Below are 72,089 nucleotides of genomic sequence, written 5' to 3'. Positions count from 1 at the left end.
CCCACCATCCCACGTTAAGGAATACATCTCTGTACCTTTTAAGATACCCTTTATACCCTCCCTAACATGTTCCCACTCCTGCATTTTTATTTCTAATTTTACCACAGAAGTGCATACCACTAAGCAGCTATTGGTGTGCACGTGTCCCTGAATTTTATATAAATGGAACTGTATTCTCTGTCCTTTTTTGAGACTTTTTTTTAATGCACAAAACATATCGGGATTCATCCATTTTGATGTGTAAACATTTCTTTTTCCTGGCAGTGAAATAGATCTTCAACTTACAGCTAAACTTCAGTTCATGGTGAGAGAGACAAAACAGCACATATTTTGAAAATCTATAGACAACTCTCGAGTTCCTTTTTATTCACTCGTATCTCTGACATTCCTTGCCCATCTTTTTATTCTAAGTCGCAATGAAGCCCATAGTGAACAATAAATTTGCCAAATAATACCTGATATTTGCCAAAGGCTTTACACTTGATGGCATGCAAACATACCATCGAATGGAATCCACCCTTGATCGTAGCCAAAAGGCCGAGAAGCGATCCCATCGAATGGAATCCACACTGCAGCAGTAGGAGGTAGGCATGCCCCAAATTTCCAGTTTGACAAGTGAGGGATTGGAGGTCTAGGGACATTAGGTGACTGCGAGGGGCCCCTTTTGTGTGGCAGAGAGGCACAAAATGCAGTGGTTTTCTCTTTCCTCTGCATTAAGTGTTGGGCGATGGGAAGTGGGACAAGAAGGGACAAAAGCCTTCAATATTGTGAAAAGTTTGTGAACAGCTTTCCTGATATTTCATCATCTTATTTTACCCTCTGGGTGTGAGTATAAAGACAAACACATTCTGATTTAATCCCCAGGTCTGCAAGCCACCCTTGCTTCTGGCCTTCTAGAACTTGAGAGGGAAGCAGCACCCCAAGCTGCTGCATCGTCCTGTGAAAAGCTCCTTCAGAACCTACTTTCTATGACTTTGGAGCACTGGGATGTTAGCGATGCCATGAATCTGCCACACATGCCTTGCATTCCAAAGCCTTCAGAATGCTTTCACACTCTTTATTTTCATTTCTTTCTCACAACCCAGCAGCCTTCCCAGGTAGTATTGGCTCCGAGGTGAACCTGGACTTGGCAGGAGTTAAACACCTGTTCAGGGAGGCGAGGTTGTCAGGAGCAAAGTCCTTGTTGGAACAAAGATCTTCTTACTCCAATCCCGCTTTCTCCTTTGTAGCATGCTCCGTCTACACCAGAGAGTATTTTCACGTATGGCATTGCCTGAGATTATGTTCAGATTGTCTCTGAGGTCCGGAATCTAAGCGGCCCACCAAGCTCCTCCATGAACAGAAATGATTTGCAGAGCCTTCCTCTGCACAGACAGCAAATTTCCCAGGCTGGGTCTGCAGCCCCAGAGCTGGGTCATAACTGGACAAAGTCTTTTTTTTTTTTTTTTAAGATTCTATTTACTTATTTGAGAGAGACAGAGGTAGCGAGAGAGAGCACGAACAGGAAGGAGAAGGAGAAGCAGGCTTCCCACCGAGCAGGGAACCTGATGCGGGGCTCGATCCCAGGACCCTGGGATCATGACCTGAGCCGAACGCAGAGGTTTAACCGACTGAGCCACCCAGGCGATCCATAACTGGACAAAGTCTTAGGAGCCTTGGAGATGATGCAAAACATCAAGTACTGGCGTCCTGCTTGCATGCTAACCTGTAAATCTCACCCTTCTACCTGTTACCCATGGTTTGAAATATTTTTATCTATAAAACAAACCCCTTTAAAAATGTATAGGTCTTATGGCCTTATCTTACATAAACGAATGCCCTATCAGGCTTTACGCTGCAAGAGCTCATGGACCTCCATCATTCTTCCCAGGACTGTTACATGTCGGCAGCACAGGCCCTGGGATCCACAGCGGTCCCTTGGCGTTTGAAGAGTTTCGACTGACTGCTTGAATTACTCCAGAGAGACCCCGGGGACCCTTGACTTATACTGATTTGTAGTGTAGCTGAGACAAATTGGATTAAAGTGAGCTGCAAGGTTGGAAACTGGACACCCAGATACTTGAGCTGCTGAATGAACCTCACCAATAGCTCATGGCTGAACCCTGGAGCAGTTTCACCCCTTCTCTCTATTCTCAAGCAAAATTATGGGAGATGTTATATACTAAAGTGGTAGTTACTGATTTGGGGATTTACAAAGGCCTTGGGGATCCTTCTCGGATGCCAGAAGTCTGCTCTAGCCATCCACGACATTCTTTGAATGAAAAACACAGGATACAATATATGTATACATGTAGATAGAACACACACAAAAGATTGCCATGGACTACTCAGATATGAATGAAATTGTATTCACTTGGTATGATTAGAACAGTGGTTCCCACCTCGGGTTAATTTTTGCCCCCAGGGGACTTTGGACAAGACCTAGATATATTTTTGGTTGTTGCAACTAACTGGAAGGGATGTATGGGGTGGTCCTCTACTGGACCTCTAGTAATCATCCTACAGTGCCTAGGGCCACTCTCGACAACAAATTGTCCTGTACAAAATGTCAACGGAGCCAAGGTTGAGAAACCCAGAATTAAAGCGATATTTTCTCTATTGTTCCCAAATTTTATGGCATTTTTATAATTATAGACATTATTACATAATGTCATTGTGTTTAGGTTTTCTTTTTTTTTTCTTCTAGTAAGCTTTGTCATCCTAATAGCAAGCCGTATCATCCTTATTTTCTGGAGAATTTCTTTTATGACTTAAGTCATGTCCTCAGCCTTCACCAACAGCTAATCAACCAAAAGCCAAATGCAGAACCCTCTGCATTTTTGGTAAATCTACTGTTGAGGGCAGAGTTCACAATGTTACTCAATTCACCTTATATAAAAATGCTTTCAAATAAATTTTTCTTAGGTGTCAGGGCCGGAAACCATTCATCTTCCTTGGTGAACTGTTATCTTTTCTTTTACTTTTTGGCAATAAGTACAGTGCATTTCTCTCCTTGACTTAGCTGCTAATTTAAATTAGTGCTGAATTTTCTCTTCCCATCTTCCTCATCCCCTCACCCTCTTTACTTCTTGATTTTCCTGTCTTCTTATGCCTTGTTCATTTTTCTATCTGAACCTAAGATGGTACTTTAAAAAAAATATATTTACTTATTTGAGAGAGAGAGCGCGCATGCATGAGTGGAGGGAGGGGCAGAAAGAAAGGAAAAGAGAATCTCAAGCAGAATAGGCACTGAGTCCAGAGCCCTACATGGGGCTCGATCCCATGACCCTGATCATGATCTGAGCCGAAACCAAGAGTCAGACACTCAGCTGACTGAGCCATCCAGGTGCCCCTAAGATGGTAGTTTTTGAATTAACTAACAAAAATGTCCCTTTCTCCTCTCTTCATTTCCTTCTTTCCTATTAATTCTTTGTCCCCCCCAAGTCCTTTTCTTTCTTTATGATTTCTATTCCATATCTTATCTCTTTCATAATTTTAAATGTTGCTAATTTATGCCTCCTTCAGATTGTTGCATGATCTCATGTCCCTATTTGATGCTTCTGCTGACTCTTTTTTTCACAGTGGATCGTTGCTTTGTGTGATTTGTCATTTTTGCAGGTGAGTTTATTCAGTGGAGATTGTTGTTCGCTTTTGTTGTTGGAACCCCATGCATCTTCGTTAGTTGAGGGATGAGTATTTATATATTATTTCTGAAAGTAGTTAGCATTTTAAAATACACATATATGCTCGATTTCGTGGTAAAAATTAGTAAAGGTATGAAAAATTGCTTGAAATTATTACATCATCATGTAACTAGTAATGGAATGAACTTGCTGTCATATAGCTGCGCATTATTAAGTAAGAGCATGTAGAATGTTAAAATATGAAAGATGAGCCTCTGACTTGTTAAAAAATCCTGTCCTGGAAGTAACATACATCACTGGTCTTCATATTCCTGTGGTAACCATCACAGTGGCTACACACAGATACAGGGAGGACTGTAGTTTCTGGCTAGGTAGTTGCTTCTCTGCTTTGAGGGAAGGGCGAATTTCAGTGGCTAGCTAGCCTTCTCTGCCATGGTGGGCCTGTGTAAAGGCCATTCTCCTTTGTTCTCTTGCCTTCTCTCCACACGATGGAGTCCCTAATGTGCCGTGGTATCTCCCCATCCCAGCCCTCACTCCACATTCAGGGCTCCTCTAAAGATGGTATTGGGGCTTGGGAGACAGACCTGTATGCCCGCCCGCTGGAGTGTTAGTGAGGTCAGCCCTCTGCTGACCACGGAGAGGGAGTGGTGACGAGCTGTGCTCTGCCCAGATAGGTCCACAAGAGAGTCAACTCTGCGAAGGCAAAGACTCTGCCTGCCGTGTTCAGCACTGTATCCTCAGTACCTAAAGGGTACCTGGCTAGGGTGGGTGCTCATGGACCCTTGCGAATAAAGATGAATGATTAAATATATACATATGTCTCTCTTTCCTTTTTCCCATCTAGAAAAAATAGAGTATCTTTCTGCCCCTTTCATCTGTTTCTAGCCTTTGTATCTCATTGGACACCATTGATACCACCTGAAATGATCTCGCATTCATCATTCCACTCTACTGAACTCTGCTTTCCATTGCATTCCACTCCTCCTGTCTCCTGTCCTCTGGAGGAAACCTCAGGCAGTTTGTTATGCTCATTAGGGTCCAGACCCTCTTCCTTTCATTAGAGCCTCCTTTATTTCACCGTAGTGATGCTTAATACATGATGAATAACTATATCACAGAATCACCTGCAAATGTCAATTTACATCCTCTGATTTAGGTGGTGTCCCAAGAAGTCTTCAGTGGAAAAAACAGCACGTGACTCCTCCCGTGACTGGATAATCCCTCTGCCTGACAGGACAGGGCACGTTAAGCCGGGCAACTTGGAGTGCTAACAATGCTTTCAGCTCCCCAAAGGAGGCTGATGTGCATTGAAAGGCTCCTGCCCGCTCCTCTTTTAGGCAGAGGCCTCTGTCCTCTGTATCCAGCCCGACTGCTAGAGTGCAGGGGTTAGCCATTTCTAAAAGTCTCTTCTTGTTTCTTCTAGTTCTATAAACCCCCCTCAGCACAGCATCCCTGTATTAAAAGAACTAAGGCCAGGTGGCTGCTAGCTACCCTGTGTTCTAACATCTCCAGAGTACAGTATGTAGGACCCACAAATCCAATCCCAACTTCTTTAAGAAAAAAAAGGGAAATTTGGGGGAAGAATACTTGAAATCTCTTGATAGTTAAGGCAGAAATCCCAGGAGAAACATGTTTCTATAGGGTTTCTATCTCTCCTCATTTCTGTTGGTATATCTGTGGCATTTCCACCGTGCTGCAAATCGGTTTCTACTGCTCCCTGGTCCACTGCTCCTGCTTCATCCTCATGAGCTCATCTAAACCTAATTAATACCTTCCAAAGGTCCCACTTCCAAATACCATCATACTGCAGATCAAGTCTTCAGCATATGAATTGGGTAGGGACACAAACATTCACAAACATCCATAGCATTCAGATGCCTAGGTGGCTCAGTCAGTTAAGCCTCAGGTCATGAGCTCATCAGGTCATGAGCTCAGGGTCGACTCTTGATTTCAGCTCAGGTCATGATCTCAGGGTTTTAAGATCAAGCCCCATGTCGGGTTCCACACTGGGTGTGAAGCCTGCTTGGGATTCTCTCCCGCTTCCTCTGCCATTCCCTGCCCTCTCTCTCTCAAATAAATACATAAAATCGCATTTTTAAAAAAGATTTTATGTATTTATTTGAGAGAGCGAGAAAGATGAGCAGGAGGGAGGGGTGGAGGGAGAGGCAGACTCCCCACTGAGCAGGAAGCCCAATGCAGAACTTGACCCCAGGACCCTGGGACCATGACCTGAGCTGAAGACAGACCCTCAACAGACCGAACCACCCAGGCGCCTCAAAAAATCCATCGCATTTGACAACCATGAGAACACACCTCTCAGTTAACTAACTGCAGGGAGCGTAAGTGACCAATGGTCCCAGCTGCTTCCCTTCTGGACCCACCATTATTAGACTTGCACCAAGACCAAACCTGTGGGCTCCCAACCCATAACTGAGCATGGCAGGGGACTAATGAAGACCCACTCCTTCTAGATGCACAATTCCTCCGATATATTACTTTGGTTCAACAACTCCCTATGGGCCTGGCTAAGACTTTCCCTGAACTGTGTTGTAGTTTGAGGCTCTTCCTCCCCAACTCCCCTTCCCTCCTTTGTTCTCCCCCTCACAGATGTCAGACCTGGCTCCCCTCACTTCCTCTTGCTCCCTCTCCCTTTATCCTCCACAGGCCATTCCCCCAAGAAATCTCTTGCATGTTGAATCCCATCTAGGCTTCTACGTAGGATGTTGGATGCTGGAATGGAGAGTCATGTGGTGGTGACGATGGGAGTGGTGGTGCCTACTTTACATACGGCAGTTGGAAAAAAGCATTAGTGAGATTGATCCTAGGCCCTAAGAAGTGACTGCAAGGTTGGGGTGTAAAGTTAGGGGAAGGTGAGACCCATGCAGGGAGCCAGGGGGACCGCATTTTGACATAGGAAAGCCAGAGAGGCTAGAGTGCAGGGTTGAGGGAAAATGGCAAGAATAAGAGGGAGAGATCAACAAAGATCAGCTCCTGTGGGGTTTTGTTGATCACCTGGATAGGATGGTCAGCTAGACACAAGGACAACACAATCTCTCGGGTACAAACAGCACAGTGATGCAGAGTTTACAATTCTAGCGGCAACTCCTTCCAGTGCTAATTTAGTCATTAATCCATCCACTGGTCCATTCATGTTGAAGTTTTAGTTTTCCAAAACAGAAAACTGCTTTCCCTCCATTCATACTAGGCTCTTAGAGCAAAAGTTTGTTTATAGAGAATTGTAAAATTCTAGGGTCTGGACCTCAGCTTTTAGATCCAAAGACTCAATGTTTTCTGTCTGCCCAGATGAGATCAGACTGTCAAGGGTTATTACACCAACCAAACTCAAAAGAGGCTGATATCTACACCGAAATAATACATATAAAGGCCAAAGTATTGGTTAATCAGAGTATTCTTGCTCTATAGCAAAGTCTACCCAGGGAGTTAAAATTTAATCCCAAGGTTGTTTTTTTCAACATTCATTTCCTAGCAGATGAAAGTCTCTCTCATTTCCCCTAATAGCTTCTCTCCCAGGTTCCACACAGATCATACCCACACTTCCGTGAACACATTCTTCCTTCAGATAGAGCATGATGCAACTGATTACATTGAAGCTTTCCTGGTTATAATCTCATAACCACCATGCTTCCCTGAGCTTACCCTTCAGGTTATTGTGAATGAATGTGGGGTGTTCTTTTAACTTTTCAATTGCCCATTTATTGGAAAATTCCTTGGAATATAAATAATAGTAGTTGCAAATAATAATTGTTGCAGATTTTTATAATGCTTGTTTATTATTGGCTAAGCCCTTTACATAAATTATTTCATTAAATGCTTAAAACTACTCTTGGAAGGAGACATTATGATCCTCATTTTACAGAAAAGAAACTGAGGCTGAGAAAAGATAAGTTGTCATTATGACTTCACGCCCATCCTTGATCTCTCCCATTCTCTATTATTTCTGTGACCTTTTCTTTTCCTTATTTAAAAAAAGTTTAATTCCAGTCTAATTAACATACAGTGTTATATTAGTTTCAGGTATACAATACAGTGATTCAACAGCTCTATACATTACTCAGTGCTCATCATCATAAGTGTACTCTTAATCCCCTTCACCTGTTTCACCCATCCCCCACCCACCTCCCTTCTGGTAACCACCAGTTTGTTCTCTATAGTTAAGAGTCTGTTTTTTTGTTTGTCTCTTTTTCTCTTTGTTCATTTTTTTTCTTAAATTCCAAATATGAATCAAATCATATGGTACTTGTCTTCTCTGACTGACTGACTTGGTTTAGCATGATACTCTCTAGCTCCATCCATGTTGTTGCAAATGGCAAGATGTCATTCTTTTTATGGCTGAATAAGATTCCATTGCATAAATATACTACCTCTTCTTTATCCATTCATCTATCGGTGGACACTCGGGTTGCTTTCACAATTTGACTATTGTAAATAACCCTGCAAGAAACATAGAGGTGCATATATCTTTTTGAATTAATGTTTTCATTTTCTTTGGATAAATACCTGGTAGTGGAATTACTGGATCCTATGGTAATTCAATTTTTAATTCTGTGCCCTTTTCTTTCTCCTTTTCTCCCCTGCTCTCTTTTTCTCTGTAATTTATTAAAAATTATACATGTAACATATAGAAATATTTTTAAAAATATAGAAGGGAATAAAGTGAAAAGTAACAATGCCCATCTCATCCATTCTCACTTCCTAACCGCAGTTCTGGCCCACCCAGGTTCTTATTGAAATAAACCACTCACTGACAGTTTTTTTTTTTTTAAATAAATCCCATCATATTCTACACACACTTTGTAATTTGTGTATTTTTCCTCAAAAAAACCCAACAACTATACTATGCATAACTGAGTATCTTGAACATTACATCAGTAACTACTTACTGATGTATTTCATTCCTTTAAGTTGATTCATCTAGACACCACTATGTTCCGTTGATCTGCCTATTTGGGTCCCAGAATCAAAGTATTTTAGTTCATATAGATGCATTTTAATATGATAGAATTACTCTTCCTCTTCATTTTTAGAATTCTCTTGACAATTAACACATCTTTTCTTTCAAATTGATTTCACACACATTTTTTTTTTTTGCAAGTTCAAAACAGTAACAAGATGGAAGAGAAAAACCTACTGACATTTTGAATGGGATCGTATTAAGATGATAGATGAATTTAGAGAAATTCAGCTTTTTTTTTTTTTTTAGAGAGAGTGAGCGTGTGCATGAGCTGGGGGTGGCATGGGGAGGGGCAGAGGAAGAGGGAGAGAGAGAATGTTAAGCAGGCTCCATGCCCAGCATGGAGCCCAACGAAAGGCTTGATCTCACAACTTTGAGATCATGACCTGAACTGCAAACTGCAGCTGGACATTTAACTAACTGAGTCACCCAGGCACTCTAGGGATAATTCACATCTTTATACTATTTAGTCTTGTTATCCTAAAACAAAAAGTACACAGTTTAGCCAGGAAAATATTTTTAAGAACTAGGAACACAGTGTACTAAGTGTTAAAATAACATATGTGCAGGGTATTATGGGTGTGTGGAGAAGTAGAGAGGCTGGGCACCTAATCCAGCTTTGTGGCTGACTTCTGGATTAAAATCCATCTTCCATCATTAACTTGGTCCCAGTTCTGTCTTCCGGAACTACCCTAAATGTGCGTAATTTACTTTCCTCCTGTCTGTTGAAGAAGATGTTCAGCTCTTGGGGCACCTGGGTAGCTCAGTCGGTTAAGCATCTGCCTCCAGCTCGGGTTATGATCCCAGGGTGCTGGGACTGAGCCCTACGTCGGGCTCCTTGCTCCGTAGGGAGCCTGCTTCTCTCCCTCCCTCTGTCTGCTTCTTCCCCTGCTTGTACTCTCTCTCTCTCTCTGTCAAATAAAGAAATAAAATCTTTAAAAAAAGAAAAAAGAAAATGTTCAGGTCCCTTAAGACTTCTCCCAAATAAACATCACCAGTTTCTTAAATAACATAATTTTCCAGACTCTTCATCCCTCCCTTCCTGTAGATGTCAACCTCCTAAACTGTGGTGCCCAGAAGTTAACGCAGTAGACCCTTGCCATGTGAGGAGTTATATCCGCATTCTAGAATTTGTTTGAAGTTTCGTGACATGCTTTTCTTGAGGCACAAATTGGAATTCTACAGGCTTCAGTGGAGGAGTACATTCATTTATCATCCATGCGCTCATTCAACAAATACTGAGTTGACATTTGTGCAGGAATAATCCCTGAGTGAGTGTAGCAGATTTTCAGTCACCTGCGTATGAGCCTAGCCCTGCTGTTCTCTACTCCGAAGCGCACCTACCTCTTGTGAGGGATTGGACAAGGATTCCCTGTGAGGGGCACCACGATGCCAGTATCCTGCTTTGCATGCCATACTGCTTTATTCTTTTTCACAGTTATAGTGATGTATAATTGATGTACAGTACACTGCACATTTTTAACTGTATAATTTGATTAGCTTTTACATATGTATAAATCTATGAAATCTTCACAATCAAAATAATGAACGTATCCATCATTCCCAAAAGCTTCCTCATGACTCTTAGTTCCTCCTTCCCTACCCTCTCATCCTCCAGCCCATCCCCAGGCAACCTCTGATCTGCTTTCTGTCACTTAGTTTCTGTCATTAAGCCCTTTCTGCTTAGTTTGCATCTTCCAGAATTTTACACACGTGAAATCACATGTACTCGTTCTCTTTTGCCTGGCCTTTTTCATCTGGCATAATTATTTTGAGATTCATTCATGGTATTGTGTGTTTATAGCATTTTGTTCTTTTGACTGCTGAATAGTATTCCATTGTATGGATAGAGTACATTTTGTTTATTCATTCATCTGTTGACGGACATGTGGCTTGATTCCAGCTCCTGATTCTTCCGAGTAAAGCTCCTGTAAACTTTCGAGCACAAATCTTTGTGTGGGCATATCTTTCGCCTCTATCGAGTAAGTGTCTAGGAGTGAAATGGGAGAATCCTGTGAGAGATATATGTTTAGTCTTTTAAGAAACTGCCAAATTGGTTTCCAAAGTGATTGTATCATTTTACATTGCCAGCAGCCATGAATGAGAATTATAGTGGTTCTTTTTTTTTTAAATAACTGTTAACAGTTTAGCAAATATCTTTTCAGACTCTCTAATGCACACGTGTATAAGCATATTTTTATTGAGCTATAATTGACATGTACCATTATATTCATTTTAAGTATACAACATAATGATTCAATATTTCTATAAATTTCAGAATGATCACCACAGTAAGTACAGTTAACATTTATTACCACACATATAACAAATTTTTGTTCTTGCTATGAGGACTTTTAAGATCGATTCTCTTAGCAACTTTCAAATATACAATACAGGATTGTTGACTACAGTCAGCATGCTATATGTTCCATCCCCAGGACTTACTTATTTCATAAATATTTTATGGAAGCTTGTACCTTTTGACACTTTTCACCCATTTGCCTCACCTCCACCCCCTGCTTCTAGCAACCACCAATCTGTTGTCTGTATCTGCATATTTAGTTTTTGGTTTTTATTTATTTATTTTTAGATTCCGCATATAAGAGAAATGAGATAGTATTTGTCTTTCTCTGTCTGACTTATTTCATTTAGCATAATGTCCTCGAGGTCCATGTTGCAAATGGCAAGATATTCTTCTTTTACAGTTGTTCTTTATTCACAGTCATTCTTTATCACCTCAAACACTTCATATCATCCATCTTTTTAATTTTAGCCATCCTAGTGTGTGTGTGTATTGAGTATCATATTATGGTTTTAATATGCATTTCCCTAATGTAATGATATTGAGCGTATTTGCCGTCTGAAAATCTCTTTTGAGAAATATCCATTCAAATCTTTGCCCTCTTTTTATTGGGTTGCTTTTCTTCTTATTATTGCATTATAAGGGTCTTTTATATATTCCAAATACAAGTCCTTTCTTGGATATATGCCTTGCAAACGTTTTCTCCAAGTCTGTGGCTTGCTCTTTAATTTTCGTAATAGTGACTTTGAAGAACAAGTTTTGAATTTCAATAAAGCCTAACTTGTTTGTTTTATCTTTTATACTTTGTACATTTTGTGTCCTATTTAATAAATATTTCACAAATCCAAGGTTACTAAGATTTTCTCCTATTTGGTCTGGAGGTTCTACAGGTTTAGGTCTTATGGCTATGTCCATCATCCATTTCAAGTTAATTTTTAGATATGGTGTGAGGAAATGTTCCAATTCCTTCCTCCCCCCCCCATTTTTCTTTCTTTAGTCCTTCCTTCCTTCCTTTTTTTTCTTTTTCCTTTCCTTTTCTTTCTTCTTTCTTTCTCTTTCCTTCCTTCCTTTCTCATTTCATTTTTTTCCTTCGTGTATGGTTATCCAATTGTTCTGTCACCATTTATTGAAAAGGTTGCCTTTCTCTACTGAATTGCCTTGCACATTTGTCAAAAATTAAATGCCCATTGTGGGTTTATTTCTGGACTACGTTCTGTTCTATTGATCTATATGTTTTTTAATACTTTAACCACACTATTTTATATGCTATCTTTACAATGAGACTTAAAATGATATAGCCTAAATCCTTATTTTTCAAAGTTGTTTTGGTTATTGTAGGTCCTTTGCATTTTTGTATAAGTTTCAGAACCAGGTTGCCAATTTCTAGTTTTATGAAAGCTTGCTGGGATTTAACTTAGATTGCATTAAGTTTAGACTACTTGGGGATAACTTATGTCTTAATAATGTTGACTCTTTCAATCCATGCACATAATATATCTCTCCTTTCATTAAGTCTTTAATTTCTTTCAGCAATATTGTATATTTTTAAGAGTACAGGTCTTGCACATCTATTGCCAAATTTATTCCAAAGTGTGTTTATTTTTACACTCTTGTAAATGGTACCATTTTTTAAACTTCCAATTGTTTGTTGCTAGTACCTATGAAAATGCAACTGATTTTTTATCAATGTTGTATCTTAAAACTTGCCAAACTCACTCATTAGTTCTAGTAATTTTTAAAATTACTTATTTTTTTTAAAAATTTATTTAAATTCAACTTAGTTAACATAATAGTGTATTATTAGTTTCAGGGGTAGAATTTAGTGATTTATCACTTGCATATAACACTCCGTGCTCATCACAAGTACCCTCCTTAATGCCCATCACCCAATTACCCCACACCCCACCTACCTCCCCACCAGCAACCCTCAGTTTTGTTCTTCATAGAAGAGTTTCTTATGGTTTGCCTCCCTCTCTGTTTTTATCCTGTTTTATTCTTCTTTCCCTTCCCCTATGTTCATCTGTTTTGTTTCTTAAATTCTACATATGAGTAAAAGCATATGGTTTTTAATTATTTCTAAGGATTTTCTACATAGGTGATTATGTTGTAGGCAAACAAAGACAGTTTTACTTCTTCCTGCCCAATCTGCCTATTTCACTAATACCTCCAACACAATCCTGAGTAGAAGGGGTGAGAGCAGACGTTGTTGTCTTATTCCTGATCCTAGGGGGAAAGCATTCCATTTTTTACCATAAAGTATGATTTTACCTGTAGGTTCTTTGTAAATGCCTTTTATCAGGTTGAGAATTTTGCTGAGAATTTTTTTTAGAAATGAATTTCGTCAAATGCTTTTTATGCATCTATTGAGGTGATTATATTGTTCTTTCTCTTTCTTTCTCTCTTTCTTTCTCTCTCTCTCTCTCTTCTTTCTTTTCTTTCTCTTTCTTTCTTCCTAAGTCTGTCAATACAGTGAATTACATTAATTTCTGTATGTTAAAGCAACTTTGTATTCCTAGGATAAACTCCACTTGACTATGATGTATTATCCTTTCTATGTATTATTGGATTCAATTTGCTAAAATTTTATTGAGAATTTTAAAGTCTGTTTCCATGTGGGGTATTTGTCTGTGGTTTTCCTTTATTGTAATGTATTTGTTTTGATATTAAGGTGATACTGGAGTCAAAAACTGAGTTGAGAACCCCATTTTCTGGAGAAAATTGTGTTTAATATTAATTATTCCTTATATATTGGGTAGATTCGCCGATGAAATTACCTAGGCTTGGAGGGGTCTTTTTTTTTTTTTTTGTGAGAAGGCTTTAAACTGCCAATTCAATTTCTCTCGTCTCAAGTTAGTTTTGCCCCCAATACCCTGTGAGTATTCTATCTCATGCCTCGTGTACTGAGGTTTTCCCACTCTAGCTGTTGGGAACATGAACTATTCCCAGCCTGTATGATCTCCACAAATTCCTACCTCTGCTCTCTTTGAGAGGTCCTTCTAGTCTCAGGTTATTTTCTCACACACATGAGCCAATCAGCATTTAGTTGACGACTCAAGGGGTACACTCTGTTGACTTCTGGGACTCTCTCTCTGTGAACTCTCTTCTCTCTGATCCACTGACCAATGAGTTTAAGTTACCTTGACCTCCTTGAACTCCCAACTCTATCTTCTCAATTTAGGGAGATTGCCAGCCTTTGTCTGGGTTCCCCCTCCCTGTATTGTGGCCTGAAAACTTTCTCCAGGCAGTACACCCGGCAACTGGAGAGGTCGCCTCTTTCTCAGTGATCACTTTCCTGTGCTGCTTGTTGTCCAATGTCTGAAAAAAAAAAGTTGTTTCATGTATTCTGTTCAGTGCTTTTGGTTATTTGAGGTGGGAAGATAAATCTGGTTTTTGTTAATTCATCTTGGCCGGAAACATCAATCCCTCCTGTGTTTCTATTAGTGTAGACTAAGAATGCTTTGATCCACTTTAGAAGTCAAGTTTTACTGAGCTTGCCATCTATCACAACCCATAGGGTTTTCATTTTTAACGTTCAAATTTGTAAAAAGTAAGCTCTCCCAGATCTTGTACTTATACAATTGATTGATCAACTTAAAGTCAGCTCTCACATTTACTCTGTTAAATTTTTTCATTTTGATTTTGGTCCTTGGCTCTTTTTGAATCTTGCGTCTACCATCCGTTCTACTGTCTATCTCACTATGAAATGAGTATTTGTCAGTACCAATTCTTCACGTTGATATAGGGGTTACAAACACAGTTCTTGTTTTCATGGAGTTGACATTTTGAGAGTGGGGGGAATACACAAGTAACAGATAAAAACAGATACACAATTTAATTATTTCAGATAGCAGTACATGCTATAAAGAACTGAATACTCTAGGCAGAGAATAACCAGGGTAGGGGAGTGGCTGCCTTAGCTTAGGTTTTCAGGGAAATTCTTTGTTATGGGTACTTGGTTGCAAAAAATAAAAGACAACTCTGCTTAACTGAAGCAGAAAATACATTTGGGGGAAGAATTTCAGGTAGCCAATAGCACTGATACATGGGCTGCCCAACTCAGCTTCAGCCGGACCAACAGGAGGTAAAACACAACGAAGATAGAATCACGTAGTAGTCTGCACACTAGCCCAATGTCAGCCAGCCCTGCCACTGGTAAGAACACCACCACTGGCCAACCATCACTGACGAACGCCCCAACCTTAGATACTACCAGCATTCTCCTCTCCTCTCCATGGTGCCAGAGCGGCCATGAAAGCTCCAACTGTCCCTGCCCCTAGGCATCACCACTCTCCTGAGATTTGAAACCCGGGGTGAAGACCAGATGAGCTGCATTCGAGTCATGTGCCCATGTCTTAGTTTCCATAGGTAGGGAAAGAGAATATCTGACCCTGGGGAGTTTCCAGGGTGGGAGCCGGGAATGTTCAGTTGTTGGGTAGATAACAGACAATGTCTCTACAGCTTCCTTCAAAAGGTTACATTTGAAGCAATATCTAAATAATCAGCAGAGGCAGCCACATGAAGATCTGAAGAAAAAGGGGCACCTGGGTGTCTCGGTGGGTTAAGCATCCAACTCTTGATTTTGGCTCAGGTCATGATCTCAGGGTCGTGAGATCAGGCTCTGTGCTGGAGATTCTGATCCCCCTCCTCCAAGCTCTCTCTCTCTCAAATAATGAATAAATTAATCTTTAAAAAATCTGAAGAAAATACATTATAGACCAAAAAAACAGCAGGAGTAACGACTAAAAAGGGGTTAACTTGGAGTTTGCAAGGGATATAAAGTCTCTGGATGACTGGAACATAGTAGACAGGGGAAAAGAGACAACAGACAAGATCCAAGAGGTATCAGAGGCCTGGCATGTATGACCCTAAAGATTATGGAAAGAACTTTGTATGGTATTTTTATTGCACTAAGAAACCATTGCAGGATTATAGGAAAGAAAGTGATATGACCCTTCCTGGTGGTGTGCACTTAAAATTAGAAGTATATATATATATATCTTAGATTTTAAAAATGTTATAGCAACATTAAAGCATTTTAGGAAAAAAATTTTTTAAACTTTTATTTTTTTTAATTTTTTTAAAATTTTATTTTATTGTTATGTTAGTTACCGTACTTTACATCATTAGTTTTTGATGTAGTGTTCCATGATTCATTGTTTGCGTATAACACCCAGTGCTCCATTCAATATGTGCCCTCTTTAATACCCATCACCAGGCTAACCCATCCCCCACCCTGCTCCCCTATAAAACCCTAAGTTTGTTTCTCAGGGTCCATAGTCTTTCATGGTTCGTCTCCCCCTCTGATTCCCCCCTTCATTTTAGGAAAAATAATTTTTAATTCTCTTCTGTTTTTTTAAAAGATTTTATTTATTTATTTGACAGAGAGAGAGATAGCAGATAGTGAGAGCAGGAACACAAGCAGGGGGAGTGGGAGAGAGAGAAGCAGTCTCCCCGCCCCCCGAGGAGGGAGCCCGATGTGGGGCTCGATCCCAGGGCCCTGGGATCATGACCTGAGCCGAAGGCAGACGCTTAACAACTGAGCCACCCAGGTGCCCTTAATTCTCTTCTATTGATACTCTTTTCATTTCTGCCTCTTCCCTCTGAATTTTGCCTATATGCACATTTAGTTTTATATCTCTGCCTATTGTATATAGACTTTTTTACATTGTATTCTGTTTACTGAATAGTATATACTCTACATTGTTCAACCTAGGGATAATGCAGTACTGCAAATTTGTCTTCACAAACATTCTTGAGGATGAACATTTAGGAATGAGATTACAGAGTCACAAGTTACAAAGTTTTACTTAAAATGCAATACGTATTGCCACAGAGCTTTCTGAAAGAGTTGCATTGATTTATAATGTTCCTGAAGTCCACAGGTATATTAGTTTCACTGGTTATATAACTGCTGATTTTGTAGCTGTAATTTTATCCAGGCTGTTCTCATTTTCATTTGTTTGATAACTACTGCCACACAAGTTCATTGAGGCCACAAGGAAGCAGTGGGTGGGACAGTAGGAAGAAGGGAAAGGGAAGGCCTTATTTCTCTGGCCCAGCCTCCACCTTTAGGGTTGTGAAACCACATCACTCTCCTTTCCTTGAGATTCCTGATGTGTCCTACCAGTGGCATCTCCTCTCTTGTGGCTCCCATAGATGGTGGCTTCATGGCTGGCTCCACGCCTCAGCACATGGGTCTTCATGCCCTCCTCCCCCTCTATGACTGTCCATATGTCCTCTGCCTTATTTGGTAGGTAGCTGCTCCTCCCTTCTGTGCTTCCAGTGTTAAGTTACTGAAATGGGAAAAATTCCCACCACCCTCGCAGCCATCATGTTTGCTGCAAAGAGTGCTTCCTGGTGATCTCCGTTTTCTTACAGAGATTCAGTCATTCATTCATCTAACAAATAATCATTCAGTAGTGTATCCGTCACAACCTTGGCAGGAAACAGATGGCTCCTTCAAACTGGGTATCTGAGAAGAGCTTAATAAAGGGATTATTTGCAAATGTGGGCAGGAGTTAAGGAAACCAACAAGGGATGACATAGTGCCCAGGAAAGGGCAAGAAATAGGTTCTGTTACCATCTAAAGGGTCAAGAGGAGAGGGTGGTTATACAAAGCCCGCGGGAGTAGCTTGATGGAGAGGAGCTGTGCTTTGAGAAGAGGGGTGAGGGCAATCCATAGCAAACCAACAGGGAGGACATCAGGGGAATACAGACCCCAGTTTCAGTCTCCTCCTTCCACCTGGCCACAGCCTCCATTGGTTGAATCTGATCAGAGGCCATAAAGCACAAGAACCTCTTTAATGGACTCAGGAGTTGGGAGGACACAGTGGCAGCACCAGTGCTCATGCAGATAAAACTCCTGGGATGAATGGCCTGAGCTTCCCATGACGACTGACATGAACAGGAATAAAGGCCATGCTGGGTTTGGTCTGGACGGTCTTAAGGCAAATAATGGCACTGAGGCTGCCAGTGTTTGGAGGGGATGGAGGGAAGAGTGACGGCCTTGTCCGGAGGGGGCAAAGTTCTTGTGCCATCTCTTAACTCGTCACGGTGAGGGGATATCTGGGGAGAGGCAGTGTTTTCCTGAACATAAGAGATCCAGGGGCTACTGTTAGACCCACAGCCCGGTCATACTGTTACTCTTCATTTTGCTGTGTTCAATCACCCCATGGCCTCCCACCACCCACTCACTGTCCCTCCATCAAGAATGTGCATGCCACTTATTTCGTAACTAGCAAGTACTGGTTCAAGGTGCTAGAATCCAAGGATGCGTGCTATGAACCTTCCACTCAAGAGACTTCCAATCTAGGATAGGGAGATCTGGCTATACATAAGCATAAAATTAGAATTCAAAGTAATCATCACAGTGAGAGAAATACACAGAGGATACTATGGGGGCGCAAAGGACGTCAGGGAACGCACCCTGGGGAGGTGAACATCTCCTCTGTGGGCAGGGATTCTCTGCTGAGAGCCTACTGTTGAATGGTGATACTCAGAGATTCTCCAAGACCCCCACTGCTCTGCAAAGTATGAACTTCCTTCCTGTGAATGTGTCTTTTAAATATATTGTGTATTTCTTCTTTGAGGAGTTATTGTTTCTATTCGTGTTTTTTTTTTAGAAATTTAAATCCAGCTTTTTAGTTATTATAGATAGCATTCTGTCATATTTGGTGCAAATCTTTTTCACAGCCTGATTTTTTTCCCTTTTAATGTTAGTGATGTTATTTTGCATTGTGTGGGTATTTTTAACGTTTGATTATTCAAACCTGTCATTTGTCAGTCTTTCTGTTTAGATTGTTTATGTTTCCTGGGGGGCACCTGGGTGGCTCAGTCAGTTCAGTGTCTGCCTTAGGCTTGGGTCATGATCCCAGGGTCCTAGGATTGAGCCCCACATCCAGGTCCTTACTCAGCAGGGAGTCTGCTTCTCCCTCTCCCTCTGCCCCTCCCCCGCTTGTACTCTCTCTTGCTATCTCCCTCTCAAATAAATAAAGTCTTTTAAAAAAATAGATCGTTTATGTTTCCTTATAGCTGAGAACATTATCACTCCTCTGTAGATCTACAAAGATTTTATTTTATTTTCTACAAGACTTTCATATAATTTTGAATTATTGAGCACTTTTAATCTACTTGAGAATAATTTTGCATGTCCTTTAACATGGGGGCACAAATTAATATTCCTCCCAAATATTTTAACATTTTCTATACATCATCCAACTTACTACTAAAACTTTAGGCAAATCCAGAGCCAAGTCTGCCACCCAAACCATTAGAAGCTTCCTTTGGGACTTACACTAATCCATTAATCAATATCCTTGGTGATTCTCCCATAGATCATCCATTCAGTGTGTGTCTTTTGCATGGTAATTGCCTTATTCCTGCCATAGATGGTAAGTTCCATGAAGGCAAGGATCACCCACAGATCCCCACCACCTAACAAAATACCTTACACATTATTTATTTGGCACCATAAACATTTGTGGAATGAATAAATTTTAAAAAATAGAAATAATTAAATCCACCCACTGGTTTAATACTCATCTTCCTATAAGTCCACAAGGAAAACACGAAAGGCTCTCAAAATCTGACTTACATAATTTCCCGGACACATTAATCTTATCAAAAGAGAAAATTAGGTTAGGCTCAATGTATCCCTAGTGGGTGCATTCTGACTGCTCTCTTGTCTGAGCACTCACAAAACATCTGCTTCATAATCCTTTCTAGAACCTTGTCTAAAATCATCAGCAAGCCTCTAGATTTCCAGAACCCATTTTCACCTTGCCCTCACCCCTTTTTGAAGATGAGAACAGGGACCGTGTCTTATTTGGTTTGGTTTCCTCTGTGCTAAGCAGCATTCTGAAAAATAAAAAGTAATTGCTTAGTAAGTGTTTAATAAATGAATGAATGAAAAATAACTGGTTATTATCCACTAAAATCTTCTAGGCAGCTTAAATGAAATTATTCAAATACACATGTAATGTTGGGTAATGCACGCCAACAAACCAGCCCTGTTCTGTGCTTCTTTTAGGTGTGATGTAGAGGCAGCTTTGAAAGTGCTCATTGTCCCAGAAAGGATTCACGAGGAGGCAAAAACAGCGAGCTAGTCCCCGAAGGGAGTTCTGACATCCGGGAAAAGTGCTTCCTGGTCAGTGTGGCAATCCTCAAGTCTAGATTCTTTGAGCAAGATGTGGCCCAGGTTGGGTAATGTTTGCAGAGATATGGCTTCAATTCCAATTTGCTGTTGTTTTGAGGACTTTTATTTTATGCCTTTGCCAATAAAAAAAGAAAGAAAGCAAATTTATGTGTGTCACAATTTCTTCTCAGGTCTGACCACAGGTGCAAGAGTCCAAGTTGAATCACTAGGTCTTTGGATGTGCAGCAAGAGTATTCTTAAAACAAAATGAAATGTTAGCAAGTCATCTGCCTTTAATATTTTAACTTAATTCTTAAAGTTATTGCACATGGATGGCGTTCAGTACCATTTGTCATAAAGCAGAATCAAGCTAATGTTACTGAAGGTCAGGAGGAAAGTCCTCCAGTTTAATGAAGCAGCAATATTAAATTGGAATGAGTAAATTTGTATTGGAGAATCTGATAAGCAATGCCCAATCTAAGGAGAGGCATGAATGCAAGGCTAAGGCTACGTTCTGTAATGATGTGTTCTAACCAAGATGATCAGTGCCCTCCATTGGCCTGGAGACTTACTGGCACGGGTCAAAAGAAGTGGGTACTCAGAGCAAGCTTTCCACTCCGCAGGTGATCCGCAGCAGGGGGCAAGAGAGGGACTTGCTTGCTCACCTGCTCCCTCCACGCCTCCCTGGAGGGCTGCTACCAAAACAGGGGGCCCATGGGTTATAGTTTGCTGACACCTGCCCTATACTTTCCACCTTTTTGAATAATGTTCCTTGATCCTCCTCTGGCTGACACCTGGCTCTCCCTGAGGCCATGTCTTCCCCTGTAGCCCTCTCAGGTGGTCGGGTAGTTATTTACTCCTCACGCTATGGAGCCAGAGGTGAAACAGGTGTTCTCCATGCTCCACTTTGTTGCTTTGAGCCTGTGCCCTCTCAAGGAAAAAAAAAGCCTCAGCTTTGAACCTCACTTGTCACCACCACCTAGTTTCAGCTCTCTACCACCCCTCACTCCTTGAAGATTTTAGCAGCCAATTCACTATTAGTGTCTTTTAAAATAAGTCCAGTTATTATTCATGTGAGGCCAACAACCAATATTCTTTCCAGGATCCTGGCTTTTTGGTTCCTTCATCTCCTTTCTCCAATGGCTTTGTCCTCCCTTCGAGCTCGGCTATTCACTTCTACAGTCATACCTTCAACATTCTCATTACAAATAATTGCAACACACCCAAAGTTAATTTCAGACATCCCACCTTTCTTACCCACCCCCTTATTATCTTTTGAGCTTTTTCCCTCTGGTACCCCAACACAATCTTTCTATATCACCAGGACCTTAATCCAATGCTTTTATCACCTTCTACTTTTCCACCCCCTTGATGTGCTCTCTCCCATCCCCATTCAGTTAAAATTCAGTAGCCTGTCGTTATAACCACCCCTTTGCATATAGACTTGACTCCCTTGCCCCTCTCTCCCTTGTACTGGCTTGGCTAAACCAAAACCCTAGTGAAATTTCAAGTCTATTGGTTGCTTATACTCTCACAGCATGGCCAGACTAACACCCAAACATGCTGACCGATTTCACTTTAAATTCATTGTCATTAACCTCAAGTGGTCCTTGATATTGCCTGGTACTCATCCTGATTCCATCACTTTATGTTCCTAGGCAGCCAGTTCATGTCTTCTATCTCTGGAAACCTCCAACATCTCCTCCCCCATCTTTGCCCTCAGCTGATGGTGCTATTTCCTATGTCACTGAGAAAACAGAAGTGATTTTCCCAATACCACATCCAACCACTACCTGCCTGTGCCCATATAGTCTACCGTTAGGTCCTATCCTGTCTGACCTACCCAAGGACATTAACCCAGCAAGTGTCCTGTTCTTCCTTGAGCAACATCAACTGTCCCCTCTCTACTGAATAATTCTCATTAGTGTACAAGCATGTTGTTATTTTCCCATTTGAAGAAAAAAAAAAAACCTCTCACGACTCTACTGTATCCCATTTATCTCTTTCCTTGACAGCAAAACTTAAGACTTGGCTATTTTCACTGTGTGCAGTTTCTCCCTTAAACCCACCTTCTCCCACCACCACTTCACCAAAACTGCTCTTATCAAGTCACCAGTGACTCCACACTACTCAGGTCCGACGGGCGGTGCCTGGTCCTCATCTAATTGATCTCCCATCACCTTTTCTATCTGTGTATGCCTGGGGAGTCCACAGTAGACTGTGTGTCTGAAGAACAGAATGGGGTTCTGGTTTTATGAAATTAAATTTGTAGAATATGAACAAACCCATCTATAAGAATGTGTCGTGTAGCTACTCACCCATCTGCCTTCTCTGAGTTAACGATGATTTATGACAGAGCAGTAGTAAGGAATGTTAATTGGCTTCATTTTAGTATACTTAGATTTCTTGCCAGGGACTGTGGATTGATAGGGGGAAAGCTTTAAGGAACACTGACACTTTTGTTTTCCAACCAAAACAGCTCTTCCACTCTTCCATCTCTTTCAGTATTTAGAGTCACAGAATAGTGTTAGACTTGGAGTGTTCTTACAGAACAACTATCCAACTTTTCATTTGATAGAGAAAGTCCAGAAAGGCTAAATGACCTTCCCAGAGCCTCACAGGCCATTAGTGACCTATTTGAAATAAAACTTCCCTCCAAGTTCAATAACATTTCTATCACACTTGCTGCTGATCTGCTTCCTCACAGTTCCCTCAATAGCCACATTCTGTAGAGATACTGTCCATTCAGTTTCCAAGGAATCCTGTTATTCTCTTGGACTGTGCAGGGTCTTTAAGTCTGGCATCCTTTCCAACATACTTGCAGCTGATAGGTTTTCTAACAGTTCTTTCAATGCGTCCGTTCTGTACTGATATATGAACCCAATATACTTGCAGCTGATTGGTTTTCTAACAGTTCTTTCAATGCGTCCGTTCTGTACTGATACATTTCATTCACTTTGTAGGGAGCCCTATAGTGCTCCTGGATGGTTTGGGATCTTTGGTTCCATCAGCGAACATACTTCATTTATCAGGGCTAAATCTGACAGTGGCTTTGATTTGTTGCTTTGCTCTCAAGCTGTAAGAGAGATATGTTTGGCAGAATCCCAGAGTGCATTCCAGGGCCAAACAGAACTTAAAGATGTTCTTGATTGTGCAACCGTTCCTAACATAAAATCCTAGAGTGGTGGCTTGTAGAGTCAAATGCAGTTGCAGTGCTCCTGTTTCCATACCGGAGGGAGCCCTCTGGCCTCTGAACTCCTTGACTTTGTGACAGGCTCCTGAGCTGGCTGAGTTGTTTTGCAACTAAATTGTTTTTGTATTTATATGTATAGTCCAGAAAATGGAAGGAGAAATGAGACAGTTCCCCTCCCCAAACACACAAATGACAGACCTTTTAGGACAACAAGAAGCAAGGACACTTCAGTGAGATAAACTAGTTCCAAGAACAAAAGAAAACTTGCTGAGAGGTATTACCATACCTAAAGAAGGACTGTATCAATGTTTAGGGGGCTCTTAATAGCAGCCATAATGAAAATGAACACTTACCTTTGTGCCAAATACTATTCTGGACTCTTTATACGTATTGCATTATATGAATTACATTTTATCATCATAATTCTATAAAATAGACACTACTGTGGATGGGAAACCTGAGACACACAGAGATTAAGTAGCTGCCAAGTTCACACAGCTAATACAATGATAGGACAAGATTTGAACCAGGTCCTTACTCCAGAGTCTTCACCCTTAACCACTGTATATGCTGGCTTTCTGGAAACCACAAATAGGAGAATTAGTGTCCACTCTTGGCAGAGCCAGATGAGGACCTTGGGCCAAACTATATTTCCCTCTGACCCTACTGGCCAGGCCATCCCTTCAGTGAAGAAGACGTCCTCATGCTATCTCAATGAGGGAGCAATTCTTAATAGCATCCATTCTTCTGAATCTCCATTTTTAAATTAACTTTAAGACTATAATTTGGCCTCTCACACAGCTCATCCTACAAAGGGAGAATGCAAAGGAACCATGGGCATTCTAGTTTTTTGCTCAGACTCTGTGGGGTTTGGTTCACATGAATCTGACAGTTCCTCTGAATTCACCCTGTGGATGCTGACAGATCAGATGCAAGGCTAAGAGCCAGAGGCCCCAATGTAGTGAGTACCACCCTGGGCAGATCCGGGTGCTGATTTCTCCTGGAAACTGCAGACATCTTGGCATCACAAACCCTTTCCTTTGAAGCTTCAACTGTTCTATCTACCTTATTAGATTGGTGGCTTCTTGATGGAAACTACCATGTTTTAGATGTCTTGGTATTCCTAACACACTGGAAAGTCATTGCCCTGCCCACTCCCTTAGGAAATTTCAGTGTTCTTCAGGTGACTTCCAGCCATCAGAACTGCATCTCTGTGCTGAGGGCTTCCCCTGCACCCAGAACAGCAGAAGGCACACAGCAGGCTGGAATCACCTGGTAATTAATCTACACCCCTCCTGGTAGTCTTCCACCAATGAGTCTTGGGAATAGGTGTATAAATACCCCAAGCGCTCGCCTCCCTTGGGGGGGATAATGCTGAGGTCCTATACCCGCCCCCCCATTTTCCGGCAGGATTAAGTTTCAATCACACGGGCGCCTGGGTGGCTCAGTCATTAAGCATCTGCCTTCAGCTCAGGTCATGATCCCAGGGTCCAGGGATTGAGCCCCGCATCGGGCTCCTGGCTCAGCGGGAAGCCTGCTTCTCCCTCTCCCTCTGCCTCTCCCCCTGTTCATGCTCTCTCTCTCTCTGTATCTCTGTGTCTCAAATGAATAAATAAAATCTTAAAAAAAAAAAAGTTTCAGTCACACACTTGTGTCTAGCTTAATGACACAACCTTATTGGCTGCTTCCCAATCCCCATCTCCTCTAGAGCCTCCAGGTCCTGGAATCTGTGTTTCAGAGTCTGCTGTGGTGGAAACCCAAAATATAAGACAAAGGGCAAAGGCAATAATGGTTACAGAACACTCATCGTGGCCAGCATCGTGCTAGGATTGTGATAGGTATGACCTTATTTACTCCTCTCCACAGCAATGGGAAATAGGGAGCTCTTTCATAGATGAGAAATCTGCAGTGTTCACAGTCACGTAGCTGCACAGCAGGGCAAGCTGGACACTGAATACTCACCATTCTTTTTGGCCTGATGGCCATCCTGTTTCCATCCAACCCTGTGGCTCAGTCCAGGGCTTCACATTCTGGAAAAAAGACTCAAAAACGTGTGAAATCAATTTGTTGATATTTCTGGAATAGCCGCTGATGATTTGTCATCTATTACCTATTCTGGGGATAGATCAGTAACAATAAAACATGTATCAACTTAAGCAAGTGTTTTCAAAACACCTTTTTCTTCTCTGTTCTGTCTCTTTTCATGGAGATTGAGACTGGGCCAAAGTTAAGCCAGGGAGCAGGCATGACTCATTAACAGCCTGCTCAGCAGGCTGGGCTGTAAAACTCTGCATACCAACTGAAGACAGACACAGAGGCAAGAAAAGAAGGAGAGCAGCAGGGGGGTCAAGACCAGGGCCCACACCTACAGACCTTGTTTCTTTCCCACAAAAAATATTTCGGAGCTACCGTGTGGACATAACCTTAAGAACTCCCCAGAGAAAGGCAGCTAGCTCAGTGAAGGTTTGGTGTCCTCTCATGTTTGGCGAGGAAGTGGCCAGATTTCTGTTTTTGTAGCCTCCCAGGAAAACTGTAATTTTTTCCCCCCCAAATATCTCTTCAGGGTCAGTCTACCGGTCTTTACTGGTATGTACGTACATAGAATATAAACTTCAGAGCATGTTCTTGTCCTCAAAAAGTTTAGGGTCTAACAGCAGAATTCACCAAGCTGATTCTTCAGTTGAACGAAATGTCCCCCCTGTCTCCATTGTCATGCCTCTCCTGGATCTCAGAACAGAGTGACTCCCTTAATCACTCAAGGACAGAACATTGCCGGTTCTGCAAACTTCTCAGGGATAATTTAGTTAGCGTCTAGCTTCTAGACAGGCCTCAACTCTGAAGGTAAGACAAGTGTTGTTGAATAGGGGCTCTCCATACAGATCACCTATGAAGACCCTCCCTCTTGATATGATGAGAGAGATTGCTGTTAGGGAGTAATTGTCCTATAGCCACTATTGATTAAACACTGAGAAACATGCTTAGGTTGCATTTGCTGTCAACCAAACTAGTGATGGCTCTGTGTCTTCCTATAAATTCTTCTTTTCCAGCTGGGCTTTTTTGTGGTTTAGTATTAAAATAGACACTTCCTAATTAGACAGATCTCTGTCATGAGGATCAATTTGAGAACTTCTGTGGTATTTTCATATTAGATATCTCTTCACAAATCAGCCCTGTGCTCTCCCAGCTTTTCTAAATCATAACTCACTGAATAGCTCCTTAAGCAGGCAACAGCCTCATAACTAGTAATTAGTGTCCTGTCAGCTGATATCAGCAGCATTAGTTTTTAGCTGCTGACATCAGCAAGTCCATCATATACTTAACGCTATAGCTACTCATAATTGTGATGAATACATTTGAAATACCCAATTAATAAGAAGATTTTTTTTAAAAGAAAACCATGTTTGGATGAAAGTATATAAAACAAATTAAAATAAGAATTATAAGCCAAATTTCAGCACAAAAACAAGTCTGTAAGAGTCCACAGTCCTAGACAGGCTTCCAAGCTCTGGCACAGACATCTATCATAAATCCACAAACAAGTCTGCTCTCTTCTGATTAGAGGATGGAGTTGTTTGGTCAAGGTTATAGAGAACATCTGTTTTAATGACAGAAGTCAGTAGAAGAGCAGTACTGTGAGCCTCTCCATAATTTTTTTATTCGCTGATGGTTCCGGAAAGAGTGATCTTTTGTTTTTTTCCAAATATTTTTTGATTAAAAATAAAGCAAAATAAATAGTTGGCTCTTATTCTGAAGGAAGAGCACTACCATGTGAAGCTTGCATTTATTTGAAAAATTCAAAATTGAAATTTCATAATGTTAACATTATCTGAACAATAGCTGTATGTATAGCTTTCAAAGGAGTTACAAATTAATGTGACCAAAATACAGAATAAGAAAAATAGAATCATTCTGAAGAAATTAAATATGAAGAAAAATACCTATTTTGTTAGAAAAGCTATTTTATGCCTAGGAAATAATCTGGGAATAATGACTTTCTTTAAGAAACATACTTCATCTGTTATTTAACTTCTTCTATTCCCCCCAAATACTATCAAAGTGACATCTATTTTTAGACTTTGTTCTGAGGTTTCGCACCAAATTGATGATTGCTACACCTGCAAAGCCTTACCTATCAAATTGAGTTAGCATGAGCCAGATCGCAATTGCAACTAAACTTATCAACCTCCAGGAAACTCAGCCTGCTGCCACCAAAATACAAGAGCTAAGATTTAATAAAAGAATCCTAAACAGGTAACATTTTTCTTTCTCCACAATTTAAGGCAGTGTTTGTTCATCATACAGAAATGGCAAATATGCATGTTGGAAATTCAGAAAACAAATACGTCAGGAAGCATTTTATGCATCATTTAAAATTATATTTAAACAGTTCCCCGGCTGTAAATTAAAGAAAGGAGAAATTATGTGCCTAAGCTTTCATAAATGTCATATACCAAATTCATAGAAATTAATAAATACAAATCAAATACAATTTATCTTTTTTTTATTAAATAAAACAGTAATTCACTAAGTCCAAATGAGAGTTATAGATACCAACACATTATTACAGGGACAAAAACACTGTATTACTAGAAATGTTAGTAACACATTAGATGTGTTGCTCAAATGAACAGGAATAAATTAGAAATAGCATGTATATTTTATGACATGTTGATAGTTTTTTCTCCTTGTTTAATCCACCCCTCTTTTCTTGTAGTTTAACCCTTCCCCTGGGGCGACGAATGCTATCTGTTCACGTCACAAACCAGTTCAGGATGATGCGATGGCTAATAAACCTGGGGCAATGGATAATAAGGAATATTTACATACTTGGGCAAGATTGAGGAATAAAATATTGATCCTTCACTAGCCTTTTTGTTTATTGACCTGTACAGACTTCTAAGCCTGCTGACATTTATGAAAAGAGAGTCTGGCCAAGGGGACAGTTTGTAATGGTGGTTTGTAATTATCTGCCATGGGTTGTACCCAGGGATCTCTATGTGCTCCACGGGCTAGTGCCAACTAGACTGGACAGTGAGATGAAGTGCTGAGATGAGAAAGGCCCAGAGATGTAGGTTATTTTCTTTGTTAAAAAGCAGAGTTTTGGGGTGCCTGGGTGGCTCAGTTGGTTAAACGTCTGCCTTGGCTCAGGTGCTGGGATGGAGCCCCTCATCCACAATCCCTGCTCAGCACGGAGTCCGCTTCTCCCCTCGCCCTCTGCCCCGCCCCTCCACTTGTGCTCTCTCGCGCGCGCACGCTCTCTCTCAAATAAATAAATAAAATCTTAAAAAAATAAAATTAAATTAAAAGCGGGGTTTTTTCAGGTCATTAAATTTATGTTTGTTAAAATTTAGAAAATACAGAAATAGATTTAAAAGTAAAAATCACTGATTAACGACTCAGTTAACAACCACTGTTAAATTTTGATGTGTTTCTTCCTAGTCTTTAAAATATATATAAGACAAAATTTGAAGTATATCTTATATCCTTCTTTTATGTGTGGGCATATTTCATCTTATTAGGTGTTCCTCAAACACATGTTTTTTATTGGCTACTTAGTATTTATGTACTGTTACATAAAATATGTGTGTGACTTGGTATTCTATGTACTGTTACCTATTGAGTCATCCCCTGTCTTTGACCATCTAGGTTGTTTCCAGTTCTTTAACGCTCTATGTAATGCTATAACAAAAACATCCTTGCTTGTACATTCTTGTGTGTGTCTTTGATTATTTCCTCAGGATAACTCCCTGTTATGGGAGTGCTATTGTTACATATTGCCAAATTACTTTTCAAAAAATGTGATACTGATTCACATGGCTGGCATCAGTGATTTAGGGTAAAATTTAATTGTAGCTTTGCTGGCACTCAATTTTATATGCTGAAAAAAATAAATGAAAATTTAAATTAAATTGATATTTCTTTTCCATTTTAATTTATAGTTCTATAACAGAGGAATTCTGAAGCACTATTTCAGTAGTTTTATCATATTTATAAAAATACACATGATGATTAAGAAATAGAAAAAATAGCAGACACCTATCTAGATATAAACATAGACAATCATTTAAAACTTTTTAACATTTCTGATATATATGGATATTATGTACATGTGAAATTATACTGTACATAATATTTTATAAACTTTTTCATTCAACCAAATATTGAGTCATCATTCTGTATTGGATAAATATAAAGCATTATTTTACATATTTGCATAGCAATTCATTTTGTACTAACATTTGCTTAACTAGTTCCCTAGTCGTGGGCATTTGGGTAATTTTGAAAAAACAGAACCTTTTGATACGCTTTCTTTTTCTTGATTTTGAAATACCTTACAATTTATGGGCTCCTGGGTGGCTCAGTTGGTTAAGCGACTGCCTTCGGCTCAGGTCATGACCCTGGAGTCCAGGGATCGAGTCCCGCGTCGGGCTCCCCACTCAGCGGGGAGTCTGCTTCTCCCTCTGACCCTCTTCCTTCTCGTGCTCTGTATCTCTCATTCTCTCTCTCTCTCAAATAAATAAATAAAATCTTAAAAAAAATGAAATACCTTACAATTTAAATATTTTAAATAAAAGATTTCAAGCATACATGAAAGTATAAAGAATGATATAATGAACACTTCTATGCCTAGCACTGAGTTTTTAACAAATCCCAACATTTTGTCATAGTTAGATCCAACCTTTTCTTAAAATAAATAAAACAATATAAATATGGTTAAAGCTTTCTGTGTACCTTTTCCAACCATATCACTTTTATTCTTTCCCTGAAGAAAAACTGTTGTATGGCGTTCCCATGAATAGTTTTATAATGGATTATACCTGTAATTACATAGTATACAACATAAACAACACATAGCCTTGGTTTTTATTTGTTGTTGTTCTTAGACTTTTAAATAAATATTATTATACTCTGTATATTCTCTAGCTTACTTTTTTCAGCATTCTTCTTTTTAAGCTTTATCCACATTGAAACATGGAGCTTTAGGTCATTCATTTTCACAGCTGCACAGTATTTCACTACATGACTATATTTGACAATTTACACAGTTGCTCTTATATACTGGAGGTAACTTAGGTGGTTTCCAATATTTTTTCTACCACAAACAATACAGCAATAAATTTCTTGTACATTACTCCTTGTGTAAGAATTCTCTCCACTAAAGAATATTTCCTAGAAATGGAATTACTGGATGGTAAAGTGTAAGCATCTTAACTTTGCCATTCAAGTTGTTTTTGTACCCCTGACAGTAACACAGGAGAGTCTCTGTTAGAGTCAGACTTTTTATTCTTTCCAATTCAATAAGTACGAAATGGTATCTCATTTTTATTTTCACTATCCTGATTATTAGTAAGGTTGACCATCTTAATATATGCTTATTGCTCATTCAGTTTTCTTCTGAAAATTGTCTGTTTATATCTTTTGCCCATTTGTCCATTGGATTGCTTGTCTTACTAATTTTTCATGAGTTTGATTGATGGCAAATGTCTTCTAGTCTATAGTTTGTCTTTTTACATCTGTTGGGGTTTTGTTGTTATTGTTATGCAGTTGTTCTTGCTCTTGATGTTAAATTTTATCATTTTTTATTTTTTAAAGATTTTATTTATTTATTTGAGAAAGAGAGTGTGCACAAGCAGGGGGGAGCAGTAGATGAAGAGAGAGAAGCAGGTTCCCTGCTGAGCAGGACCCTGGATCATGACCTGAGTCGTAGTCAGATGCCTAACTGACTGAGCCACCCAGGTCCCCCTTGATGTTAAATTTTAAAATTAAGATGTCATCACATTGATCAATATTTCTTTACAGTTTGGAATCTTATGTCTTATCTAACAAATCCTTCCCTACACTTATTTGTTATAATAAAACTTTCATATTTTTTTAAAATATTGCTTTTCACGTTTAACTCTGTAATTCATCAGAATTGTGTGTGTGTGTGTGTGTGTGTGTGTGTGTGTGTGGTGTGAAGCAGGACTCATTTCTTTTCCATACAAATTGTGTTAGCACAACTTATCAAATATTGATATTAATTTGTGATGCAACCTTTATCCTACCCCAAGTTTTTCATAATCCAATTTTTGGGTGTTTATATTTTGTTTCATCACTTGTCTCTCCATGCCCTAATGTTACATTTTCTTAAATATTCCTGTCAAATATTGGGTCAGGATTCTCCCATTTTGTTGTTTTAAAATTTATTTTGGTTCATTTTTGCCCTCTACTCTCCCAAATAAATTTTAGGATTAGCTTGTCATGTTCTGTGAAAAACTCTATTGTGGTTTTCACTGGAGTTGTATTTACTTTTTAGGTGAATTTGGAAGAAATTGACTTCTTACTATATTAAGTCTTCTTATCCACATTCATCGCATTTCACGTTTTTTCAAGTCTTCTTTCATGTTCTTCAACAAATCTTTTGTAAATTGTAAATTCAAAATGTCTTATATACCTTTGTTATACTTATTCCTAAGTACTTACAGTTTTTATTAATTTTAGAAATGATCTTGTTTACCACATTTTCAAATTCATTATTACTTATGTATAGAAATTCTATAGAGCTGTATTTTCATCTTATATCTACTGTATTTGGCATAGGCCAGATTCTCTTTTTAATTTGAATATGTTGTCTGGACACTTTTTTGACACTTCTTTTCATAGACATTCATGAAGTTTACCTATAAAGTTAATTTTGTCTCTTCCTTTCCAGTTCTATTTCTCTAATCATTATTTTCATCTTATTGACTGTTAAGCAGTAGGGTGATACCAGATACCTTGTACTTTTTTTTCTTAAAGTTCTAAAACCGCACAGTTAAGAAAAAAATTTCTATTGTTTTTTATATTTGATACTCATTAGCAGGTTTATTCAGCCTTTCGTTCAACACATTTTTATTCAGATCTCACTCTGTGCCAGGAAATTTTCTAAATGATGGGAATGGAGTGGTAAATATGACAAAGTTTTTCATGGAGCTTATAAGAAAGTGAGAGAAATATATATATATGTATATATACATATATATACATATATATATGTCTGCACACATGCACACACATTTTTCAGGAATTGTTACATGATTTAAAGAAAAAAAGAGCAGTAGGGAAATGCTTATTTTAGATAAGGTGTTCAGAGAAGGCCTATCTTAGAAATTAACATGAGAGCAGAGAACTGAATAAGCCATGTGGGTTACATGTTGCAGGCTCTGAGATAGAAGTCAGTATGCAGATCATGTATTAGGAAGTGCCCTTGGGACCAACACCTGTGGGAGAGAGAAGAAACAAAGAGTGGGCAGAGAGAGAAGCTCAATTGCAGTGCAGGTCCAACAACAGCCTTGTCCATTTTAATAGGGATCTCTAAGGTTGCAATGACCCCATTCAAGGGCTAGAATAAGTGGGGGCAGGAGGACTTGGCCTTTATACCCTTGCAAGGATCAGGCATTAGATATGGCTATCCCAGGAAATAGCACAACCATGAACAAGGTGGCATTGTTCAGCTAAGGCCAACGAGGCCATCCACTGCAGGCTGTTCACTGAGATTCTAGAAGGTGAGGTAACAAGAGCCTTTAAAGGGGATCTGGTTGAGCATCACAGGTCATGTGAAGGGCTGGAAGAAAGGCAGTCTATGCAGGGGGCAATAAAAGAAATGCTAAATAAGCATAAGCCTAGTATGTCCAAGAAGCTGATGAAGATCAGTTTGATAGAAGGATGCAAACAGGAAGAACAGTAGGAGACAGGTCACCCAGGCAGTATTGTCAGGCCATGTAGGTGATGGCAAGAAGTTTGGAATTTATTCTGAGTACGGTAGAAGATTCAGGGGAGTCATAAAAGGGACATGATTTGAATTAAATTATGTTCTAAGAGGTTCTTTCTGGTTGCTGTTCGCAGGATTGACTGTAGGGCAACAAGAGTGGGAACTGAGAGACCAATCGGGAAGCAATTGCATAAGAGATTATGCTGGCTTGGACTGTGTTGGTAGCTGTGAAGGTGGTAAGAACTGGTTGAATTAAAAATATGTTTGAAGATAAAACCAACAAGATTTAATGATGGATGCAAGGTGGTGGGAAAGAGCATTTAAGGATGACCATACATCTCTGGCCTGAGCAACTGGTAAAATGGAGTTGCCTTTACAGAGTAAGGAAGGCTCTAAAGAGGAAAAGTGTGGGTGTTGGTGGGGAAAGAATGGAAACCAAGAGCTCTGCTTTGGACAAGTTATGTTTGAGACAGTTATTTTACATTCAGTAAAGATGTCAGCAAAGGGGTTGGAGCTGGACATGCCTTGGGATGTTATCAGTGCACATGTAGTGTTTAAAGTCACTCAGGATGGCAATTATAAAGAGAGGAGGGAAAACAGAGGATGGAAGGCTGAACACAGGGAACTTTAACATTTACATATCAGAAAGATACGGTGGCACCAGCAAATAAGAGTGACAGTGGATGACCGCTGATCTAGGTGAAAAAACCAGGGGAGTGTAGTCATAGTGCACTAAGGAAGAAACTATTGCAAGAAGGAGGGAGAGATCCTCTTTGTCAAAAGCTGCTAAGAGACTAACAATTTTCCATTAAATTTGGCAGTGAAATGGTGCGGGTTATGGCCTGATTTTGTTGGGTTGAGGATAAAATATTGGTGATGAAGTGGAGACAGTGAGCCTAGAAATAAGATTTAAGGAATTCCCTTCTATTCATAATTTACTAAGATTTTTAAAAAACCTTAAATATTTTATTTTATCCCAACATACTTTTTGTATTTGTTGAGAATGATTTTTCTCTTTCCATCTGACAATGCCGATTACCTTTATATATTTTATGATGTTGAAACATCCTTGCATGATGGGAAAACTCCATTTAATTATGATGTATCATTCATATAGATACAGACATATATGTGTGTTGAATTCAATTTGTTTTTATTTTACTTAGGATTTTCCTGTCTATGTTCATAAATGAGATATCATTGTTTTATGATTATCTTTTTCTTATGCTCTCCCTCTCTAGTTTTAGTTTTCAAGCTATAGTGGCTTCATAAAATAAATGGGGTAGCTTTCCCATTTTTAAGTTATCTAATATAACTTACATAATACTAGGATTACTATCTGCTTAATTCTTATAAAACTGTCTGGGTCTAGGGTCTTTGGAGATTAAGATGTTAGGGAGGGTATAGAAAATATTTTACTTGCAGATCTCATTATTTAAATGGTTAAATAATTTAAATAAATTTAAATTATTTAAATGGTTTATTGTTTTTTTCTAGAGTTAATTTTAGGATGTCAATTTTTTTCTTATTTGCTCTCAGATCATTTCTCTACTTTCCTGCTGCAAACTACATCTCTGAGATTTCCTATCCAATTAGCTAGTTTGGGTCAATGGTAAGCCCTGGCAGAAGACTAGTGGGTAGCAGGAAGGGAGAAACCTCGCTATTTCTCCTGTCTTCTCTTTGCCTCCAGCAGTGGCTGTCTCTTCTGGGGTTCTAGCTCCCATGGTCTGGTTCCCTTTCAGCCCCTGCCACAAATCCAGCTCCCATCAGCGACGTTGTTCTTACACTCCAGTAATGCCAATTCTCCCCGATCCTTCCAGCCCCAGGGGTGGTAACAGTTTCCTGATGATACTAATCGTAGGGTTGCCTCACCACCTGATGTTTTACTTTGAAGTTCTCCTTTTGTAGCAAATCTCCTGTATTCAAGTCTCTCATTGGACTACCTGGAGAGGCTCTGTTTTCATGACTGGACCATGACTGACCCAGATAATTTATATTTTTCTGAAAAATCATCTACTTCATTTGGGTTTTCCAGTTTATTGACATATGTATGAAAAATCATTGGTATAATATTTAATTAAGATGCTAAGATTCTCTACCACAGCCATAGTTATGTCCTTTTATTCATTCCCAATATTGTTTGTGTTCTCTCTCCCCCTCTTACTCAAGTCTTGCTAAAGATCTGAAAAATATATCCAGATGGTTGGGGGCACTATACTGTGTATACTGGCTTAGGGTACAAAAATTATCACTGGAAAGATGAGAAAGAAAATGATATTTGTTGTTTTTCAGAGGGAAATTGGATGGTCGTTCAAAGGAAATGGAAAGAAAGCTTTTAATTACATACCAGTTCATACATTTTGAATTTTGAAGCATGTGAATGATTCCCCAGTTCAAAGAATTAGATGCAAAATAGCTTGAAAGAGCCGATTTTGGATTTTCTTGTTTGGATTTTCTTGTTTTCTCTTATTCTTTGTTTTCTACTTTATTAATTTCAGCTTTATTATCATTTTTTCCTACCTTTCACTCTATCCAGGTTTACTCTGTTATTCTAGCTCACTTATTTTCAGTTTTCTTTCTGAATTTAAGGCTAAACTTATTTTTTTCTTTAAATTTTTTTATTGTTATGTTAATCACCATACATTACATCATTGGTTTTTGATGTAGTGTTCCATGATTCATTGTTTGTGCATAACACCCAGTGCTCCACCCAGAACGTGCCCTCTTTAATACCCATCACCAGGCTAACCCATCCCCCCACGCCCCTCCCCTCTAGAACCCTCAGTTTGTTTTTCAGAGTCCATCGTCTCTCATGGTTCGTCTCCCCCTCCGATTTCCCCCCTTCATTCTTCCCCTCCTGCTATCTTCTTCTCCTTTTTTTTTTTCCTTAGCATATATTGCATTATTTGTTTCAGAGGTACAGATCTGTGATTCAACAGTCCTGCACAATTCACAGCGCTCACCAGAGCACATACCCTCCCCAATGTCTATCACCCAGCTACCCCATCCCTCCCACCCCACCCCCACTCCAGCAACCCTCAGTTTATTTCCTGAGATTAAGAATTCCTCATATCAGTGAGGTCATATTACATGTCTTTCTCTGATTGACTTATTTCACTCAGCATAACACCCTCCAGTCCCATCCACATCGTTGCAAATGGCAAGATCTCATTCCTTTTGATGGCTGCATAATATTCCATTGTGTATATATACCACATCTTCTTTATCCATTCATCTGTCGATGGACATCTTGGTTCTTTCCACAGTTTGGCTATTGTGGACATTGCTGCTATAAACATCGGGGTGCAAGTACCCCTTCGGATCCCTACATTTGTATCTTTGGGGTAAATACCCAGTAGTGCAGTTGCTGGATCATATGGTAGCTCTATTTTCAACTGTTTGAGGAACCTCCATACTGTTTTCCAGAGTGGTTGCACCAGCTTGCTTTCCCACCAACAGTGTAGGAGTGTTCCCCTTTCTCTGCATCCTCGCCAACAACTGTCGTTTCCTGACTTGTTAATTTTTTTTAAACTTTTTATTTATTTACTCATGAGAGACAGAGAGAGAGAAAGAGAGAGAGAGGCAGAGGGAGAAGCAGGCTCCCAAGGAGCAGGGAGCCTGATGGACCCTGGGATCATGACCTGAGCCGAAGGCAGACGCTTAACCATCTGAGGCACCCAGGCGCCCTCCTGACTTGTTAATTTTAAGGCTAAACTTATCTTTAAGTATCATTTAGCCTATCTCAGTTTTTGACAGGTGGTAATTTCATAGTGTTTATTTCTAAATATTTTATTATTTCCACTGTGGTTTCCTACTTAATCATTGGATATTTAAGTGTATCTTCAATACTCCAAACATATGTGCTTTTTCAATTTTCTTTTTTTGTTTGTTTCTAATTTAAATGTACCATGACGAGAGACTGTGGTCTATATGGCAACTTTATTTTAAAATTTGTAACCTCACTTGTATGGTTTGTTTTATAGAAGTTCCACTAGGGCTTGATTAAAGCATACTCTCTATTATTTGGATGTGGGGTGTGTGTGTACCCACATTAACTCAAACTTGATAACTTTATTGTTCATATTGTTTATTTCCTTGCAATTTTTTCTAATTAATTAGTTTTTAATATACGTGTGTTCAAATATCACACCATATTTTGAAAAATTGCCTTTATAATTGTCAGTTTTTGCTCTACTGATATCAAGACCATGTTGTTAGTTTCAGAGAAGTTTATGAAAATTATGTATTCTTGGTGGATTGGTACTTCTGTAGTATTCCATTTTTATCTTTATTAATGCTTATGTTCTAGTTTTTCTAATATTAAGAAAATCTCTAACATTTGGGGTGTGTGTGTGTTTACCTGGCATATCTTGTTCTATTCTTTGTTTTCAAATTTTCAGAATCTTTTTAAGCTATGTATTTTGAACGAAGCACAGAACTTAAATTTTTAAAAATACAGTATGTTGAATGAAAGAAATAAAAAGGTCTCTATTTTCAGATAACATGATTATATAGTTAGAAAATCCAAAGGAATCCCCCACCACCACCACTACCAAAACCTCCTAGAACTCATAAGTGAGTTCAGCAAGTAGCAGGACAGAAGATCAACATGCCCAAATCAATGGCATTTCTATATACTAACAGCAAACTGGTAGAAACTGAATTTTTAAAAAATGCTATACTATTTACAAATGCTCCAAAGAATGTTAAATACTTAAGTATAAATCTAACAAAAATGTATAGAATCTGTATGATAAAAATTATAAGATGATCTGGATAAATGAAGAGACATACTGCATTCATGGATTAAAAGACTCAACACAATACAGATGTCAATTTTCCCAAGTTTAATGTGATTTCCATAAAAATACCAGGCAAGGTTTTTTGTAGACATAGTTAAGATTACCTAAAACTTCTGTGAAATGAAAAGGGAACTAGAATAGCTAAAACAATTCTGAAAAAAAAAAAAAAAAGCATAAAGTGGGAGGAATCAGCCTACCCGGTTTCAAGACTTAGATGGCTACAGTAATCAAAACTGTGACACGGGTGGAGGGATAGACACATAGATCCATGGAACAGAATAGAGAACCCAGAAAGAAATCCACAGAAATAGATTCAACTTATTGTTGACGAAGTTGCAAAAGCACGAATCCATAAAAGGAGAAGCTATTAATTTGGACTTCATCAAAATTAAAAACTTTTGCTCTGGGAAAGACTCTTAAGAGAATGAAAAGACAAATCACAACTTGGGAGAAAATATTTGCAAAACATATATCTGACAAACGACTTGTATCCAGAAAACATAAAGAGTTCTCCAAGTACCAGGACGCCTGGGTGGCTCAGTCAGTTACGGGGCTGCCTTCGGCCCAGGTCATGATCCCAGGGTCCTGGGATCAAGTCCCACATCGGGCTCCTTGCTCAGCAGGGAAACTGCTTCTCCTTCTCTCTCCTTCTGCTTGTGCTCTCTCTGTCAAATAAATAAAATCTAAAAAAAAAAAAAAAAGAATTCTCCAAGTACCATAGTAAATAAACACATAATCAAATTAGCAAATGGGCCAAAGACATGACCACACACTTCACCAAACAGAACATACAGATGGCAAGTAAGCACATAAAATGAAAGGCAACTTCATTAACCCTTAGGGAAATATACATTAAACTGACAAGATATCACTACATACCTACCAGAATGGATTAAATTAACAATAATGACAACTCAAAATGCTGCAAGAATGCAGAGAAACTGGATCATTCATACATTGCTGGTAGGAATGCTAAATAGTACATCCAATCAGGAAAATTGTTTGGCCTTTTTTAAGAAGTAAACATGTACTTATCATATAATTTAGCAACTGTGCTCCTGGACATTTACCACAGGGAAATGAAAACTTACGTTCATGCAGAAACTTGTACATGAATGTTAATAGCAGCTTTTTCATAATAGCCCCAAACTGGAAATTATCCAATTGTCCTTCAATGGGTGAATGGATAAACTGTGGTATATCTATGCCAAAGAAGAGTATTCACCAAGAAAAGGAAAGAAATATTGATAAACATCATAACTTAGATGAAACCCAAGAGAATAATGATGGATGAGAAAAAAAAAGGTTACATACTGAATGATTCCATTTATATAACACTGTTGAAATAACAAAATTATAGAGATAGAGAAAAGATTAGTGGTTGCCAGGGGTTAGGGATGGGTAGGAAGTGGGTGTGGCTTTAAAGGAGTAGCAGGAGGAAGCCCTAGATGATGAAACACTTTTCTGTATTGATTGTGGTGGTAGCTGCAGGAAGCTCTCAATGTGCAGGCAATTTGTTCAGAAATTTTTTGCACTTTGCAATCAAAAAGAGCAAGATAATGACAACCTGAAAACTCAGAATGTTGTTACTACTGCAAAGTACATTTTGCACAGAAGATGCAGAAATCTGTGTTCTTGGAGTTCATCATGACATGGACTCCTAAGTTTTGATCAATGAGAATTACATTTTAATTTCATATTCATACAGCACATGGACAATACAAATTATTCTTTCTGGTTCAGTATGTTAAATACCGGATGCCATCTGCATTTATACATTAAAAAATTCATTCAACTTTTAAGAAGTATGTAGACATTTGGCCTTTTATCAACTAGAAGATTTCCTATAATGTTGATTAGAAAATCGTTCTGGGAAGGAATCCATCTAAAATTTTAGGTGAAAGAAAGTTTGAAGATTGCTAAAAGTTTTCCCTTTGACATAGTCTAGAGTACAATTAGGACAAACCCTATTCTAAAATAATTGTTCCCTAATTAAAGAAACAGTTGGATAGAACTTCTTACTTCAAGTCCTTTCCTGAAATATCAGTTTTTATAAATATCTATCTGTCTGGGTTTTAATTTCCCTTATCATCATGGTTATGTAAACACAAGTCTCAATTTTTAAATATGGGTTTTTAAATTAGAAATGCAAGATACATCTCTTGAATGTTCTCAATGTATCATTGATTAAGATAATACTAATCTGTAGGAGGCAGATATGAAACTTGGATAATAAAATTTCTTGGCTAATTGTAAAAAAATATAATAGGTTAGTAAGTTCGTTTAATATGCAAATTTCATTTCACAATTATTTATTGTGATTAGTGATGTATTTGAATATGTCTTTACTACTGTCTTTGTTTTCCTTTTGCCATTCTTTTCCTTATCATAATTTTCCTTCTCTTTTTCTTGCTTTCTGCTGAATTGATAAATGCCTTTATTCCATTTTTAAATTTCTTTGCTGATCTTGGAACTCTAAGTTGCATTTCTATTCTTGTTGTTACCCTTATTTTTTTTGAAGCACATTTTTTTTATTATTATGTTATGTTAATCACCATACATTACCTCATTAGTTTTTGATGTAGTGTTCCGTGATTCATTGTTTGCATATAACACCCAGTGCTCCACGCAGTACGTGCCCTCTTTAATACCCATCACCAGGCTAACCCATCCTCCCACCCCCCTTCCCCTATTTTTAACCTATGCAACTATACATTTTTGTAGAAAGTTTTAAATTACTATTTATAACCATTCTCCTAAACACACTGAGGGTCTTAGCATGATTTAGACATAGAACAGCTCCTGATATTATTATTATATAGAATTATATAGAATTTTAGTGTTTCCTTTTTTAAATCACAAAAAGTTTATTATTATAGTCAATGGTTAATTAAAATATATCCACTTATTTTCTCAACTTCTTTGCTTATTATTATTGCTTTCATGCAATGTCTCCCTGGCCTGCCTGGTTCAAATCCTGATTCTTACTAGCTATGAGATCTTAATTTTTCTGTATCTCAGTTTCCTTACTGTGAAATGGGGTTAAAATATGTATCTATGACATGGGGTTATTGTGAGGATTAAAAGTAGCTGGTGTATGTAAAGTGTTAGCTATTGTTATAATATTATTCGGCTCTTTTTTTTATATTCAAGTTAATTCTGTAGTGGGTCTATTAGGGATAAACTTTCCATGGGTGAGGTGTCTATTTTGTCATTCTTTTGCGTGATAGATTAGTTTCACTGTGAGAATTTAGCTAGATAAGGAATTATTTTCCTTTGGCTGTTTGGATAGTTATTTCATCTATCAGTGCTGATGAGGAGATTGCTGCCTGCCTGATTGTCCGTCTTTAATAGGCAACATGTCTGTTTTCTATGGTAGCTTTTAGGATTGTCCAATTTGCCCTTGATATTTTACAGTTTCCCTACAATGTGAATTTATTTTTATTTATGTTGCTTGGAATTTGTTGTGAACTTTTACTTCAAGGATAGGTCTTCAATTGTGGAAAATTTTCAACCATTATCTCTCCAAATATTGTTTCTCTGTCTTTCTCTTTCATCTGTTTTCCCCTGGAACTCCTATAGATTTATTTTGGAGCCTTTCCATATATTATTCATGACTTAACTTCTCTTTCATAGTTTCTTGTCTCCTTATGCTGCATTCAGTGTGAATTCCCCAGCACTATTTTCCAGTTCTCTCTTTGGCTAATTTCAGTCTTGACTTTATCCCATCTATTAAGATTTTTAATTTTAAAGGACGCATTTTTTTCTAAAATTTCTAATCAGTCCTTTTTCATACCTACTTGCTCTTAAGGATCTTCATTTTTAGTTGGTTCCTGTAAATAGCTACTCAACTGCCTAAGTATCCACAGTCATGTATGTGGAGGTAAGGAAAATTCAGGACTGTGACCAGCTAAATATTCAAGAGGGTAAATGCTTTAAATTTATTCTACCTTATTTAGTTATAATTTTTATAAATTGAGTGACTATTTTTGTAAAAATAATTCCTCTGCAGTGATGAGGATTCTTAAAATGTCTCATCTTCTATTTAGCACCCTACTTCATCAAGCTCAGGGAATCAACCATCTATCTGCATCAAACATAGTCACGCTGCAACACACATTCCAAGGAAAATCACACTGTTAAGGTAACAGACATGCAAACATACAGTCACTTATTCCTTATTTCTTCTCAGGCAGTGCAATAGACCCAGGTTGATTTGCCTGGCTCATGGGGGACAGTAATTAAGAGCTCAATGGATTCACAGGCGCCTGGGTGGCTCAGCTGGTTGAGCGACTGCCTTCGGCTCAGGTCAGTCCCGCATCGGGCTCCCTGCTCAGCGGGGAGTCTGCCAAAATCCGGGGTCAGATACTCAACCAACTGAACCACCCAGGTGCCCCAGACAATAGCTTTCTGATACACATAGGTAAGCACCAAAGCACCAATGAAATGAAGATCAAACAGTTAATTAGTATCAGGCCTAGGATTCGAATTTATGGTTTTAAACTCTTCGTTAATGTCCATGAAGGCAGAAGAGCCTATAAATAAATATGAATATTTAGTCCATTCAGAAACCACCTGAGATATCCGTTATACTTTGTAATGAGTCTATTAGTAGTATAAAAATTGTTACTTCTGACATGTTATAAACAAAATCAACAATCTCATGGACCCATTATGAGGTACTTAAGAACTTTGTTTTGAGGGCTCTGGAAGGCAAAGGAAGATAGCCAAAGGAGCTCTCTGTAAATGGGCAGCTTTCCCAGATAACCCCAGAAGGAAAAAAGAATGAACGAATTAATGAATCAGAGTTCTTTTAATAGCCCTATTATGATGTCTAATTGTGAGTGTAAGACCCTATGACTTCATCACAAAATTCAGCATTCTGGTTGAAAATGTGGACTAAACTTGCACTCTTTTAAGACACTAAAATTTGCACAAGCTCTTGTCACTTAAGAGAAACTGACTCTAGTAGGAAAACTCTAAGGTCTTCATACATACGAAACCATATTTAAAATCACAAAGATTTTTACAAGTCCACTCTCACCATCATAGGTAGTATATTTCTGAATGCTTAGTGTGTATCAGGCAATCTCATTTTATCCCCCTAATAGGCCAACCAGTGTGGTAGATCTGATTATCAATGTTGCCTCCGTTTTATAAACAAAGAAACTGGAGATTTAGACAAGTTATGTAACTTGCCCGAGGTCATGTAACTAGTAACAGCAGGGCTGGGATTTGTACCCAAGTCTGACTACAGAGTTTAGCTCCAAGTCACTATGATACATAAGCTCCATTTCGTTACAAATGGGGATGAAAATTCATGAAAGAAGATATTTCTATACCTCCAGTGCCTGGAACTGTGCCTGACACCTAATGGTGCTTATAAATATTTGTTGAATATACAAATGACTAAATTTACAAGGATCAAAAGGACTGTGTGCATCTTCAAATGGGCTTATGAAGCTCCTACTAACTTACAAGGTATGCGTGACCCGAGAAAGGTTTTCAAGCAAGACTTAGCTGTTACCTTGTTAGTCTTGACCAAATTGCTTCAAAAGTGTCACAGTGTGAACTTCAGGGGAGTCCTCTGATCTTTCTACCTTGTGTTTACTTTCTGCTGTGCTGCTAAGCTGTGAACTGGTAGAGATACTATACAGTGGGAAATATTTTTTACCCCTGAAGCATAAATTTAAGGGATAGTCTTTTTCATCCTTGCTTGTTCTTCAGTATCGCCTGATGAATTTGCAAGAAGTATATTCTGAATGGGAGACCTAGCTGTTGAGTGTGGCCTCTGGAGTTGGCCTGGGCCAGAATCCAGGTTCCATCCCTTATCAGCACGTGACATTAGTAAGGTTATCTCTGCCTTACTTTTCTCATTCAAAAAATGCTCTGAGCCCCCAAGGGTTGTTGTGAGAACTAAATGAGTTAATTTATGTAAGAAGCATGGCATAGTGCCCAATATATGGTATGGGATCAACAATTGTTAACTATGATTACATCAAAAGTATTGTTTCCTTCAATGTATGGAAAGAAATTTAATTCATCAGCCAACAGGTATCAAGTGCAGAGGATACAGAAGCAAGGCAATTGTCCGCTTTCATGGGCCTCACATTCTAGGAGACTCAGAAGATAAAATAAGATGCACTATATGTCTGCTGGTGAAACATGCCTGCAGAAAAGAGTAAGAGGATGTAAGGAGGTGGTGGAGAAGATTATTTCATAGAGGGTGGCAGGGAAGGTCTGAGGGACATACCTGAAGGAAATGAGGTAGGACCCTATGGAGATCTGAGAATAGAGTATTTCAACAGAGGGAATTCCTGGCCTATTTAAAAAGAAGAAGAAGAAGAAGAGGAAGAAGAAGAAGAAGAAGAAGAAGAAGAAGAAGAAGAAGAAAAAGAAGAAAATAGCCAAGGAGTCAAGGAAACAGAGTGAACTGGGGGTGGTAGAAGACAGAGCCAGGAAGGTAGCAGGGGAATCCAGATCCTGCAGGGGCCTGCAGGCCGTGAGGAAGACAGTAGATTTTACCCCCAATCAGATGGGACTCATTAGTGGGTTTTGAGCAGAGGCTGGACATGATTTGACATGTTTGAGAAGGAGCACTGTGGCTGCTGTGTGGACAGTCGGACTGTAAAGAGGCAGGGGCAGAAGCAGGAAGACCAGTAAAGATACTATTGCACTGGTCCAGATGAGAGATGATGGAAGTTTGGACCATGATGGTAACAGGAGACAAGATAGTTAGTGGTTAGATTCTGGATGTATTTAAAAGGCAGAGCTGACATGGTTTACTTCGGATTGGACCTTCAGTGTGAAAGAAAGAGGAGAGTCAAGGATGGCCCCAAGGTTATTATACCTAAGGTACGGTAGACTCTTTCACCATTTTTTTCTATTATGGGGAAAGGAAGAATATATTTGTCAGAGTACTCCAGAGAAACAGAATCAATAGGATATACATATATACAAATATAGAGAAAGAAGTTTATTATGAGGCGTTGGCTCACATGATTATGAGGCTGATAAGCCTCAAGATCTGCAGGGCAAATTGGTAAACTGTGGGCTCAGAAGGGCTGATGGTGTAGCTCCAGTCCCAAGGCCAGCTGCTCAAGACCCAGGAAGGGCTACTGTGAAGGCAGGAAAAAATCCAATGTTCCCATGTGAAGGTAGGAGAGATTCTCTCTTACTTACAGGGGGCCAGCCTTTTTGTTCTATTCAGGCCTTCAGCTGTTTGGATGAGGCCCACCCACCTTGGGGAGGATAATCTGCTTTATTTTCTATTGATTTAAATGTTAATTGCAGGGGCGCCTGGGTGGCTCCGTCGTTAAGCATCTGCCTTCGGCTCAGGTCATGGTCCCAGGGTCCTGGGATCCAGCCCCACATCGGGCTCCCTGCTCTGTGGGAAGCCTGCTTCTCCCTCTCCCACTCCCCCTGCTTGTGTTCCCTCTCTCGCTGTCTCTCTCTCTCTGTCAAATAAATAAATAAAATCTTTTAAAAAAATGTTAATTGTATCCAGGGGAGCCTGGGTGGCTCAGTTGGTTAAGCGTCTGCCTTTGGCTCAGGTCATGATCCTGGGGTCCTGGGATGGAGCCCCGCCTGAGGCTTCCTGCTCAGCAGGGAGCCTGCTTCTCCCCCTCCCTCTGCCTGCTTCTCTGCCTACTTGTGTTCTCTGTCTCTATGTCAAATAAATAAATGAAATCCTAAAAAAAAAAAAAAAAGAGTTTTGCTTTGAACATGCTAAGTTAGAGATATTTAATAGACCTCAAAGGAAAGGTGTGGGTCAGCAATTGGGTGTAGAGAACAGCGTCCTTGAGGTATCGTATTTTTCTTTTCCCTTGTACATCCCATACACAATCCTGATATGAAATTCCTTGTGTTAACATTGAATTTAATTGACTCTGGCCTAGTTATTAAGATTAAACTGCTAATTTACTGACAGTTATTTAGCTATATCAGAAAACTTATTCTTTAAGACATCATGGCTTCTTACTTTTTGAAACTTCACCTTTGCTGGTTTATCTTTCTGGATGCCTTCTCCTCATCTGTCCACCTGGAAAATACATTTTTAAGATTCATGAGATGGTACCACTTCCTTTCTGAATCTTCCTAAATTGTTTAGGCAAACTTCAAACTGTAGACACTCCTGTTCTGGCTTCTCTTCAGATTCTCCCTCCTTTCCTTTCTTCCTTTCTCTATTTTTCTTTTTTTCTGGAAAATAGAAAGTTTTCATTTTCTCTCCCTAGTATACATGCATATATAATTAAGGCAATATAGAAAATAATAAAATGATAGGGAAAAAGCACCTAAAAATCCCAGGGTAATAATGTTTAACTGGTTTCAAGAGTTTGCTAGATTTATTTACCCCAAATTATATAATTTTATAAAAGAATGTTTTTGTAACTTGTTTCATAGCCTGCTTTTTTATTATTTATTTATTTATTTATTTAAAGATTTTATTTATTTATTTGACAGAGAGAGACACAGCGAGAGAGGGAACACAAGCAGGGGGAGTGGGAGAGGGAGAAGCAGGCTTCCCGCCGAGCAGGGAGCCTGATGTGGGGCTCGATCCCAGGACCCTGGGATCATGACCTGAGCCGAAGGCAGACGCTTAACAACTGAGCCACCCAGGCGCCCCTAGCCTGCTTTTTTAATCAACACTATGTCATGACCATCTTTTAATGTCAACCAATTAGCTACATATGACTCATTTTAACAGTTGCTTATTTGAGTGTATGGATACAATATACTTAATTTATCTCATTTCCCAAGGAGGGTTTCAGTTGTTTTCACTAATTTTTTTTCTATAATAAGTAATGCAATGATTTATATGTGGCTTTACCTGAGTCTTTTTAATTATTGCATATATTTCATTATTTGGATATAATATAATTTGTTTAGCTAGTCCCTAACTGATGGATGTTTTGATCATACCACATACACACACACACACACAGTTGAAAGAATGGAAGGAAAGAGGGAAAGAAAGAAGGAAAATGTAGGAAAAGGGAGAATTATTGGCTCATATAATTGTAATTTCCAGGGCATCCTGGCTTTAGGCCCAACTGGATCCAGGACAGAAATGGTGCCATGAGGACTATCTCCATTTCATGGCTCTGTTTTCCTTTGGGTTTGCTTTATTTTCAAACAGACTTTGTCCATGTTATATCAGAGCTGGCCCCAGACAGCTCGAAGTTTATATTGTCCTTAGCTTCCATGATCATCTCTGAAGGAGAGACTGCTCCTTTTCTGGTAGTTTCAGCAAAATTCCCAGAGACAGCTTTAACTGGACCAGCTTCAGTCACATGTCCATCTTTGAATCAATCATTGTGGTCAAGAGGAAGGAAATCTGGGTGACCAACATGCCCCTGGAGCCAGGAGAGAGGTTCTGTCTCCTCTCCCCTCTGCAAACTTTATGGGCTGAGAATGTAGGTAGGAAGGTTTTGAAAAGGTATAAAGGTGTTCTGTTACCAAATGACATAGGCATGGTAATTGAGAAGTCCAAAACAACAATAGTTAAGGTGGATTAACGCAGTTAAACAAAACAAAACTGTGCTTTTTGTGAAGGAAAAAAAGTTTCTAATGACTACAGATCTGTGTAACATCAACCTGCAAAATGTCCATGGTTAGAACTTTATTTCAACCAACAGATGCCACACTGTTTCTGCTTTAAGGTTGGGTGAATCCTGCCTCTTGCCAATCAGCCTTGTCTTCTTGTCTTTTTGCAACATCTGTCAGTTACTCATCCATGGATGGTGAGCAGAATTGGATCAATGAACTTCCACTATCTTGGGCAGACATTACTTCATCCCTGTGCCAGGTCTGTTCCTTATGGCAGCTGAGGTATTACAGACTTTTTTACTTTGCCCATGCTGAAGATTTTCTTTAACAGAGAGTTGGCAGGAGGATACAGAAGAAATGAAGGGCATTGTAGCCAAAGCTGAGACCTTTGTTTTGAGTCTCATGGGAGATTATTAGATAACTAATACACTGATCCCCAAATTGTCACATTTGACATTTGATTATTTTCTGATCTCACCAAAGGCCAGCATATAATCTGAGGCATGACTATCCCAAGGCATATGAATGACCTGGGTAGGCTAATCATTTGGTAGCCCTTGAAATCACTTTATTTGGCATTTAGGAGAAACAGAGGGTAGCGGAAAAGCCTCCATCACCAGTAGCTGTCTCCCCTCCTCTGTCCAAAACTTGCATGCCCCAATCAGTAGGACAAAAACCCTGTGGTACCAGGACATACCCTTGTTAGCAAAAAGATTATCAACTATTTACCTTTGCATGATTCTAGGGTCTTGCAAACTACACCCCACCACTATTCCAAGCAGATAATCCTAGTGTTCCTTCTGAACATGCATAGTACTCACCCGTTGGAGTTCTAGAAAATAGTTTTCTCCATCTTGTTGCACACTTAGTTGGGTCATTCTTAAACCTGCCTAGCTCAGAGGAATGTATAGAAATTTGAAGAAGCTGGTATTTAGCAAGTGGATCATTAAACTTTGGAGCCAAAGTTAACCGATTCAGGGCGCCTGGGTGGTTCAGTTGGTTGGGCGACTGCCTTCGGCTTGGGTCATGGTCCTGGAGTCCTGGGATCGAGTCCCGCATCGGGTTCCCTGCTAAGTGGGGAGTCTGCTTCTCCCTCTCCCGCTCCCCCCTCTTGTGCTCTCTCTCTCTCTCTCTCTCTCATTCTCTCTCTCAAATAAATAAATAAAATCTTTAAAAAAAAACCCACAAAGTTAACCGATTCAGAGCCAATGTGAACCAGGGTTTAGTGACACCAAGAAGAGAATGAAATGATAGTATGTACGTGTTGGAGGGTGAGGGTTGCCTGGGGGAAGGAGGGAGAGTTTGCTAGCAAAAATAAGATGAAATGTAGAACATTTTCAACTCTTTTTAGCTGTGGAACCCTTATTCAAAGGAAATTTTACTCCAGTTTGGAAAAGAAGGCAGCTGGGTTAAAGAGTGGCCCAGACCCATTTGTTCCTCCCCCGACATACAGCAGCCCCTGAGGCCCTCTGAGGGAATTCTCAGGGCTCAACATGGCTTAAAAACCGCTGACCTGGACTGTCTACTAGAGTAACAGTGAAGAATGTAGTTTGCGCAGAGACAAACTAACGCTGCCTAGGCTCTGTTCCAATGTTAAAAGGGGAGCACAGCTGAGAAAAAATGTCAAGCCATTAAACAGGTATCTTGGCGCGATTCTCCATCAGACAACAAAAGTGATGCTTTGTGTTCTTAAACTATTCTATCATATTGTCTTTTACTATTTGGATGGCATGTAGAGGATGGTAAACCGTTGCTTAATATCAGCTGTAATTCCAACTAAGCTTAGGTTAATTATTTTATCCAATCCCCTTCCTACTAGTTTTGTTTTAACTGTGACAAACCTTTTCCTATCCCTCCCTCAAGCTCTGGTCAATCAAGAGCTGACTAGACTTCTCTCATGTCAGCCTGTAGTATGATTTACATTTCCTGAAGCTCCCGTGGAGAGGAAAAGATTTCTGTTCAAGTATGCATCCCTTGCACCTATCACAGGACTTGCCAATAGTCAACAAATATTTGCTGAATGGATGACAAGAGCAGAGACAAGATGGCTAAGGGCCCCATAAAACAGCAACAAAACCACACAACGGGGAATCCGGACAGGTGCCAAATACAGGGGCTTGAGAGCTGATTTGAATACAACTTATGTAAACTCTTTAAGACTTATTTTCTCCTCCATAAAATGGGAGTCATGATATGGTGAAGTTACATTTTTCTGAGGCATCTAGTTGCAGTTATCTTAAAACCCTTACATCATCCATGAAGTAAAATAAGTATGCATGATTTGGTACATCCCTCTACTGACTCTCAGCAACTCCAAAATAATCCCCTTTCCTTCGCTGTTTATTTTTCAGTACAGATGAAGTAGCTATTTACACACACACAAATAAATTGAGAGCATATAGTTGAATTCATGTTAAAGGCACATTTGGGCCAACTCTGGTTTATATATCTTCTAGAGTTCTGGGATTATTAGGCTGCTGAACGTATGAAAAAACCTGGCCTAACATCTGACATATGGCCATGGGTGTACAATTAACGTAAGCCCCTTCCTCTTGCATCAGGACAGACAGCAGGGTGCCGTGAGAGAATCTGTAAGAGGCTGGCTTGACTCTCATCTGCCTCCCTTCCACCCCTGTACTCCTCCAAGCCAATTTACAGAATACCTCAAACCCCAAAGAAACAGCCTTTTGAAAAATAGATTACATCATACTGTGATTGTCTTATATTGCATCCAAATGGTTCTTACAAAATGGCAGCACAGTATTCCTCTCCTCTAGGACAACTGTTCAGGACTGGTCACAAGTCCCTTTCCAACTTTATAACTTTGGTAAATTGTGAACCGTTTGCTCTTTCCCACTCACTCCCCCTGACACTGTTATGAAGCTCTGTCCTGGCCAGGCTCTGTGCTAGGTCCAAAGACCAATAAAACACAAGTGAGAGATAAACAAGTAAATAGACAGTTTATTAGTACAATGTGATCATGTAAGTGCCAAGACAGGGCAATTCTCATGATTCTCAGAACGCTGAGGAAGTGACTAACCCAGAACAGGGACTGAGAGAGCAATGGGCAGAGACAGCTTTCTGGAAGGAAGACTCCTGGGCTGAGTGCCTTCTAAACTGCAGCAACAAGTCTCTGCTAAAGTGAGATGTGGGTAAAACACAGTAATTTTAGTTTCAGAGAAATGTAGAATCTTAAAATTTGAAGGAAGCTTAGGAACCTATTTCCATGTCATGTTCCTTCAATAGCTTGTACTCTGGGGTCAGACTGTTTGGGTTCGGATTCAGATTCTGCCACCTTTAATCTGTGGGGATTAGTTTGGGGGAAAGTTCCTTAAACTCCCTGTGCCTCAGTTTCTTCACTAATGAAGTGAATAAATAATAGAACCCGGAACAGAGCCAGTTTTCAATGAATACTGACCATTAAAAATTATATCCTATGCTATTACTGATCACCAACAAATGCTTACAAGAAAGTACAATTATTCAGTTCTTTGATTGTTTGTTAAATACTTGTTTCTAAAGTTAACAGGTTTTCTGCTCATAGGCCTTCAATAAATAAAAGATTTTATAAACATTTCCCCTAACTTCAAAAGTCTTCAACATCTTATATGGAAGCAAGACCTTGTTCAAGACAGATGCCTTATTATATCAAATAATTTAGCACTGAGAGTAGAGGCATACGTTCAACACAATGAGAGGGTTTTAAAAATTTTGTCTGCTATGGACTTTAGATAACCTTTCTCCTAATAACCATAAAACTATTATACACATATTAAAATACATGAGTAAGAAAATAAATCCCTTTAATTCATATTCTTCTCAAAATTTATGACATGGTCCAGAACTTAGTAAATGTTTTCTTAATACAAAGTGAAAATTAATAATGTAAACAGGGTCTTGCTAGAAATATTTAAATACTTAAGGAAACATACTCTGAAATACCCCTAGTCCATGGGGTATGTCTCACCTATATACAGTTGGTTTACTAGGTAGAAGGAGCTCATTAAAATAATTCCAACAGGCCAGTAATTGTTAGACTAGACAGAGCACATGCTTCAAAAGTAATGAAACTCTATATCTTTAAAGATATTACATAATTAAGATTTTCAGTTAAATAAAGCTGACCTTTCCCCCTAATAAGGAGGTTTTATTATATAGAGATAGATATTAATATAACATACCTGAAGTGCTAATGCTGAGAAAGGCTAGTCAAATTCACCCTCTGCGATTTGTGCCTTTGTGTTGCTACTTCCTGACTACTCCAAGGTCAGACTCAACACTCCCCGGGAAGGTTGGGGGAAGAGTCTGAGCCCTGGGTGCTGGTGATTCTGGCAGAGCAGATGGTAAAGGGAGTGCAGTCTTTGTCAGAGGTTGCCTGCCCAGGTAATCACTGTGAACTTAAGTGGATTTGGAACTGTCTTCGATTTTTACTCTCTCCTCCACAGAGCTTTCTCTAATATGTTTCATTTTGTGGGACATAACAGGATTTGGGCATTACTACGTTAAACGCAGCTAAACATATTTTGCTGCAAGGTTTCTTGTGGCCTTCAATGTGGTCATGAATCTTTGAGAGAGACCCAGTGCCATCTCCTAAACTTACCTGGCTCAGAAGCCTTTCTGGTGAAACATCTTATAAGACCAGGTTCTTCAGAAACACACTCTAGAAAACACTATCTTTCACATCTATTGCATTGCCAAAGTCAAAAGCGTGAATCAGCTTTAATCCTTTCAATGGAAGCATTGTCACCGTGATAGCGTCTAAACTTTTGGATGGCCTTGCACAACCTGGGTCCCGCTGACCTCCCCAGCCTCGGCCTCATTTCTCAGCACAACCTCCCACACTCGTGCTCCTGTGAGGGAACGACTGGAGGATTTGCTGAAACAGATCTGGGCCTTGCTCTGGCTGTTTCCTAGCTCCCCACTGAGTACCCCCTCCCAACCTTTGCTTGGCTTACTTCTGCCCAGTTTTTGGTGTGAGTTCAAGGGGAGCCTTTTTAGATCCCCATGCATGCCCTCGAAGCCTCCTTTATATGTTCCCATACCCACTTCATATTAGTGCCATCACTGCATCTCTTGCTCTGAGTCCCGTTGGTCATCACTGAGGTTGGGATTGGGCCCTACACTGCTCTGCTTTCTTACCAGTGCCTAACACAGACATCTGGCACACAGAAGGCCAAAATTCTATTTGTGAAATTGTTGATATGATAGCTCTTGCTAGACAGCTGATGGCACACCCCACTGCTGCTAGTAATTCAGGACCACCAGGGCCCACTCTGTGGGCTTATATAAAGGTTTGCTTACCTTTAGATGGGCAGCAGAGTACTCTTTCATAGTACAGTGACAAAGAGTTCTGTTGATCCACATTAAGCAGGAAGCAGAAGTGGCACATATACTGGAGTTTCTACACAAAGACCTCTTTTTTGACACGGAGACACTGGGCCCTATCAGATGGACATGGGAGGATGATACAGAGTTGGCTTAAAGAAAAGGAAATCTAGTTCAACTCCTTAGAACTACCAACTTTGGCTCAGAGCCAGAGCCTCAGGACAACCTGGTACAGGTACTTATTCATCATGTTCTTCTTTCTGGCATCCGGAGAGATATCATCAAAGTCTGGGGAGGCAGCCACATAATTTCTTTTTCATCATTGCTATGGCATCTCAGATTTCTTTGCTATTCTAGACCAGCAGCACTGATGATGTGTCCATAGTTCCCGTCTGGAAGTTTTGCTTCACAGCAGGCTCAAAGAAAAGATAAAGATGGTCATGCTATCAGAGTGCATGGTAGGGAAAAGGGACTAAAATGGCTTCCCCAGAACTTGGACTTGTCTATGACTTCCAAGGAGTTCTTTAGGATGGTGATCAACAAAGCTGGAAACCTTGTGGGAGTATATCACAGGAGTCTAGAAGTAGCCAGTATGAAAGCTTCTGTTTCTTCTAAGGTCACTGGAGCAGATTAAGATCTCTAATTCAGCATGACTTGACTATGTTGCTCAAGACTCAAGTCTCGTTCACTTCCTGCTTCTTTCTTCTAATCAGCCAGCACAATTAGGATGGGGTTTCTGACCTCAAGGATGTCACAGTGGAATACTGCACAGGTCAGTTTCCTCAAAGACGCTTCCCCCATTGCCCATTACACCACTTCAGTCCTTTCTGTCCCTACGTTTTGGTCTTGGAGCTTGTGGCTGCCATTCCCATCATCTTCATGAGATGAAAGATGGGTGCCTTTGTGTGTGTGTGCGCATGTGTGTGTGTGTGTGTGTGTGTACAGACACCCACGAGGAGTCAACCTTTCTTTTTTGTACAGTCCACTCATGCACTAAACTCAAGTAGCAAACTGTAGTTGTGCAAGAATAGCTCCATTTGTCATTGGGGAACTCTGGGGTAAAGCCACAAAATGTGCTCCTCCACCTGTTGGTCCCCCAAAGGGAAGGATGCAAATTCTTTCGTATTTTTGGTTTCCCTTCATGATAGGAGAGGTAAACAGCTTGATAGGAATGCATACTGCTGCTATTGTTGTCATTTTTTTTTCAGAATTGACAAATTCTCAGTGAAAAATTAAATTCTGAGTCACAGGAAAAAGCTAGCATTAGTACACAGGTTTCAAAACCGAAGACCCAGTACTCAAGACCCTCAAATTTGCTGCCTCTGTAAATCAAACTGTAGTCTTCTATGGGAGATGTACGTGCTTGGAAGGAGAAGGAATAAGAATTAAAGAATTAAAGTATAGTGAAGAGAGAATAGAGTGAATGCAGAGTCATAGCTTCCTCTCTGCAATGAAGCCATGTGTTTCCTGAATTAATAGAGATATTATTTAATGTGTGAAAAATACAAAGGTTACTTTGTGATATCTTTTTCTTAATAATTTTCTCTATGTTTTTAGAATCTGAACTGACTTTTTGCTATAGAACTAATTCAGTTAAATTTTCTAACAGACTTGAAGGAGGGGCCATTATGATACAGAAAGTTGTATGTTAACCAAGTAGCCCTCTGAAATGGTATGGTAGCTTCAATGAGACATACTCTCTCACATTGTTTTCACTCCTTAGAGGTAATCTCACACCACATTAATCAATATTTTGCTGCCCATTTTACCATATAATCCAGTGGATGTTAAAGATATAGTTTACATATAGGCCTGATTAATTGAAGAAAAATATAGCTTCTTATTGCTGACATTATGAGGTTAGAAATAGCATCCTATGCTAATCTGCAATGCCAAGAAATGAAGATGGTTTAAATCAGATCTCATGACTAATGCATGAGATCCAAAGTTCTTTTATTCCTGGCTATTTTAGAAAACTGGGGTATATTTTTACCCTAAAAACTAATTCTATAAGATTTATTGAGATAATACAAAATGCCTTATTATTAATAGCTCACAATCAAGATTTTGTATTACCGATGATCACAGAAATGCTATTTCTCCATTTAAATTTTTAAAAAATTATGTATATGCAATTAAGTCCAGGTTCAAAGACATTATATTTGATCCTTAGTTTAGTTTTGTTTTGTTTTTGATATTCAATATCTGGAAAGATAAAGGAAAGTTTAGATTGCTTTCTGTGGTAGTTATTCCATTTTAATTGTACTTATTGTGCATTCGTTTAAGCAGAAAGAAATATATCTAGCAATAAGGTAAACCTGTTATTTTTGCTTGTTTTTGTTTTGGTCATGACAAACTGTGAAATGCTGTGTTTTTCCTATAGTTCTAGTCCATGAAATCTGCAATCTTTCCACTTGATTTACGAAGGACCCTTAATTACTGCTGTCATTAGCACCTAGTGTTCAAAACAGTCTGTTAAAATGTACTGTTAGTCTCACCTCCAAGTCCCTGCTTGCTTTATTTTAATTTTTTTCCAAGGGTAGTAAAACAATAATTGCCTTAATAACAACAATCATGTACAGCGAATTAAATAAAATTCCAAGTTTTTTGGTGCCTATTTCTTTTTTGTTCAGAATTCGGTATTTGTGTGTTAAGACTGGCTTAGAGTTTGAACAAGTGTCCATAAGCAGGGTTATTACTAGCAAGGACTTACTACCTGGGTTTTAAAAACGAGTCACTCATTTGTCTTTTTCTTTCCACATGGGTCAGGATGACAGACAACTGCTGTGAAGCTTCAATGTTTCTGCCTGGTCATGCACAGTTCTGCAATATAATGCATAAATGTATAACAAGAACTTGGGCTTGCATGATACCTCGCTTGGAATAAGGAAATCCAGCCAGGCGCGTTCACGCGGCCATCTTCGCGCGCGCGCGCGCTCACACACACGCTCGCGCGCACACACTGACACAGACACAGACACACACACGCACAGACACACACACACACACACACACACACACACACACACACAGGTCAAAAGTTGATTCATTCCCGAGATCCCCCAGAATCTTTTCTTTTTCTCTTTTCTGGCAGCTCGGCATCCAGTCAGGGTAGTAGTGAGGTTGGGGGCGTGGAGGGGCGGGGAGGGCGAGGCGAGGGAGGCGGGAGCCGGGTGCCGGTGCGTGCGCGCCCGCTCCTGCCGGGTGAGAGTCCGGGCCGGGTTTTGCGCCGTGTCCCTCGGCTTGTCTCACGGCCTCCAGCCGCCGCCGCTGCCGTGTTTACTGAGCTCGCGCGTCCTGATATCACTCCGCTGGCATGGAGGAGGAGGAGGAGGTGGAGGAGCGAGAGGAGGAGGAGGAGGCGGCGGCGGTGGCGGCGGCGGCGGCGGCGGCGGCGGCGGCGGCGAGCAGTTGATCATTGTGATGGTGGCAGGAGCAGCGGCGGCAGCGGCAGCCCAGCCGAGCGTTAGGGGCTGCTCTCCGCGCGGCGTTTTGCAAAGGACTTCACCGATCTACTTTTGCAGTCGCCTCGGACTGTCCATGTGTTTACTTCCCCCAGCCCGAGGATTCGATATCTAGGTTCCTGTGAAATGCAACTGAGCAGCCAAAGTACTTTGAGAACACGGGGCGGCATAAACACCAAAACTTTTTTGTGGAAGGAAAATGCAATAAGCAAGCTTGCCGTTTTCCGATGCGGTGTGGAGTGAGTGTGTGTCGCGCGTGTCCGCACTGGAGGCATATGCTTGTGTGTGTACATGGGGTGTATTTTTCGGTACGTAGGGAGAAAATGCTTGCCAACCACCGGAAATCTCCTGGAATTTATTAGAAAATAATGGATTATAAAAAGAAGGCAGGAGAGGAGCGGATCTCCCCTTGAGTTGCAACCCGATTTGCTGCTGGTTCAGTTTGTTGTGATTCTTTTTGTTGATAGGTGTCTGATGGTATTCTGATAACACCCCCCTTTTTTCCCCTCGAGCTTTACAGTTTAAAAAAAGGAAACAAAAAAAACCCACCCCAAAATCTCTCCCCCTTTTTTTCGCCCCGTCGGGATCGCTGTTTCCATCCATGTGCTTGCGTCTCCCCCGCGTTCCACTTAAACTATTTTAATTCTTGGACCCAAGGAGGAGGCTGATAGGGGGGTGGATAAAAAAAAGTTCTTCCAAAATAGTGTGCCCGGGGAGCAGGATGGGGGATTTCGCAGCCCCCGCTGCTGCCGCGAATGGCAGTAGTATTTGCATCAACAGTAGCCTGAACAGCAGCCTCGGCGGGGCCGGGATCGGTGTGAATAATACTCCCAATAGTACTCCCGCTGCTCCGAGTAGCAATCACCCCGCTGCCGGCTGCGGCGGCGGCGGCTCCGGGGGCCCCGGCGGCGGCTCAGCGGCGGTCCCCAAGCACAGCACCGTGGTGGAGCGGCTCCGCCAGCGCATCGAGGGCTGCCGGCGGCACCACGTCAACTGCGAGAACAGGTATCAGCAGGCTCAGGTGGAGCAGCTGGAGCTGGAGCGCCGGGACACCGTGAGCCTTTACCAGCGGACCCTGGAGCAGAGGGCCAAGAAATCGGGCGCCGGCACGGGCAAGCAGCAGCACCAGAGCAAACCCCAGCAAGATGCGGAGGCTGCCTCGGCGGAGCAGAGGAACCACACGCTGATCAGGGGGAGGGCGCACTGGCAGCGGGCGGGGGGCGCGCGCGTGGGGGGGGGGCGTGGAGCTTCTTATATGGGGGGAACGGGTGTCTGATTTGTACGGTGGCGAGATGGGCTGAAGCCGAAGGGTTAACATCAACTTTTCTGGAGGAAAAGCTGCCGTCGTCGCTACCTGTTAATCTGTCAGGGTTGTCAGATTTGGGGAAGAGGGGGCGAGAGGGGAGAAGCCAGTCACGACTGCGAGGGGCGGAGGGAGCCTGGAGGAGCGCCGGAGTGAGGCACTGGAAAAGTTTTCCCCCCCTCTCCCTTTCTTAGATAGGGATTTGAAAGAGAGTGAACCCAGAGTTGAAACCTCGCTCCTCCTCTTCACGACTCCCCACCCCACCCCTTGCCGCGCCGCTTCGCCTTCCCAGACCCGTCCCCCTTCGCCCACCCCTCTCAGCACATCCGCCGGGTGCAGGGAGAAATTGATGCTGTCGCAGATTCTGGGCGGGCACCAGGCCCTCAACCCCTGGGGGGGGGGGGAGGAAGGGAGAGGCTCTCGCCTCCTCTCCCTAGCTCACCTCCTTTGGACTGAGAAAGTCTGAGAGTTTTGTGAATGAACTTTGAAGTGGGTGAGAAGCGAGCGAGGGTGGCTGCGCGCGCGCGTTTGCGGGAGCGCGCGCGAATGCGCTCTCTCGCCGCTCGAGCCCCGAGGCTGGCCCGGCAGGTGAAGCGGCCGGGAGGGTCCAGGGGGGAGCGGCCTGGCGGGTGTTAGCAGGGGAGAGCTACGCCCCCGGCCTGCAGCCAGAGTCCCGACCACGCAACTCCGCTGGGAATTCTTTCTCCTCCTCCTATTAAACTTGCTTGCACCGAGCCGGCTTCAGCCTCCAACCCGCTCCCCGCCAACTTTCCAGGCTGGTCTAATAAGCCCGGAGGAGTGGAAGGTAGCTGGGAGGTGAAAGAGGCTTAAATGGCAGGGTGGGTGGGTTCGAGGTAGATGAGCAGCCAATGGCTTAACTTCTCGGGGAGGAAGGGGCAGTTCCCACCCCCTAACCCTGAGGGTAGAATCCTTTCTCTTATCTTCTCTCTCCGGTTCTTTTGCTTTCCTTTCTGGGGTGGGGGGGGGGAAGCCGGAAGCTTGGGAAAGGTGTCTTCAACCCCCTCCCCCACCGCGCCGCCTGGCTTAGTGCTGCGCGTGTGTGCGGGGTGGGCCGGGCTGTGGGAATCCAGGAGCGCGGCCCGGCCGCGCGCGGTCTCCCGTTTCCTTTGCCGACCGCCCCTCGATCGGCCGCGCAGGGCCCGGCGCGGGCGGCCCCCTCAGTACGCGGTTTATACATCGCTCACATCCCGGGTCTGGGAGTCCTCGGCGCCGGGGGTGGTGCCGGTGCGGCCGCGGGCTTTCGCCCGGCACTCTGGCCGGCGCTCCGTGACAAAGAGCCGGCTAGGGGGTGGGGAAGAGGAGAGGCCGCAGCGCTCGCTCCCCACCCTCTCCACCTACCCCCACCCCGCACGTGAAGAGGAACAATTTGTTTATCTTGGGCTTCAAGAATCCTTCCCTCCTCCCCGTTCTCCGAGGCCGCCCAGCCCCTCCCCCTCCCCCTCCCCACCCTCCTCGGCGCGATCCTGCCCAGTCCCGCCGGCTGCACCTTCCCTCCTCCCCCTCCTCTTCCTCCTCCTACATCCTTCTAGCCCGCCTTTCCCCTCCCTCTCGGTGCGCGGCCGTGGGGGGAGGGAGCGGGAGGCGCTTTGTCCGCCTGGCGGCCGGGCTCTGCCCCCGAGGCCGCCCGGCTGGGAGGGGCGCTGCGCCCCGCGGCTCTGCCTCCTCCGCCGGGGCCCCCCGCGCCCCGCGCGCCCCACACTCCCTAACCCCCGGTCCTGCCCCGAGCGCGAAGAAGAGGCGGACTCTGTTTAGAGGAAGAACGTCTGTCACCGGAGTCAGGGAGGGAGGTTCTGGCTTTACAAACAGGAAGCCGAAAGCCACTGGCACACTGTAGCTTTTCTGATTGTAGCCGGAGGCGGGGCCGGACCTGCATCTCGACTGTATCTCGCGTACCCTTCTCCTACCTATTTCTCTCCCAGTCCGCGTGGTCTCCCTCTCCCCGCCCCCCTCGCGCCCTTCCACATACGGGGAGACTCACTTTGTGAACCTAAGACTGAAGTAGATTTTGAAAGGCGCTGACAATTTCATGCCTACCTGCTCCACCCCCTCTTTTCATGTGTTTGTACACCCCACACGCACGAACTGCGTAAAAATAGGTTTTTTTTTTTCCGTGAGGCTCCAAAATCTCAGCACCACGCAATTTCTCCCGAGCTTTCGGGGTGGAGGACTGCGGTGGCGTTACCTCGCCAGCTGGGCAACGCTGGAACAAAAGCCAGTACCCTTCCCGGTGCCCGGTCGCTTTCGATTGCAGGCGAGAGCAGTAGAGTTAGCGGCCAGAAAGTTTTCATGTGTGGGTTAGGTTCTCTCGAGGCTGCCCTGTGGGCCTTCGGAGGGGGAGAGGGAGGACTCGGGGTGTGCGCTCCCGGGTTATAACACACCCGCAGGTGGAAGGAGGTCGAAGATCCTGACGTTACCTGGAAGGAGGTAGCAAGCTCAAGCCAGAGCTTACTTTTGAAAATGCAAAGACAATGCTTACTTGGATGGAGGAGACATAAGCTATAAATATCATAGCTAAACCCAGCTTAGCAAGTTAACAGACTTGAAAAATGATTGCCTGAAGAATAGCATTTGTCTGTCAATTTTGTGACAGTTTAGCCCATTGATTAGATTGACGTAAATGCCAAGGCTATGTACCAAACAGTATATTCTAGCTTCAACTATATTTCACATATACATCTCCCACTGATATCCGTGGGAAGTATGTGTGATGAGTGTAATGAAAATAAACAGCCTTAATTCTTAAGCAAAGAGTTGCATGTAAAAAAAAAAAAAGAGTTTTTTTCTCTTCAACTCTTCTTAAAAAAAGAGTTGCATGTACACACAAAAAAGAAAATAACATCATTCTTGATAAGCTATTAAAAATAATTAGTTTAAAAATTCGCATTGGCCCTTGAAAGAGTACTTTAACTTAATCTATGTATGAGATAAAATCTTGGAAGCAGAGGTTGCAAAAATAATGTTGAATCTTCATTTTCTTGACTTGGCTGCTGGATTATAGTTGGGCTCTGGTGGGGCACAGAGCAATTACATTTAGTTCTCAGATTGGGCTGTCTATCTGGAAAACCCCAAAGAAAAGCAATAATCAAGCAGAGCCAAATAATAATAATGGTGATGATAAAAATAAAGATGAGTAGGATTCTTTTCTGTTTTATTGCTATTGTTTACCTTCTTAGGGCCAATATGTCCAAAGTACTAAATATCGATTCGTTCTCTTTCTGCTTGGTTTGGGTTAAGGAGGCAGTCTAATCAGTTCTTTACCTCTTTTGATTTGTTTTCTTATCTTATACATTTATAAGCACAGGCATGAAAACAAAAAATAAACAAGCAAACAAAAAGCAGGATGGGTGAAGTGAAATAGAAATCTTCCTTGGTTCCAGGCTTCTAGAAGGATACCTAGGTTTTGTGTGGATTCCTAATAGCCCTGCCTGTTAAGAGAGCAGGGAGCTAGCTCAAAAAGGCCTCTGTTGGAAGCTGCAGTATCTCAGGTGAAAGGTAATTTCTGGACATGTAGTCAGTCAAATGACATTTACCCATCCCCCCCCCAACACACTTGCACTTTGTATAGAAGGGATTGTCCCTCATAGAGTTGTTGGTGAGAATTGTTGATTTCACTTATTAAAGAGTCTCAGGTAAAAAGGTGTCTTTTCCTAAAATAGTTTTAATTATTTGTGGTAACAAAAGACATAGTTCATTCTCTGTACATGGAACAGAAGGCCTGGTTAAAATTCTAAGGTAAACTCCAATTGACACAAATTCATTTTGAAGTCAAAGATAGACTGACTTGACAGAGGTGTAATCATTCAGGCACACCAAAAAGCATGACAGTGCAGTCTTCAGAATTTCAAAATGGTGGTAGCCTTACTTGACCTGGTTCAGTCCTGTGTTTTCATGACCTTTTCACTCTGTTAGCACCATTATAACTTTCAAAGTGTGCTTAATTTATACGGAGTTTACAGACTGCATAAATCTGTGTGGTTCTTGCTCTGAAGAGTTTATCACATAAAATTCAATTGATAATAAACTTATTAATTACTCAGTATTGGAGAAAACAGCAACCTATCCAAAATTTTCTCATCCATTCGTGGAACAGATCCAGGAAATGTCAACATATTAGTCCAATGCTAAACCTCCTTATAAATGAATCTGGTTTCCCATTTCTTATCCTGTTGAAGGTAAATTACTGGCTCTGTATCCAGGTTTTTTGGCAGGCTTGTAATGTCAAACCATTTCTAAATCTTTCATAGGAACCTTTTCATTGGCTTATCCTGTTCTGCTATCCTGGGTGATAGGATTGACAGTTGCTTCTTGAAAAGCTTTCCATAGCCCACACAGGGTGTGCCTTAAGTTTGTGAAAAACTTTCTGGAATTTCATTTCCCTGTGCTTCACAAGTGTTGTCTTTTAATTATTAAGAAACATTTTTTTTAAAGCTCCAATACATATTTAATTATATTATTTATGTTCTTTGGTGGTGGTGCATTTTATTTAGTACTGGCAGCTAGAGATCAGAAAAGTAGAAGCACATTTAGTTAATCATTAATCATAATCTACAAAATGCTCTTCAGGCTGAGTTCCTTCTCAGGGAAAGCTGAGTTTTCAGGCAGGTGGTATATTTGATATTTTCCATTCTGACTCATTAGAATTTTAAGGGCAAGTTTTAGAATCTTTGTAGGTTTGTGTTACCTGATATGAGGAAAATAAACAGTCCAGGTATATGGTTTACTGACACTTCTGTAAGAAGAAAGATGAGAATTTTAAACATTAAAATAGTTATATAGAGTCATTACATAAATATCTGAGACCAATAGCGAACTGTTATTAAAGAGGTTTCCTGACGGAACTCTTCCATTGGTTGACATAGGGGGGTATCTATCCCTCTTTCTCATCCTAGTGCTACTGCCATACAAGGAATCCAGTATAATAAACCATTTTCCACATCACATAGTAATTCTTGGACACATTTGAAGTACTTATATATTATTTAATAGCATGGAATTTTATTTGTGATTAGTGCTCTGTGTTTGTTAATTAACAGTTCTGTACTGTATTCTTGAGTTTAGAATGGCTAAATTCTGTCATCTTTTCCACATTACTCATTATAGAGAACTGTGAAGTCAACCAGACATGAAAATCTCATAAAGAGGAACATATTTAAAACTCAGTCCCATGATTTTTATAATATCTGCCTTTTAACTCTCCCAAATAGCTTTGCATTTTTTCACTCTATTAATCAGAGGCTGTTTATCCAGTTTTCAGACCCTGTAGTTGCTTGCTTTGTTTTTTCTTCCCCTCCTGCTGCCAACCTTTTGGTCTTTTCAGTGACCTTTAGCACCTTTACCAAAGAGTGGGAAGAAGCAATAAGAAGAGAAATTTAATTTCAGTGCTTCCTCCTCTCATAACTAATGAAACTATTGGGGAGGATGCCAATTATTTTGGATTAATTATGGATTTGATTTTGTATACCATTTACTCTTCATTAGCACAAATAATAGAGAATAGACTGAATTTTAAAATTTCAGTTCATTCGTTCAGCAGTGTTGCTACATAGGTCATAGTGCTTCATAGAAGTTAAAATGCTAAATCACACTCTTGCATCCAAGACTGACTATATACTTGGTAGGTTTTTCAGTATTATTGTAGCTAGGTTTAAGGGGGATAACCAGTTTTTATTTGTTTGTTTTTTAATCAGCATTAGGCTTGATGCCAGTGACTTCTCAACAGCTTCGGGCTGAGTTATGTCCCCATCTCCTGACATTTTAAGTAAAATAATATGCTTTACTTTCCTGTTGTTTGAAACTAAGTTGACAATGGTTTCTGTTTGTTTTAACAAAGCTGATTTACAGATGACTGCTCCAAAGTTATAGGATCCCCCAAATTAAATTTCATTAAAAATACAGCATGCTTTTCAGACAGACACATTCCAAAAATTCATTATTCATGTTTGTGAGTTGGAAATGTAGCTTCTGGAAAATCAGCTATCACTGAGAACTGATTAATTCTCCTAACTTAAAAACAAAACAAAAAACTCTTGTTTAAACCTAGGAGAACTTAAAGAACTAAACAAATAAGGTTGGATAAAATTACTTAGAGGATGGAGTTGAGAGCTTGCTATATAATAAATACTTAAAGATCATAGTTTCATTTAATGGATCAGAGAAGGGACACACCTTTCTCCCCTCCCCCCCACCCCCCTTAAGTCTACCTGGCTGTTCCATCTGTTGAAAGGTTGAGGAGCTTTTGAGTTGTGGATAAGCAAGTCCATTTGGGAAAGAAGCACAGTATTCCCTTAGGGCCACATAACACATGTGCATAGAAAAAGGAAGTTACTGCTATGGTTCAGGTTTTTTAAGGCAAACTGTGTGTACTATTCTTGGGGGAGTTTAATAAAAATCCCCAAAGCCTTGCGGTACTTACTCTGACAAAAGGAAAGTGATTCCTTAAGAATAATTTAGACACGGGGTGCCTGGGTGGCTCAGTGGTTAAGCGTCTGCCTTCGGCTCAGGTCATGATCCCAGGGTCCTGGGATCGAGCCCCGCATCGGGCTCCCTGCTCCGTGGGAAGCCTGCTTCTCCCTCTCCCACTCCCCCTGCTTATGTTCCCTCTCACTGTGTCTCTCTCTGTCAAATAAATAAATAAAATCTTAAAAAAAAAAGAATAATTTAGATACTTCTTTTTAATTATGTTGGACCTCCCATTGGTTGGAATGACCTTTATGCTAAGGTAGGATCTTTTAAAATATAAATAATGAACATTCATCCTCCTTAGCAATGAATGGCTTAACCACTGTACAAAACTGGAGTGAAATATTTAATTTTTTAACTAAGAGCCTCCAGAATTTCCTTTCTAATTCCTTAAATCTCCACCCTGTTGGGTAGAATCTGGTTGTGTAATGTTTCATGTTGTGGACCCTTCAGCCCTCAACTATATAGGCGATTGATTACGTGTGCATGTGAAGACGTTAGGATACATTACTGTATATCTCTTCTCCCCTCTCACAATATCTTTCAACACCTCCAGAAAACTCATATCTGGACAGAGGCTCCTTTCCCTTCAAAGGAAAAGGCTGAAGTGCTGTGAGTCTGTTTGTGCGGATTCAACCTGGATTGTAACCCTGACTCAAAAGGATTGCGCGGCTCTAAGAGACAAGCTCTGCCAGTGCCCTTTATTCTCACAGTGGTTGGTTATTTTTCTTTCTTTGATTGTTTGTTAGATACTGAAAGCAGCTCAGGGATTGAGAGTGAATCTAAAGGGATTGGTACCCAGGAAAGGGCTTTAATAAGGAACTAGTGTTAAGGTGGCAGAGGCAAAAGGGGATGAAGATTTTGGAGGCATCACCTGGAATGGATGGCAAGGGGGAGAAACGAGAGATGATCGGTTTTGTTCATTTGTGGTAAGCAGACAAGTGTCCTGGTGTCTTGCGAGCTTACAGAGGTGAAGTGTGCTTTTAGTAGTCTATTCTGAACCTTCAGACCTTACAAAAACTCATATGTATATGTTTTTAAGAGCCAATGGCAATATTGTTTGTATATGGAAAAAATCATGTTCCTAAAATATTTTCATGCTTTCTTAAATGATTACTACTGCCATTGGATGGATTTACTACTTATAGGATTCCTTTAAGTCACTGATTTTTAAATCGGTGGAGATTTTGCTCCCTTCCCCTCCCTGGGAACATTTGGCAATGTTGGGAGACATTTTTGGTTGTCACACTGGAGGGACTCTACTGCGGTCCAGTGTCTAGAAGCCAGGAATGAAGCTAAATCTCTTACAGTGTGCCCACAGTACCTGGTCCAAAATATCAGTGTTGCTGCTATTGAGAAACCCTGCTTTAAATAAGGAGCTCCCCTACGATGTTGAAAATACACAGTGTGGCTTTATTCACAGCTTTTCAAAAACACTCTTATTACTTAAGGAGTGGAGAAAGGAGGAGGTGCGGCAGAGGGTACCTTGGAAGGAGTTAAAGGGCTGCTGTGCTGCATGGCCGCTCCAGCCACGTGACCATCGGACTTTTCACTTCCTGACTGTCCGCCTCTTGTCTCCTTGCCTGGCAGAAGGGGAACAGTGATCATTTGTTTATACATCACAGAGTGATTGTTAGGCCCCAATGAACGAATATGTAAGAGTCCCAAAGACTTTACGGCACTATGCTAATCCAAGGCCTATTTTTATGAGTTACTTGCATATCACTTAATTGTTCGCCTCCCGCAGGGGCAGACGTAAAGTTGAGTGGTTGGAGGCTTGTTTCACTCAGGCATAAGCCAACATCTAATGACTAGGTATTGAGCAACTGCTACATCTTCAACATGATTTCTAGGCACTGGGGATACCGTGGTGAAAGGGGCATCCTTGCTCTCATTAGATGCACACTGCAGAACATGGTTTCCTGGTTCCGATTAGCTGTTTGAAATGGTTTTGTGGTTTTATGAGAACACGTTAATGGAAGTCATTAATAAACTAATGTTTAGGAAAATCCTAGAGTGCTAAATGCTTTGTATCTTCTTGCAAGCTTTCTGTGGCTATGGTTTTCTTGCACTGTTTTCTGTATTTCATTATTTTTCAAATGAAACCTCTTGTGTGGGGAGAGGATTCATTGGTGCGGTGGGGAATAAGATTAAGGTTGTTAAAAAAGAGGCAGGTGATCGTCTTTCTTTGCCTTTTTTTTTTTTTTGGCTAGGTGACACTTGTAGCACCGCGATCACGGCTTGACATCCAGCTTTTAGAGGAAATTAGTCAAAGAAGAGAACATTTAGAAAGAAGCAGGCAGGAAGGTGCAAGGACTTGAAACCATGTCATATGAAAAACAGTTGGAAGACCTGGAGGTGTTTAGTCTGATTTAGAGGGTATGATTGCTTTCTTAAAATATTTGAAGGGCTGTCAAGTGAAGAAAGGATTAGATATGCTCTTTATGGCCTCAAGGGGATAAAGTTAGGATCAGTGGTTGGTGGTTATTAGGAGTCAGGTTTGGTTTAATATTTAAAAAACCCAGTTATATCAAAATTAAACCTGTTCAAAGATGAAATGGACTGTCTTGAGTGAAAATATTCAGCAAAAGTTGTTCAGTTGGCTAAGTGTTGGAGAAGGGGTTATGACATCTTTTTTTTTTTTAAGATTTACTTATTTGAGAGAGAGCACATGCACGTGCACGCGAGTACATGGGGGGAGGGCAGAGGGAGAGAGAATCTTAAGCAGACTCTGAGCTAAGCATGGAGCCCGACGCGGGGCTCGGTCTCATGACCCTGAGATCATGACCTGAGCAGAAACTAAGAGTCAGGCACTAAATAGACTGTGCCACCCAGGTGCCCCATGACATCTTTTTAAAATTATAAAACTTTTCAACAATATAGAAACAAAATACCAGTTAGTGAGGACAGAGCTTTTGTCTCTTTATTCATCTTCATATCATCATGACTAGAAAAAGACCTACTGTACATAGGAAGAACCCAAAATATTTGTTGAATAAATTGCTAAATGAAAGTAGTTTAAGAAGTGACTTAATTCTTCTCCTTCATGTTACCCCCTTCTCAGAAGTTACCATGGTTTATAATATCTCTCTCCAGGCCTTCTTCTGTTCCCTTAGATATATACTATATTTTGTACATCATCACATGTTAGCTTTTTTCTACACAAATGGAGTCGTACATATGGTTCTGAGATACACTTTTTCCACATAATATGTTTTGGAGGTCTGTCCAAGTCATTACATACGTATATATATGTAACATTACATATATATGTGTATATATATATATATCAATTCATTCTTTTTAACTGTTATATAGCATTCCATAATATAAATGGTCCATAATTTATTAAGTGATCCTCTATTGATAGACAGTCTTGTAGTTTCTCAATTTCTGCCAATTAAACATTACAACAATGAACATCCGTATTCATAGAGTCCTTATACATATGTGAGCATTTCTGTAGCACAGATTTGGATTTCTTTCTATATACGTAATATTTGTAAAGAAAAGGTTGACCAAAAAAAAAAATCTCTTAATCTAATATGGTTTAATATAGCACCTGAATCTTATTATAACCCATTTTAGAGCAAATGATAATTGTGTTTCCTCAAAAACACAGCTTCAAAAAAAAAGTGTCAACTCTAGTAACTGGTGCTGGCCTTTGCAGTCTAGGGTGAACATTGTTAGTTTTTAAAGGTTGTGTATCTGGCAACATATCTTATAAGAATGACTTTCCTTCTTTTCATCTGGTCCTAAAGAGGAAGTTAGTAGGAGTCTAGTTAAACCAGTACCTGTTCATGCTGTGAAAGTGGGAAATTCACTTTCTTGAATGAGATTGTAGTTCTCTTTACCTTTCCTGAGCTTTGTGTTTCACAGATCCATGTGGCTTCATTTGTAAAATGTATTTCACTTGGTGCTATAGCACCTGGGGTGGCAGTGGGGGCAGGTTTGAGTGGTCGTAAAAATCTCAGGTCTGTGAGTTGCCACTTCCTACAGGTTAAATTACCCTGACTAATCCAGTCATCTGTGTAACATGGTAATAACAACCTACTGACAGGGCCAACTGTAGAAAATGCATCAAAATGGACTTGCCTCGACAGTCACCTTATAGTGTTTGTTTAGACAGTGAGAAGTCCTATCAGTTTTCATTATACCTGTATGCTGAAATGGTCTGAAGACTGCCCTTGATTGGAGTTCTTGGTCATTTTGATCTACCTCTGGCAGAGCAGCTGCTCTACACTGAGAGGCTAATAAGTATCATCTGTGTTTTTATATAGCTGGAGCAGTTTGGCTCCAGAATTTGGGTTCTCGGCTATAACGTTATTCTGCCTTCACCTGCCTGAAGTGTTCTTTCTTGAAAAGGTTGTGCGAACAGCTGGATTTTTGAAGTAACCATGCTCTGCCAAGGAACAGTCCTTACCTACTTGGCTTTCCTTTAGGTTATAGGATCAGTTTGAACAGGAGCCAAATTAAGATACGTGGTCTCTCACAGGGTGCTGGTCCTGCTATTTGATAATGAGGAACCCCGCTTTGCTCTCTCCTGGCCTCATATACCTCTGGCCTGTGTGTCCCTCCTTTCTCCTTTTTTTTTTTTTTTTTTTTATCACCACCTCATGTTTCACCTTTGTCACAGGGCAGTAGGACCTGGAAGCTTGTGCCGGATGTAGGTGGCAATTACCGGAACCACAGAAATAAACCCAGGGTAGGAATGTAAGTGACTGGGGACCTGAACTTTATAGGTCGTTCTCTACCAAGTGATTTGATCAACTGGGCATTCTGTTTCAAGTTAGGATGGACATGTTGATTAGCAGCAACCATTTTCTGCCATTGAGCTGAGCCACCTAGCACCTTCGTGAGAAAAAGCCCTCACAAAACCTGTGGCCAGCCAAGTTAATGCACCCGTGTGCTCGGTGCAGACTTAAGGGAAGGGGGCTTCAGCCTAAAGACAGCTAGATAGCTTCTGTTTCCACAGCTTAAATCGCATGAGTTAGTAATGTATGTGAAATATGAACCTTGTTCCTAATCTTCTATCCAGGCCATCCAATATGATAAACGTACGAGTTCCTTACTGTTGCTGTTCTGGTCAGACAATAAAATTTCAACCTCTCACTTCTGCTGCCGAAATTCAGGTTTAGTTTTGCTAGTCTTCGGTCCCTCTGAGGATTATCGTATTTTTTTCATGTTTGCTTCTGAATATTCCTGGATCTCTTTCTTTCATTTCTAGCACTAGAACATTTTCTCTCAGGGATGACTTTCACCTATGCACAAGGTGAACAACTACCTTGCATTTTGCACGAAGTATAACATTTACCTTTATATTGATTGTAGTCAAGTAAATGGTTATATGTTTTGAATCTTGGTTATTTCATAGCTATCTGATTATATTATTAGATAAAACCTGTTTCCCAAAGGCTATTGAGATCACACCTATGTTGTAGTAAACTTTTAATTTCTAATTCCTTTGGAAAGCATTTTCTTATTTCCAGTTGAAAGGGTCCAGAGATGATTTGTAATAGGAAAGAAATGACTACAATCAATTCTTACCTTATTGTGGAGTTTTTTTTTTTCTTTAAACATATCTTAGAAAAGTATTTCAGACCTTTTGAGTTTTATTTGTTTTTTGAAGAGAGTTCAATAACTGTGGATATAAATTCATAAACAGGAGTGTCAGAGGTCAACATTCACATTAATGCAAAGAAGTTTGACACATCAAAGCTCAACAGAATTTTCTGGACGCTCAGGAAAGACAAAGAGATAAAACTCTTGTAATAGTTTATTCTTGGGTTTTAGCTTCAGAATGTCTAAGTGATAATAATGCCAGAGTTCCCGGGGGGGGGGTTAATTTTCCCTTTGCCTGTTCCCATCTTCTGTTCCGGGCTCCCATTGTCCCAGTTCTAATCCACTATGGTATTTCAGTCCATCCTCTCTCCCTGCGTCCCTCCGGTCCCTTCATCCCGGAGAAGAGTGTGTGGCTATAGCAATGGATGCCTTTGCAAAGCATGCCGGTGGTGTTTATCTTTAATCACTTAAGGTATTTCCTCACAGTGGAGTGTGCACATCGGCACTTCGGCACCTCATGGATTGCAACATTTCCCTCGCCACTTACATCCTGCCCTGGCCCTTTACCGGGAGGTTCTCTGAGGTTTGGTAAACAGAGGTGATTTATATAAAGAAGCAACTTTCTCAGTTTAGATGTTGTTGTGGCTAAATGGTTGAAAGCATATTTTGCAGTTTAACTAGGAATTCCTAAACGGTTTGCAGCTGCTATTGGGTTTTTAAAAACACGTTCGTTTTCTTCACTGAAGTATGGAAACAATGATTTTAGATTTGGATTTTGTGCTGCTTAATTCTCAGAAGCTATTGAAGGAATATTTGAAGAACTTGTTTGTTGTAACGGTAAATAGCCATACTCAGAAAGTATTTTTTGGCAGGTTGTATGTGTTAGAAGGGAATACGCCTGGGGCCCACACTGAGCTAAGAACATGTAGTGGTAACATTGAGGGTGACCAAGTAGGATAAACTGGTGCTTTGAGCATGGGGGATATCTGGCCCTTAGGCTATTGAAATTCAAATGGGCTGTTGCTTTTTCAGTGTTTGATCCTGTTCTTAGGTTGAAAGGATTGATATGAATCATTCAGGAGCCTTTTATTAACTTTAAGTTATGGCTTCAGATTGGAATTGGAACACTCAGAAATATGGAACAGTAGTTTCAAGTAAGGGCGCTTAATGACAGTGTGTGCTTGTGAGAATTGGGTCTTGTGTCTTTGTTCCCTTCTTTGAGGCACAGGTTGTCTGTGGTACTGGTTTGGTAGGCTTCATGTTTATCTGTGGTCTGGAATGTCAAAGGATTGCAAACCTGAGAATTTTGCTTCCCTCTTTAACCTAAAGTGATGGTGTGGGAGTTTCTGGTATTGGCTCAGGGGGTGGGGACAACCATATATGGGAGAGGAAAGGGGGGACTGGCTGGCTTTGGTATTTCTATCCACACTTTCTAATGCCATTCTCATTACTTTATTAACGAAGGGTGGATACTTTGAATAATTATTTATGTCTGTCTTTTCCTTCACAGTATAATGCACACTTCAGTTGTTTCTTCAACTTTTCCTAATATATGTGTTTATGATACACTGAAGAGCCATAAATTTGAGGAGAGAGATAATTAGCTCTGACAGACTTACAAAAATGAGACTGTAAGAGGAAGAGGCAAGAGGGTTGCTTCAGAAAAGGATTGCATTTCTGGGCTTAAGGGAAATTATCCAGATAAGAAATTCTGCAGTGTTAAAATTCACAACCATTTGGGTGGCACAGGGTATAGGAAGAAAGGAGTTATTTTGTGATTTTTAAAAATTTAAATATTTTTCATAATTTAAACGAATCTTTTTTTTTTATTCCCAAAACAGAATTTTTAAATGGAGAATTCGAGACTTTGAGTAATAAAATGGGAGGAAGAAACAGCAGCTCAGTCAGTGGTGTTAAAATTTCATGTGGTTTGCACGCCCTTTACCTTTAATCTCTTTCTTAGTGTGAGTGTGGATCGTTTTCGAGGGAGCTCTGTATAGCTGTCTTATCTTAAAAGAATAATTTTCCTTTCACTTTGGTGGCTCATGTATTCAGGGAAGCCTTCAAGAAACATGGCTCATTTAGCATTAACTTGACTTAGTAGTCCATCCTGCCCCTCCCAATTTGGGGATCCTTTGTAAAGGGGACAATTAAATTGTTTCAACGTCTCTAAGGAAGATTAACCATGGGTTGGGTTAAGTTATTCCTACTATTGTATATTATTTTCTGTTTTCTGGATTAAAAAGAAAACTTGAAGACAGAGTGTGAGAGATTAACACCGAAAGGGAGGAGGGTAAAATTCATGTCATCTGAGGTGAGCAAGGCTCCAATAGTGCCATTATTTCAATGGCTCTTTTTCCCTGGGCCAGATCAGGCTCTCGTCCACAATGGAGGCCATGATGATACAGGGGGTAAAAGGATCTATCTTGAATGTTCTTAGATATACTGGCTTAATGCTCATAGGAGAGAGAAAAGGCTTTTTAGGGGAGGTCCACCGAGAAAGAAAAGGTTTAGACAGTTCACTGTCAAGTCTACAGGATGAGTTATGTTTGGTTACTGTCAGCTCTCAGCAGCAGGGTCTCTTAGCATTGACTAGGGTCTTGCTTGATGGAAGGCTCCAAGGGAAAGAATGGGGAGAGCTGAAAGGTTTG

General features: G+C 40.5%; 1 long non-coding RNA gene across 1 annotated transcript; it reads right to left on the bottom strand.

Annotated features, from left to right (window-relative positions):
* Positions 1-16,308: 16,308 nt before the first annotated feature.
* LOC112825923 (uncharacterized) lies at positions 16,309-25,255 on the bottom strand. The gene is made up of 3 exons (XR_003208815.2): positions 25,186-25,255; positions 19,686-19,753; positions 16,309-17,983 (listed from the first exon to the last, which is right to left on the bottom strand). It is a non-coding gene; the product is annotated as an uncharacterized lncRNA (long non-coding RNA).
* Between the last annotated feature and the right edge of the window lie 46,834 nt (positions 25,256-72,089).

The sequence above is a fragment of the Callorhinus ursinus genome, unplaced genomic scaffold, assembly GCF_003265705.2.
Source record: "Callorhinus ursinus isolate GAN/ISIS: 27379988/994484 unplaced genomic scaffold, GSC_fseal_2.0 scaffold4, whole genome shotgun sequence".
NCBI classification, from domain to species: domain Eukaryota; kingdom Metazoa; phylum Chordata; class Mammalia; order Carnivora; family Otariidae; genus Callorhinus; species Callorhinus ursinus.
Note: the sequence above shows the minus strand (reverse complement) of the source record. Positions and strands in the feature narration are given on the sequence as shown.